Source organism: Phocoena phocoena, chromosome 14 (assembly GCF_963924675.1).
Source record: "Phocoena phocoena chromosome 14, mPhoPho1.1, whole genome shotgun sequence".
NCBI classification, from domain to species: domain Eukaryota; kingdom Metazoa; phylum Chordata; class Mammalia; order Artiodactyla; family Phocoenidae; genus Phocoena; species Phocoena phocoena.
In genome coordinates, this window is record NC_089232.1 from 70644237 (window position 1) to 70715662 (window position 71426).

Below are 71426 nucleotides of genomic sequence, written 5' to 3' on the forward strand. Positions count from 1 at the left end.
CCACTGCTTTACGGGAGGAGCTGGCCTTGCCTCCTCCTGATTGCAGTCTACGGCTTCCTTTGACCAACTGTGTCTCTCTCTGGTTCCCTCCTGGGGGAATGGCAGCTGCACACCCACCCCGTGAAAGCCCTTCACTTACTACACTAAGTAGGAGTTTCCTGGGACCTCAGCCTCTCTCTGGAGACCCCCAATGACTCTTGACCCCAGGATGACACAGAGGAAGAGACAGAGGGCACAGGTAGGATGCTTATTGGCCCCGGCGTGGCCAGATCTCCCTCAGGGAAGACAAAGAGGAAGCAGGGAGGCCGAGAGGGGGGCAAGGGGGCCCAGGGCTCCACCTTGCTTAGCTGTCCAAGGTGCTTTTTCTCTGAGATCCCAGTTAGATCTCCATGGCGTCGGGGTGGGCGTGAAGGTGAGCCCCTCCCTCAGGCCCCACCCCTCCGAGAAGCTGGGTCTTGGAATTCAGTATACGCACAGATCGGGAAACTTCATCTCATAGACTGGGATGGAGTGGCTCTGAGGCTGGCCATAGGCTGCAGTGATGGTTCCTGATGGGCTTGGTGGGGGCCTGGGACAGAAACACAAGGAGGGGAAAGGCATGAGGACGGTTCTGGGGTCCCGCCCCATGCAGCAGAGCAGCTGACTGAGGTTTCTCTTTGAATAGGGACCAGAGATTATGTCACTCCGTGGTTCCCAGGTTTCAAGTTGTTCTAGAATCTTCAGCTTGAAGTCAAGCTTTACTGCAGGCTCTACAGCGACTCTGTGGCTCTAGAAAGTACCAGCTTGTGACACTAGGACCCCCGGCTCTTTTCCAGGTTCACTGAGCTGTCTCTTTCTCCCTTCAGTCTCTGTTTCCTTATCTGGAGAGACTTGGTGGCCGACTCCAGCCCTGGAGACAGAGGCTGGGGGCAGGGAGGGCTGAAGACAGGTGCGAGAGGAGGACTTGGGGGGAGGGGTACCTACACTGGGCCACAGAAGTGGGGATCCCCTGCCCAGGGCTGCCACTTACCGGATGGTGATTTCAAAGATCTGATTGAGTTTGCTCTGCAGCAGTGATGCCTAGACACAAATAGAGGGAAAGTGAGCCGGGGGCTGACTCCCAAGCCCCCTGCCCACCATGCACTGGAAGTGCTGGGCAGTTGCGGCCTTAGGAAAGAAACCGGTGTGAGCTCGTTTCCAGCACTTATCTGTGGACCCTGGCGGTGGGTTCAGATCAGAAAGAGCCGCCCAGCAAAGGCCTGTGGGGGACAGCACAGAGGCCAGGAACCCCAGGAAGGACTTCAGCAAAAGTTCTGGAAGAGCCCTTAGCTCCTCCAAGTGGGGCAATAGGGCCTGCTGGGCAGAGCCAGGAGGCTCAGAGCTGGTTCCAGCTCTTTCCTTAACTCCCAAGGAGCAGTTGTACAAAATTGGTGCATTAGGGAAGATGTTCTCTCTGGTCCCTTCCGGCTCCACCTAAGTCCATGTACACAGAGAGTGAGATTGTGCTCAACTCTGAGCTCACGAAATGAGCAGCCTCTACCTCTCAGGATGGAACTAGAGGTCAGCATAATATAGGCCCAGAAAAATCTATATTATACTTACATGTATTTTTATATATAATTTATGCATGTTAATATATTACTATATATAATTATAATATATGAGAAGTTTATGTATATATATTTGAAATATATATAATAGAAAATTACATGTGTTTTTATTGAGAGGAAAAAGTACAATAAAATATAAGTTATTTGTAGACTTTGGATGTTTACAATTATGTTTCATTGTTACGAAGATGGACACTGGGGCTAACAAATCCTGGAATATCATTTTCAAGAAATGTTTGTGCTCTTCCCTTAGCCATCTACTCGTCTTTCTACTTGTCTGGTGCCCTCTCATTCAGATTCCTTTTCCAAGGCCAGGCCGTTCCATTCCACCTGCCGGGGTCCCCCAGTTGGAAGCGGGCCCTCTAGCAAACGCTGGCCATCTTTCCTGTGCCCTGGCCCCTTCCCCCATCACTCCATAATGTGACAACCCTAATGGCAACAAACTCGCAGAGCTGTCATGAGAAGGAGATAAGCTGATAGATATAAGATGCTCTGATGAACAGCAAGTGCTATTTCCGTTCCTGCTCTGATGATTATAATTATTATAATCTATCTATTTGGTACAGGAGATCCTGAGGTCAGGGTTTCTCCCTTATATGAAAACTGTGACCTCTGGAGGGGTGTATGACTGATAGCCTTTAGGTTCGTGGGGAAACAATGTAGTGCCAAGGCAATGTTGGGATCTAAACCCTAATTTCTGGATGACAACAGAACCAGGATCTCCTAGAAACTCAGTCCTGCGCTGGGCCCACATCCAGTGTCCGTTTGATCCCGGGAGGGGCACCGTTACGTCTCACTTACCCGGGCCCCGCAATGCGCTGCAATCTCCTCGAAGGGCGCCTTCTGGAACTTCTCCACCACCTGTCGCCGCCGTTCACGTTCCTGCTCCTCGACGGCCACGCTGTCCACTGCGCCACAGAGAGCCGGGTCAGCCCTCAGGTCCTACCCCAGTGATGCAGTCTGAGATTTCCCCCCAGATCTCCACTCCGCTGACGAGGGGCAGGGTAGCGTGGAGGGTGCGATGTCATCACTTGGCCCTGGGAGAGCTAGACCCTTTTCTGATTCTGCCTGAGGGCTCAGCCCCCTTCCTTGCCTAAGAGTTTAACTAGTTGAGTGGACCTTTAAGTGGGGCTAAAGCCCCATGTAGTTGCATTGACACTGGGACTCTTAGATGAAAGTTCCTGGAACAGGAAGTACTCTGGGGGGAATATGAAAAGGGACATCAACAGTGGAAAAGCCACAAAAGACAACGAAGAACCCCTATGGCACAGCAGTCGGAGGCCATTTAGTTTAAGGCTTCTGCATATTCCTCTTGGTAGCCGAAATGAAAAAAAAAAGGAAGGGTATGAAATATGTTCATCATGCCCCGTTTAAGAAGGCAGAGCAGTGGGAACGTTTAGCAAGTGTACCATGAATGACAACAAAGATAAAGATTTGTTATCGGGATACTTCATTGCCCAATAATCTAGACGAGGTAATACTGCATTTTAAAATCTACTGCCATTATTAAATAAATATTAATAGGATTTGTTCTTGAAGGCTTTCATTGGTTAACTTTTTCTTTTGTATCACACTCCACCAAAAAATTGTCAAGGTATTTATACAAATTAAAATTGCAGGTGGGAGGGACGGAGACGCAAGAGGGAAGAGATATGGGAACATATGTATATGTATAACTGATTCACTTTGTTATAAAGCAGAAACTGACACACCATTGTAAAGCAATTATACTCCAATAAAGATGTTAAAAAATAAAAAAATTGCTTTTTACTTGTCTGATTGGCTGTAACCCTCAACTGACCACTTTTAAGGGCAGCGGTCAGTAGAAAAAGGGTTCCTGGCATAGGACATGGACACACACACACCCCCCACCCCCGTTAAGAGAGGGGGACTTTTAATTGCAGCTTCAGTAGTTGTGAAGAGTTTAGAGGAAGCCACCAGCCTCTCCCCTCACAGCAGACAGCTGCGCATACCCACACGCCTCTCCAGGACCCAGTCCTGTGATCCGCTCCCTCGGGGGCTCCCACTTACCAATGGCCTTCTTCAGCGTCTCGTAGGTGATCTCCTCGGCAGGCACGCGCTGAGGGAGAGGGAACAGAAGTGCTCAGAAAGGGGGAGGGGGAAGCGGGGGGTGGGGAGGCAGCCTTGGCTTCCTCAGTTACCTGGCAGCCACTTCACTTCTCAGAAGAATGTCCTGAAGGGAGAAACTCCCTGAGGACACCCACATTCTCTCACTAGGGTCTCTGGAAGCTGCCTGAGTAGGCACAGAGCCTCCAACTGAAGGAGAGCAGGGAGAGAGAGAGGAGGGGAGGCTACTGCCTCACCAGTCACAAGTCTGGCCTGAAAGAACTCACCGGCCCCTCCCCACCTCGCCCCCCAGCGGGTCCCATTAAGCTCCCTGGGAAGAAAACACTGTAATTCAAACAAATCTTCAGAGAACTTAACAGAAAATATTCGAAACAAGAGAAGGCAGTTAGCAAATATAATCTCATATGAAAATTTCAAGAACTGACTAACATTTTTTTTTTTTTTTTTCCGGTATGTGGGCCTGTCACTGTTGCGGCCTCTCCCGTTGCGGAGCACAGGCTCTGGACGCGCAGGCTCAGCGGCCATGGCTCACGGGCCCAGCCGCTCCGCAGCATGTGGGATCTTCCCAGACCGGGGCGTGAACCCGTGTCCCCTGCATCGGCAGGCGGACTCCTAACCACTGCGCCACCAGGGAAGCCCCTGACTAACAATTTTGAAGACTTCTGATATTAAATTATCCACCAAGGTGATGTGAGTATTCAATAAAGGTAAGGCATACTGAGGTTGGTCCAAGGACCTGGGTCACAGGATCTCAGTGTCCTGGGAACCCATAAAAGGAGGTGGAAAATAATAAAACCCAAAGAAGGGTGTTCTACGGATGTGTGGCCTTAGGTCAGATGCTGAAAATTGTGAAGGAGTTTGGACTAAATTCCAGGAATTCCCCACTAGACTGTGAGCTCCTTGAGGCAAGACCCATGATTTATTCATATTCCATTACTTAAATGTAATGTTACATGAAAGAGGCAGACACAGGAGAGAATGATTCCATTGATATAAAGCTCAAGAAGTGACATAAGTTGGGCTAGTGGCTCCCTCTGGGGAGGGGGTACAGAGGCAGGGCTCCTGGAAGACAACATTTTAGTCCCTGATCTGGGTGGGAGTGTATCAGTGTATTCACTTTATACACTCAGACAATTCACTGGGCTTGGAATTCCATAAATGCTTGTTCGAGTAGGAATGGACACAGTTGTAGGTATGGGATAAAGTCATCCAACAAATATTAAGCGAGCACCAATTATGTGTAGGATTCTTGGCTAGTCACTTAGTCGAAATTGCAAAATGTATTACTATAGGAATTACACGCAAGAGAGTGCTATCATTCACTCTGAAGATTCATTCACTGTGAAGGTTCATCCTCTGTAGGTCTGTCCATCCATCCATCCATCCATCCATCCATCCATCCATCCATCCATCCACTGTCAGCACTGACCAACATCAGATATTCATGGGTAAAGTGATAGGAAACCATGTGGTGGTGGGAGAAAAAGGAAGACAGATCACTGGGTAAAGGTAGGCAGAGAGGAGCTGATGGAGGAGATGGACCACAGGCTGGATGTTGATGAATGGGCGATTCAAGAACGTAGAGGTGGAGAGGAAGGGCGATTCCGACATGGGATTCCACACTAGCAAAGACATGGAGGTGAATGAGATAGCATGGGGGAGACTGAGAGCAGACCAGCCAGAGAGGAGGGGAGATGAAATGAAATGGGAGGGCATCCCTGACTACAAATGGCTCTGAATGCCAGGCACTGGGTTTGGAATTTAACCAAACCAGCATTTATTGATCACCTGTTATGAGGCTGGCATTTGAGGCTACAGGGAGTTACCGTGAGATTCTGGAGGGGTGGGGGTGGGGCAAGGTGGGCTGAAAGTGGAAAGAAGTACAGCACGCAGAAGGGTGGAGGCTCCCACACCCCTGCTTTCGATACCAAGCCATCCCGGGCTAAGCTGACTCTCTGAGGGGGAGGAACCCATGATGCTGACTGGGGGGGCCACGAGGGAGCAGGCAGTTGTGTACCCAGGTGAGCATTTCTCTTCCTTCGTCTGCTTCACTTTACTTATCAATTCCTAAGGGTCTCTCAACTCTTGGGAAGGAAGAATTACAACTATTGAGGGGATAGCAGTCAACTCACGCTGCGCTCCTAACACGTGAGGTTCCCATCCCTGCAGAGCTGGAAGGGCCTTGGAGGACATCTGGCTCGACCTCAGGTTGCTTCTCCAATTAGCCTGAGTCAGAGCTTCCCTCCTTCCATGGGAAGGTTCCAGACAAGCTTGGAAAAGCCCTGCCCTGGAGGTATGCCCTAGTAACTGAGGAGCTGTTGGAATGGCTGAGGGCACAGTTAGGGGGAGGCTTGACCTTTACCCCACTGACTTCTCCTTGCTCCAGGCCCATCTGGGGAAAGGTTGGGTGTCCAGGCTGTCCTTCACAGCTACTCCAGGCTGTCCATGCCCAGGGATCTCACAAGTCTCCTTGTCCCAGTCCCACCCAGATGTGCATCTTCCCTGCTTCTTGCTAAGGTTCCCCTGCGTCTCTGTCTCCGTCAGCTCCCTTAACTGGCAGAGTTACCATTTAAAACAAGGGTACCACATCCTGAGGCTTCAGTTCCCCCGGGATGCCTTTCTCCCTCCTCACTGCCCTGCCCACATTTCTTTTTCATTTTAGTGAGTAAATTTGGTATTTCCACTAAAATTCTTTATTCCCCCTTACTTGTGGGTACACCTTCTTTATTTTCTGAGGCAGAAGCACTACCGTGCGAAAAAAAAAAAGCATTTCCTTGACATATCTGGAAGAAACATTGTAAAAGCTATTCTTGCCCTCATCTTTTCTGTGAGGCCTTCCAATTTCCAACGTGGAGCACGTCCGCCTCCATCATGAATAGGGAATGACTACCAGCAAGGCTTTCAAGACTGACTTTTATAACATGCTCACGGGAGTGTACGGGGTGGGGAGGATTCGGTAATTTTTTCCAGATGGAAATGTCTAGGATACTTATGATGAGAGTCAGTAAGAAAACAGGACTTACTTGAGAAATTTGCTTTCTGTGCAACTTTAAATGTGTCGGGTGGCTAAGGGAGTCTAGATCGTGGAGTGTCTGACCACCTAGGAGGTAGGAAGAGTCCCCTCCCGGGAGGACACTGAGCTTCACCAGGACAGTGGATCAAGAATGAGACACTCACCTCCTCCTTCTCTGGGCTGTTCCTCGATTCTACCTCCACCTGCAGGGAAATGGTTTCTCCAATGCTCTTCCTCTTGGATAAGCGATCCTCATCTGGGAAAGGAGGATAGAGAAGCTAGAGTCCCCAGCCCCTGCAGAGCAAGCCAGGATCATGCCTCCAGCACCATCTCCCAACCCCCCTGACTTTGCCTGGTCCACAGTCCTGGGAGGGTTCAGAGGGAGTTTATACGCTGGGGCTACGGCTGGAGTTTACGGAGGGCTGCGGGCCTTCACCGCCCATCTTAGGGCGGTGAGTTTTGCTTTTTAGGGCTAAGATTTTGAAATTACTGATGAGCACAAAGAAGCCGCTTATGACCAGAAAGCGTATCTTAACTTTCACAAGGGTCATCTGCTAACAGCACCAGCAGCTGTCATTTGCGTAGCATTTCCTACTACGGGCATCTGCCTCTACCCTCTAAGGCAGGTATTGCTAATATCCCTATTTTACAGCCAAGGCAACTGAGACTCAGGGATGCCAAGGGGCTCGTCTAAGATTCTTCAGGAAGTAAGCTACAGAGAACTGGGTCTCAGACTCCACAGCCCATGTGTGCTCTTTCCGTCACCGTGGGGTCTCTCCCACGCACAGGCCAGGCTATCCCGTGGGCCAGTTACTCCCAAGGACCCTGCACTGAAGAGGAGAGGTGGGAAAATCAAGGATCTCACCATGGATTTCCACTGTGTCTTTCAGCTCTTGTGTGACATCTAAGGTGCCATGGAAGGTGACCGAAGGACTCACAAGTCCCTTCCTTTCAGGCCCTGGCCAAGAAAAGCCAGAAGCAGGCTCGGAAGTCCTCAAGCAGGGCTCCTACCTGTCAGCTGAGGGATGTAGGGCAGGCAGAGCCTGTCTGCATTGTAACCACTGCCCCCCAGGACCTCACTGATGTTGCTCTGGCGGAAGAGAAGCTCAATCACCACTCCATCGACGTTTTGAGACAGCCTGGGACACAAAGGAGGGAAGAGGCCGATGAGAACCATGGGGGACTAGAATGATTTCCTGATGACCTTCCTTATTTATTATTTTTTTCTTTTTGCGGTATGCGGGCCTCTCACTGCTGTGGCCTCTCCCGTTGCAGAGCACAGGCTCCGGACGCGCAGGCTCAGCGGCCATGGCTCACGGGCCCAGCCGCTCCGCGGCATGTGGGATCTTCCCGGACCGGGGTACGAACCTGTGTCCCCTGCATCGGCAGGCGGACTCTCAACCACTGCGCCACCAGGGAAGCCCGACCTTCCTTATTTTAAAAGTAATGCTCAAGGCAGTTCCCTGGTGGCCGAGTGGTTAGGTTTCCCGGCTTTTACTGCCGTGGCCTGGGCTCAATCCCTGGTCAGGAACTGAGATCCCTCAAGCCACACAGCAAGGCTGGAAAAAAAAAAAGTAACACTCATTATACAAAAGTGACAGAGGAGCAAAAGGAAAAAAAACCACCTACAGTCCCACTTTCCACATTCAGATTTTGTGCAGAGTCCCTCAGTCACACACATTTTTGCACACACACAGACATCCCCATGGCCCCCACTGTCCTGTTCTAGGATCTATTTTATTCACCTGTTATACAGTGAATATTTCACATGAACTATTCTTTAAAAACACTTTGCATGGGCTACCAGTTGTCTAGGGTGTGGACGGGCCACCATTTATAAAGCCATCCTCTATTGTGGGATATTTTGTTTCTTTCAGAATATCTTTCCCTTGAGTCTCTCTGATGCTGAAGTGATGTTGGCCCACACACTGCAGGCTGAGAAGGCCACTTGGATTGGTGGCACTGTCTTGTCAGGAAGGACTCCTCCAGGATTTGTTCCCATGGGCTTGGTCAAAGTTCCCAGAGGCTGCATCCCATATTCTACGGTACAACACACTGAGATGGCTCAAGGCATGAATTATGGTCAGGTGAGGGGATCAAACTTGACCCAGGACTTCTGGGTCATAGGCGTAGGGTCCACTTTCTGCCCTTGAGCCCACAGAAGCCCGAGTCCCTGGCCTCAGACCATCCACTTCCTCGCTCAGCTGCTTGGGTTGTCCTTGAGCGCGTCCTCAGCGTTCTCCTCACCTGGGCCTCTCCACAAACACGTCCTCAGGGAGCATGTACGGAGCCTCTTTCTTCCTGCTCTCTATCACCTGAGGTTTGGGAGGAATCGTGAGAAAAGCTGGGTTCACCAGGGAGAGGGAAATCCCAACAGGCCAGTGAAAGAGTTCCCGCTCCCCTGAGCACTTCCTCCCTCCCACAAACCCTCTGGAAGAGCACCCACGGCTGGGCTTCTGAGGGAGAAACTCAGACCAACAGGGACCTCAGGGCAGCCTGTGAAGCCCAGGAGGACTGCTCAAGCTGTCTCCAGTGACACACATGCATTAAGTGTCCTCCAAAGGCAGGGGACTTAGCTCCCAAGAGAGTTCAGTTTCTTGCTCCTGTGTCCTATTCCTGTTTTCTGTTTAAATGCAAAAAAGGGAGCATAGGTCTCACTGTTCCCCAAACCCAGGTGCACTGCAAAAACACCCTGATGGAGAGTGCCATGGTGAGTCTCCCTCAGCATCCTTTGCAAAGTTTTGACAAGAAAGCTGAGTTATTAAGATGCTGAGAAGTGGGAGGACGCTTGGCATGAAAGTATGTGCAGGAGGTGAGGAAGCCACGATGCTACTATTTTTACTGGAGAGGATGTGGGGGCATTGCTTTTCCTGCCCTCCTGGATCAGCCCAAGGCTGGGAAGATCCTGCCTCATTCAGGGTGGTCTCTGACACAGCAATACAGCACCTTGCTCCATGCCCCCAGCCAGCCCAGGCCAGCTGAGACCTGAGCTTTCTTGTTTAGTTTTATTTTGTTTTGCTAGTGTATTTTAAAGTTAATCCTACGTATTATATCATTCTACCTATACATAGTTCAGTATGTCTTAAAATGCCTTTTTGCAACAACTGAGAACATTTGATTACAAACCAGGTATAAGATAATACCAAGGCATAACCGATAATTTAATTACGCATGTAAATAGCAGAGCAATTAGGTAGAAAGGTGTCCATAATTTTTTGGACACATACTGATATATGCAGAGGTGAAACGACGTGATAGTCAAGGTTTGTTTGAACACATTTCAGCAAAGAAAACGAAAAGGAGACAGATGAAGCAAATGTGGAAGAATCTTCATACCTGTTTAGTTCGTGTGACAGCTGTGTTCACCGCCCTACTCATATTGCTTTTGTGATATTTGAAAATTTTCATAACGAAAACTTTCCTTAAAGTAGCTTTAGTCCCAGATGACCTGAGAGATGTGGGTATGTGCGCTTCCGGGAGTGGAGGGAGTATAGAGGGGCCGGAAGTAGAGGAGGGCAGGTAGCAGGTTGGGAAGGGGTACAGGATACTGCCTGCGCCTGACCCTGCCCTGCTATGTCATGTCGTACAGGAGGAGTCACTACCGCTGAGAATTTCTCATCATTAGTTCTCATGCCTAGACTAAGCACAGGGCTCATGCAATTAAGCAAAAGTGGTTCTGGGGAAACCCCAAGTCAAGGGCCTCCTGAGCTCTCAGGGTCATGAGGACACCAACCTCACGGATGTGCTGGCAGAAGGCAGGCACTGTCGTGAGTTGGCTGATGAGGTTCAGGTAGGCGGCACCCAGCGCGTAGAGGGCACAGCGGTTGTAAACAGGCAAGTTCTCTTCATTGACCTGGGCCACGTCCTGTGGCAACACAGAGGGAACAAACTATACTGGTGCCCCACCCTCCAGCCACCCTCTACCAACCTCCTTTAGAGGTGGCCCGCTACTCAAGACAAAGCCTTTTCCAGCATTTTCCCCGTAACTTCCTGGGGAACAGAGGTCACCCTCATTAAAGCTGAAGCAAATGGTCCTTAGAACAATCCATGAGCTGGAGGCTCATAAATACTTGAGTGGAGAGGCGATGACCTCAGTGCCCCACTCTGCAGTTCCAGCTGTAGGGAGCTCGACTGTCCAAACCCTCATGAATCCCACCTCTAGGATGCTGTCACCTTCACTGCAGACCCTGGATGATTCTTGGAGGACTGGACTGGCTTGCTAAGCTGGGTTCATATGTTCAACTGACAAAGCTGTGTGAGTTACTAGGGGATCGGGACACAAAGGAATCTCAAACTCTAGAATGAGGACGATCGTGGCATCTGGGTGGGCCTTGCAGGACTTAGCGCCATCAAGCAGGTAGCTGAAGAGTCTCCACCACACAATTCCAGGTTCGCCACCATTCGGGACATGATGCCCACCTAGCCTCAGGGCCCTGCTGACCCTGGCCTTTGAGGTCTGAAGGACCCGCCCCAATTCCCAGCAACCTGAGCAATAGACTTCTACCCAGGCAGACCGTGAAAGTCTAAAGCCCTATCTAGGGCCACACTGGCTGCCTGAGAGTCACGAGGGGAGCTTGTTGAATCTCCAGATCCCCAAGCTTGGGGACAGAACTGGGATTATATATTTTTATTTTTATTTTTTGCGGTACGCGGGCCTCTCACTGCTGTGGTCTCTCCCGTTGCAGAGCACAGGCTCCGGACGTGCAGGCTCAGCGGCCACGGCTCACGGGCCTAGCCACTCCGTGGCACGTGGGATCTTCCCGGACCGGGGCACGAACCCGTGTCCCCTGCACTGGCAGGCAGACTCTCAACCACTGCACCACCAGGGAAGCCCTATATATTTTTAATAAGTGCTTAAGGCAATTCTGAAGCACAGCCAGGTTTGGGAACTAGGTAATCTTTAGACAAACAAGTTTGTATGGAGATCACTCGGGCTTATGGGTACCCTCTTGGCAATCCTTGGAGTCTCATTCAGACCTTGCAAGAGACCCAGAATACTAGGGTGAAGGGATATTTTTGAAAGACCCTGTTTCCCGGGTCTCCTTTACTCTGAGGATGGGCCAAAGCCATGAATTCAGCATCCTTTGGTGGTTCCCCACATAGGACCATGGTTTGTGGTCTTCATGGAGGGATGGCCAACCAAGGGTGCAATATTCCTGGGCTCCAGAACAGGTGTTAAGCAGTGGCTACCTGGCTCTCTCACTAGTGCTTGGCCAAAACAGGTGCCCTCCCCCGATCCCAACCCCTATGTCCCGCCCACAGGGGGCCCCACCTGGACAGCCAGCACCAGGCGGATGAGGTCTACCACCACCTCCTCGTTGGCCAGCTCGATGCTGATGAGCGCCAGCAGCCCGTATAGCGCCTCGTAGTGCTTCTGTATGTTCGTCTCCTCCTTGCAGCTCAGGTAGATGTGTCTGTAGAGCTGCTGGGAGTGCTGGAGAGGGGGACAAGGGTGGAGGCAAGGCCACGGCGGGCAGGGTGGGGACAGGAGGGGCAAGGAGAATGGGAAGAGCAGTCTGAAGGGGGCGACGCAGCTGTGTGTACCCCACCTCCGCCCTCAGGGACAGGATGCCTTTAAAGCAGACCCCAGTGGAATCGGGCAGTGCAGGAGTATGTGCTTAGGGAAGGTGGGTCCGGTGAAACCAGCAACAAAAGCTGCTGCCCAAATCCAGTTTTAGAACACAGCCAAGGGATGCTCCCCACTCTGGCTCGGTGCTAAGTATGACCTGGGGGCTTGATCCCCTAGAGGGGTCGGCTGGTCATCCGGACTAAGCATAGTCAAAGAGGAGGAAGTGGGTTCTAGGGGCATGGCCAGTGGCGACTTGGGGGCTGGAAGACTGGGGTCCGCAGGGCCTGGCCCACCCGGGGTTCACTGTGTCTTGAGGTCACGCTTGCTAACCTTCTTCATGAAGATGGTGTCCTGCCGGGAGCACTTGTCCACTTTCAGCTTCAGGACAGAGATGTCGCTGAGGGTACTGGGAGGGGACGTGAGGGGCCACCTCAGTCAGCCCTTGCGCGAGGCCAGCAGAGCTCACATGGTATCACTGGGCTCCATCCCAGTGTTGTTAGTCATACCAATACCTCTCTGTGTCCTCCTGCCCTGGTTCTTAGCCTGATCTCCACTTTCTCCCAAGTTCTCAAGCTCCTGTCTCTTTTATCTTAAATACTTATCCAGATTATCCTCTTCCTCCCTTTCCTTCCTCCCTTTCAGCCCCCCAGTCTCAACTGATAACCCTGCATCCCCTTCTTTCCTCCCCACCTGAGAGCTCCCTTGGGTACCTGCTCTTTACCTCCCAAATCTCCCTCCCTTGCTCCACCAGGCACAAATGCCCCTTCAGTCTCTCCTTCCCTTGTAGGACCCCAGGGTCCATGTCCATGATTAGCTCCCTGGGGGGGGGGGGTCCCACTGAAGATCTGAATCGTCTTCCCACCTGAGTGTGAGGTCCTAATGGGAGTCTCCTCCCCCATCACACACCAAATAGAGGGGAGACCTCAAGTTCACCTGATGGTGGAGAACTTGTGACGGTTGCCATGACGATCAATGAAACTGATGAGAATCTCTAGAACGAAGAGACGGATCTCTGCGTCCTCCATGAGGGCGGTGGAGAGAAGGCGGTCAAGGAAGTTGCTGGGCAGAGCTGACATCATGTTGTTGCACTGGAAGCCGGTGGATACCTGCAAGGGAGCCCAGGATCATGTGCTTACGAACGCCGGCCCTCCTGGCAGCAGTGAGGAGACTGAGGGGCAGTCGGCAGAATTTGGGTCTGAAGCATCCATCCTCTCTAAACATCTCCCAGCCCAGTTTCCCCGTCCTCCACCTTAGGCAGCTTTTGGGAATCCTCCAACATCTACCTAGGCAACCCGCCCAGCTCAGCTTAGCTAAGTGGATGGGGACAGTATGCAGGGACATTAAGTTACTAAAAGCAAGCAAAGGATGAGCCCTAGAAGAGAGAAAAAGCCAGGGAGCCTCTGAACCTAATGTTTCAGCCCATTAGGGCACAAATGGCGAACATTCACCATGAACACGCTTCCTTAGGAGCACGAACAGTCACAAAGAAGGAGAGACAGTGGAAGAAGTTACAGCTGGGCTGAGGAATTAGAACCCACGGACATGGCAACAGCCAAGAGCACACACAGCATTTGCTTACATCTCTTCTAGCATGGCCATAACGAGGGTCTTCTGATTAAAGCCAGCAGGCGTACAGAGACACCTCACCTGTGATGGTGTCAAAGTAGTTAAAAGCAGCAAACCAGATTTACTGTTAAGTCCATATTGCAAAACAATGCCTTTGATGATTCAGCAGGCCCTTGAGGCTCTGGTAAAGCCTGGTGGCATCAGTAGTAAACATCAATGTTCACTGAAGGGGGAAGTATTTGAGTGTGCCCCAAACTGTCACCTTGGTAAGACGCAGGGTACAAATTAATGACGGTAAACTCAGCAAAGAAATGGCAGGAGTACATAGACAAAGGAGGTACCAGATGTGGGCAGTGTCAGCACAAAAAGACTTTATAAAAATAGTGTGACATGAAAGGTGTGGGCTGGAGAGAGGGGAGGGAGGGCATGAGCGGGAGTGAAGGGGCTGTGCGAGCGGCATGGTTAGAACAGAGATGGGTTGAGGGGTCACATGGGGGGGTCTATGGAGGGAAAGGGGACTGAGGACCTTCCAATTTCAGTCTGAAAAGTTTGAAATCTGGATGTACATCAATTAGAAACTGAGATTTACTCTTTAACAAGGAGCAACACGTGAAGAACAACATTTCTAGAAAATTCTTCTTGGTTGTATTTATGATCGGTGAGGAGGAGGGAGCAACTATGAGAATAATCTAGTTCTGAGATGTCCAGAGTTTAGGCCAGGGTTGTGCCTTGGGGAGCTTGTTACGAATACAGATTCCAGGACCTCACTCAGACTAATGGCTCAAAATCTCTAGGGAGGGCTTCCCTGGTGGCGCAGGGGTTGAGAGTCTGCCTGCCGACGCAGGGGACACGGGTTCGTGCCCTAGTCCGGGAGGGTCCCACGTGCCGTGGAGCGGCTGGGCCCGTGAGCCATGGCCGCTGGGCTTGCGCGTCCGGAGCCTGTGCTCTGCAACGGGAGAGGCCCACGTACCACAAAAAAAAAAAAAAAAAAAAAAAAAAAAAAAAATCTCTAGGGAATCTATATGTTAAACAAGTTAGTCATAAGAACAGCATTTGAGGACAATAAATCTAGCCTCCAGTGATGGCTGCAAAGAAGGAAAGAAGACAAATGTAAAAAAAATTGACAAAGGGGGGGAATTCCCTGGCGGTCCAGTGGTTAGGGCTCGGCGCTTTCACTGCCGGGGCCTGGGTTCGATCCCTGGTCGGGGAGCTAAGATCCTGCAAGCTGCGTGGCATGGCCAAAAATATTTTTTTAAAAAATTAAACATTAAGTTAGATAAAAGAATTATGGTTATTATTTTTTTTAAATGGATAAAGGGAAAGATAGTGGCTGGGGGACTGAGGTGGGCATAAGTACCAAGGGAGAAACAGGTGGAAGGGACCTGGGGAGATACTTGGAAGGAAAAAGGGCAGGAACCAATAGAGTCCATCTCAATACAGAGAAAATGTTTGAGTGACAAGGCCAGCAGTAGCTGAGTAGCAGGCATCCTGCCTGCTCCGGAAGACCCAGCCCTGTGGGTACCCAGCCTGGCTAGTGAGTGGAACACAGGTTGGATTTCAGCCCCCTACTCACCCCTTTGGCTGGGCATGTTTGTGCAGTGTGCAACCTGCACGACTGTTATGTAGTAGCCTTCTCTTGTTTCCTTGGAAGGAGCTGCCTCCTACAGAGGCAGAGCAGGAATGGGGACAGGAGAGGCTCACCTGAAGGAGGGATTTCAGCAGCATAATCTGGGTCAGCCGGTTCCTGTTCTCCCTATAGACCAGAGACACAGATGATCACCAAGATGGTGATATAGGCAAAGACCCCACACTTGCCTGCCCAGTTCTCTCTCCTGATTAGATTCTCCATGAGGCTTATCTTGGGTTACCCAGGACAGTGACTTCCAGACCAGGGAACTAATGGCTCCCCCCAAGGTGGGAGGTTGTTATTGGTGGGACAGACTGAGGAACTGTAGGATCCAAAGGCCCACTAAAGGCGGCTGAGGGATTTGAGAGTAGAATGAAAGAAGACAAGTAAGGACAGAACCAGGAAAGTTGAGGTGGAGAAGGGAGAGAGCCCCAAAACGTGGGACGGGGAGTCAGGTGGAATTTAGGCTGGGAGAGGAAGGGGGAGGAAGGCATGGTAGACTCACCCGGTCCTCCCCATCTCCATGGGGTGATGCAGGGAAGGCAGTGGAACCTTGCTCATGATGAAGAGGATCACCTCGGAGCGCTGGTAAGTAGGCAATGTGCTGGCAAAGGAGCCTTCAGGAAAAAGAAGAGAGGGTTTGAGGCCGGCAGCTGCTGGAGTCTCTGCTCAAACTTTCAGCTGAACAAACTACTGGGAAGAGTGCGGGCTGCTTCTCTAGGGAGACGATTAAGACCCAGAGGGAGACACCTAGATGACGGCAGAGGACTCTTCCAGGCTCCTGTCCCTTCACTTGTTATTCCAGAGGCTGCGGTTAAGGTCTCCGGGATGGCGAAGCTCCAGTGGCGCTAGGACCAGAGGGCTCTGAAAGTGATGAGCCCTTACATGCACATGGTGGCTTTATGGTTCTCCCCTTCCACATCCACGTGCATATCCATGGCCTTCTCCCTGTCCTCTTTCCTTCCTTTTCTCTTTCTTTCTCCCACCTCCCCTCCAATCGCTCAAACGTGGAAGCATCAGGCGGCCCTAATGGGGACTGGGGTGCGGGAAGAGTTCGCCTGTCTCAGCCTCTGATCTGAACTTCAGGCTGAGAAACCCGGGGAGATTGTGCTGTGATCTAACTCGGGCCTGGCCCAGGCCACTCTGTGAGCTGTGTGCGCCATGGGCTGACTCCATTTCCCCCAGTGTCCGTGAATAACACGATTTAAGTGGATGACAATCTTACACTCCCCGGGACTAACATCCTCGCGGAAGGGGCCCCGCCTTCCCGCCCGCCTGCCTGCTAGCCTGCCCACCTGCCTGCCCCTCCCTCCGCGGTTCCGGCCCCGGGCCCCGCCCCTCCCCGGGCCCCGCGCCCCGCCCCTCCCGGGCCCCGCCCCTCCCCGGGCCCACCTATGGTCTTGATGACCGCCTCCTGGAACATGCGCTCTTCGTGCTCCTTGATGATCTTGGTGCCAAGGCTGATGGCCCCGTCGTAGCTCCCGGTCAAAGCGTAGTCGATGCTGAGCCGCAGCTGCCTCAGCAGAGTGTTGAACATCTCCAGCACCGTGGGCCCTGAGCGCAGCGCGGGGGGAGACCTGAAATCCGGGGCTGGCACTCCTCGCTTATTCTCCCCTGCCCCGCATTATCGGGCAAGCCCAGGCCCCCTTCCAGCCAGGGGCTTCCTCTGCCCACTACCTTCCCCGGCTGATTTCGCCTCCTGAGGAAAGCCGGCTCTGACACCTCCCTATCGTGCCTCGCCCTCTTCTGGAAGGGGAGGCAGCCTACGGTTAAGGGCAGTTCCTTGTCCTTGGGGGGGGTTCCCAGGCTCCACTCCACTCGGGATCCCCCTTACCCACAGAGCCCGTGGCGGCGATGACAGCAGCTTCCGACAGGACCTCCACGATGCCCGCCCGCACCGTGGCCGCGCTGCGGCTGTTGGCATCCAGGTGGCTCAGGAGCTGCTGGATAACCAGGTGGGAGTGCTGCGGCTGGGGGGGAGGGAGAGGTGCTGGTCCCCAGATAGCAGCCCCCATATGGCCTCTGAGCCAGGGCAGCCCTCGACGAGGACCCAAAGCTGGGTGGACAAAAGGGAGGTCCCAAGGCTAGCAGGCACTAGAGGTGGCACCGGATACCCCAGTTCCTTTTCCTGAGCCCCTCCCCCTCCTCTGTCCAACAAGGAGCTGAGTCAAGTCCCAATGAAGACCTGGATTTCCACATTTTTCCTGGGCCCTTTCACTTCAAATGGGTCAAAAGTCACTTTTAAGAACTGTCTTCCTTTTCAGTTTCCCCAGATCCCAGGTCTTATTAAGGCCACAAGAGGCCAGGTGGTTTAGTCCAGTGGTGCTCGAAGTGTGGCCTGTGGTCTGGTGCCAGTTCAAGATCTGTCTGATGCCCATTTACATTGAGCTAAGTATGGAAATTGAGAGTAGGTGTTGAGTCAGCAGTTTGACAGAAGCCGTGGCAGCCAATTATGGTCTGTGGGCTTGTATTTTGCATGAGGTTGTCGTTTGTTTTTTCTAACAATTCTTTTTGTGTTTTATAAAGTATGGGTCTGTGACATATTGGAAACTAAACTAGTCCTTCTCCACGACTAGGTTAAGCAGCACCGGTTTAGACAACTAGGGGCTTAGGAGAAGTCACAGAGGACACTTGGTTTTCTCCAGGCGTGCACCGTTCCGCTCCGAGAGGCGCCACCTTGGCCAGAGGGACAGGCTGGACCAGGGGAGCCACCGTACCTGAATTGAGTACATGATGATTTTAAAGCAACGGATGGCGAACACCTTGGGTTCCCAAAGAGAATGGTTATCCAGGTGGCTGTGAGGGAGAAAATATGGAGAGTAACTATGAAACGCAAGTGATGTTAGGAGGGAGAAGCTTGGTGGGAGAAAGTCACCCCCCAAGAGACCCAGCCCCTCTCGAAGCTCCCAGGTAAGTAGCAAGGGCTTTCAGGTGTAGGTGAGAGAAGGGAAGTACGAGAAGTCAACGAACAGGGTTCTGCAGCTGTGGGCTCAGGAATGAAGCCAGGCACCTTCCTCCTCCCAACTCCTCTCCCCAAAACTGTGCTCGGTCACCACGTGGTAGCTTTTTTTTTTTTTTTTGCGGTACGCGGGCCTGTCACTGCTGTGGCCTCTCCCGTTGCGGAGCACAGGCTCCGGACGCGCAGGCTCAGCGGCCATGGCTCACGGGCCTAGTTGCTCCGCGGCATGTGGGATCTTCCCGCACCGGGGCATGAACCCGTGTCCCCTGCATCGGCAGGCGGACCCTCAACCACTGCGCCACCAGGGAAGCCCACAATGTGGTAGCTTTTGATGCCACAGTGCGGGGAACGTGGGCACAGAGAAGGGACCCACTTGGCCGAAGCACCACAACTGTAACACCTCCTTCCCTCCTCCCGAGTCAGCAAGGAGGTGCCGGACCTGAAACTGTTCAAAGCTGAAGGCGGGTGGGTGGGGAAGGGGAACACTCACACGAGAACAGGCTTGATGGCGTTTTTGATGTTGCCAAAGGCAGCCCGGCCCAGCAGTTCCCGAAGGCACCTCTCAGCCAGCTCTGCAGGGTTCTCCTTCTCCTTCTCTGGTGCTTGGAGGGGGGAGGGGGACCGGCTGTGGAAACACACAGCCCACGGGTGAGGGATGGAATGCACAGCTGGGCGTCGCTTTGTGCAGGCCTTCTGTGCTTCCCTCACGCAAATGGTCCCAGTAGGACAAGCAGGAATTTGACGTGGGCTGCACTAGGTCACAGGGGAGGTGTTGAGGCTGTCAGAAGTTAAATGGGGGTAAGGAAGCCCACAGTGGAGGAAGATTGTGGGAGGAGGGATAAAGTTCTTTTTCTGGACATCCTAGGGACAGGCCTGATGTGCCTCTGTGGGAAGGATAGATGCCCTGAGCACCATGGGCCTGGGGAGGCGCAGACCACGAGTGTCTCCATGCCCCCAAGGCTTTGGAAGGAACGACAGATGAGATAAGAGAGAGGGAGGCCGACAGAGTTGGAGAAAGCAGAAGAAAAGGGGAGAGAGGAAGGAGGGGAAAAAGTGGGAAAGGCACGGGTGTTGGCTTAGTTAGGTGCGACTCAGTGGTACCCACCCACCTCCACCTGACACCACCAGGGATCTTGTCAGTGAAATGCTATTCCAGGAACAACCACCAGAGGGCACACTAAATTTCCCAACCGGCTCTAGCAGCGCAGGCTCAACTGACAGAAAGTGGGGAACCCACGATATCTTCAATCGGCGTCATGCCCAGCCGACGTGGACAGCACCGTGAAACTCTCCCTCCATCCCACTTCACAGAGGGGAAGAGTGAGGGGCAGAGACAGGAAGAATCCATGTCTGGGGCTTCCCAGATTAAGACCCAGTATCTGTAACTCGTGCCAAGTGGCTGCTGGCTGGTCAAGTGGGCATTTCTAAGGGACTAGAACACCACTAGGAAGTGAGAGAGAAGAAAGGTCCTCCTCGGCAACTGGAACCATGAAAGGCATTTAAAAACCTCCTTGGCCTGCTGCTTCTAGAAAGACCAAGGGAACCCGACTCTTGGTTCTTTGTGTTCAGCACACACTTACCCCAGGGAGCCCAGCACCATTACTGTTTCTCCTTCAGGAATGCAGACCTTAAGGGGTACAGCAGGCTGGTAGAAGGCCAGAGCCAAGGCTCCTAGGGAAGCAGCTTTGGACTCACTGCAGAACAAGCCACAAAAGCCAAGAGCCCTGACTTTGGGGCTGGGTTTTACCAACCAACCCAGCCGTGTGGTTGCCAAGTGCCCTGGGAGGGCTGCAGGGCCGCGTGCAAGCTCCCCCCTCTCCTGCTCACCTCTCTGCCTCCTCCACGTGTTGCAGATTGAAAAGCAGGGATGGGACGATCTTGTCCATGTGCTGTGGGTCCCAGATATTAGCCTGCAGTTCATCATTCACGGTCTTCCTCACCACCCCTTGTAGACCTTTGATACCTGACATTCGGATTCTGTAAGGAAAAGGGAGACATGGGGCCATGAAGTCTCCAAGCCCTGACAAGTCCAGCTTCTGTGACAAGGAGAGGAGTACAGCGAGGGGATTAGGGATGCACTCGTCCCTCAAAAGGCAGAACAGAGCCCACCTTCTACTCTTCATGTGACTTGGCCTCCTGGCTGGCCGCCTTCTTGTGCTGGTGGATGTGAGCACGAAGGCCACGTCTTCTGGCTTGTCTTGGAGATTCCCAGACAGCCCTTGCCCCGTACCACCCGGGCTTCATCCCTAGGGTGCCCAGTTTCTCCAGGCTCTTTAATACCCAGCTGGGTTTTCTCTAGCTTGAGCCCAAGATATAAGAGCTCAAAGTGCTGCCAAGAACAGATGAGGCAGAAACCAGGGCTGTGAGCAACTTACAGGGGGAGGGGATCTGGAGGGGGAGGGGATCTGGAGGGGGAGGCACAGAGCTGTCAGGCTCTCAGGCACAAAGAGGTCTTGGCTGGGACTAAGCTGGCTGAGAAAGCAGAGGGGAAATGAGTAAGAGCACAGAGGAGACCCCTTTTGCACATCCCCAGTTCCCACTCTGCTGACTCAGGGATCAGCACAGCCCTGCAGGAGGCGGCCCTCTTTACCGGCCATTTATTTCAACCTGAAGTTCCTTTTTTTAACCAAACCTTTTTTTTTTTTCCTGATTATAACATAATACATGCTAATTATAGAAAAGTGTAACGATGATTTCCCCTGCCATCGCCGCTCAAAGATAATTATCATTGGCATTTTGGTGTCTTTCCTTTCTTCTGTGTATAAACGTAGAACAGGATCAAGAACCTGCTGCATATGTAGTTTGCATTGGCGTTTTTCACCTATAGCATTCTATCACAAGCATTTCCCTGCATCATTCATTCGCAGACACGTTGAATGGTTATGTGCTACACTGTTAAAAGAACTTTCTGAACTAGTCGCCTATTGGTCATTTAAGTTGTTTCTAAATCTGCTTCTGTAATAATGCTGCAATGGACATCGCTGTACAAAGTACTTGACTACCTTCCAAATCATTGCCATGAGGAGAATGACTGAATCGAAAGGGAAGGAATGAAGGGCTCCCAGTTTTGGCAGATTCCTCTCCCCACGCCCAGTGCACAAGCTGCAGGAGAATACCGTCCTCACTGTGCCTGCCTCACACTAGGGATCTCATTCTAAACATCTGCTCTAATTTTGTGGCTCAGAAGAATCCTCGTATCTTGTAGCGATTTCACTTCGTATCCTTTTGATGATTGTTGGAGTTGAGCAGTTTTTCTAAATATTTAGTTGCCATTTGTCATTTCAGCTTCAGTTTTTTTTTTTTTTTTTTTTTTTTACTTTTTTTTCAGCTTCAGTTTTAAGTGCTGTTACCACGGCGCTACCCTGAGCTTTACGCGGAGACCATAACCAGGTGGTGAGAGATGCCTAATGCACCATCATCCCCTGGCCCTGGCCCAGGGCTGCTGGCAATGGACAAGGATTCCCTGGGCAAACACTTAGCTACCCTAATCCTGAACCAAGTCAGCACCCTGAGCTGACCTGAGGACGAAGTAACCGTAATACAATTCTGCTAACTGTTCCTGGCTCCAGGTTAAAGGCGCTCCCTAGTGCACTACAGAAATAAACCCCAGACGTGCTGGACTCATGTCCCACCCAAGAGAGCCTGGCTGGCAGGAGACCAGGCCCAGGGGATGGAAACTTTTCTGCCCAGGGCTTCCTTATGTGTGACTGAATTAATTTTTCTTCACTCTTTCAATCTCCCCAGAATCCCTTCCACATAGGTACACATTTCATTCCATGATGCCCAGAGCTGGCTGATCAGGCCTGGGGGAGAAGCATCCTCTTACTGTTCCTTATAATGGGCTCGGTGGAGGCCTGCCCACGTGCAAGGGGCTGGGAAGTCTCTGAACCCAAGGGGACTACACACACACACACACACACACACACACACACACCTATTCATGAGACCCAACGGTAGTTCTTGGAAAGGAGCTCTGGGCTCTGCAAAGGCTGCGAAGGACCAGGGGAGAGCTCAGGGAGAAGGGGAGGGGTGCAGGGAGGTTATGGATGGGAGACAAGACAAAGGGAGAAACTCCTCTCACCCCGGCAGCCTTGCTTCCATGGGTGGCAGGTGCCAGGCTGTGGGTGCTGATGGCACCGCCCGGTGGCCAGAAGCAAACCTCAGCACCCTTCTCCTGACCTTCAGTCGCTCCCCACACCATCAGGACACGGTGCGACCGTGTCTGCTTCTGTGCCTCGTCCCCTGCTGTGGAGTGTGTGTGTGCGGTTGTACGTGTATGAGTGTGTGGTTTGTGTGAGATTGTGGTTATGTATGTGTGTCATACAGCCAGTGTATGTGACTGTGTGTGTGTGTGCAGTTCCGCAGGCCACTGTATGTGTGTGCACATGTGGTTGTGTATGCAGTTGTGTGCTTATGTGTGTGAGTATGTGTGTGTGTGTAGAACGGCATGATGAGTGTCCCCTCCCCTCCTGGAGCTTGGCTCTACCTGCGGTCCGCACCTGTTACAGCCACACCTGGTCACAGTCCCCCCCTTCCCCATCACCTGCTTCTGGACACACCCCACCTGCTCCAGCCCCTTCTGCCTCTTCACAGCCGTTCTGGAGCGAGGTAGCTGCTGAGGGAACCAGCGCTGGGGAGACGGGGGCTCCTTCCTCCCGTGACCCCCCTGGCCCCACAGAGGCACTGCAGCAGCACAGCCCCAGGGAGCCCCTGGCTGGTCCAAGACAGGCGAGACTGGGGAGCAGGGACACTGCCATCAGTCACACAGGGTCCTGCCCCGGAGCCGTTTCACAGCTTGGAAGCTTTGGGAACAGGCAGCCTGGGGGATGGAGGGGTTCACGTCCTGTTTCTCCGAACCAGACCAGCAGCCGTGGTGAGGAAGCTGTAGTTTAGGGGCACACAGGGCTCCCGGACCATGCCATTGCGTATCACGTGCACTCGGGCCCACTGCGGTGCTGACGTGATGCAGGAAGAAGCCAGGGGCTGAGCTCTGGAACAAAGCCATGGAGACCCAGTCTCCCGTGGGCATGTCGGCCACCCAGCCTCAGCCCCCAGTCCCTTCCTTCTCCGACTCCTGCAGCTTTGCCTGGTAAGGACAGCTCAGCCCTTTTCCCTCCTTCCTCCTCCTTTTCCTGTGTTTCATTTTGCCTCCCCAGGTTGATAAGCACTCTTTGTAGGCAGTGGTTTACTTCTCATCCTTTATCTATCGGTATCAGCATATATTTGTGTGAATTTCTTTGTGATTTCATTGAGGGGGTTAATTTCTATGTCAATGAGTGTACTTCTGTAAGTTTTTTTGTGAGTGTGAGTATGTGTGTGTAAAAGTGTGTTCTGTAATTCAAGATGTTTATCTGAAAAGCATCCTTTCCTTCATTCACTTACTCAACAAGTATGTCGTGAGTGCCTGCTGCTCTCCAGGCACTGTCTTAGCACTTGGGATGCGTCAGAGAACAAAACAATGACTCCTGTCCTCACAGAGCTTACATTCTAGTGGGGAGAGACAGACAATGAATGAGAAACATATGTAAATTATGGAACATGTTTGAAGGGGATGAGTGCTATGGGGAAATAAAAACAGCAGGGTGAGGGAGAAGGGGAGGGTCAGGGGAAGGCGTTGTTGACAAGGGGACACTTGAGCAAAGCCTTGAAGGAGGTGAAGGAGTGAGCTGTACAGCTCCACAGAGGAAGCATCCCAGGCACAGGAACAGACTGTGCAAAGGCACTGTGGCAGGTGTGTTTCCAAGGCAGCACGGAGGCCTGTGTGGCCGAAGGGGAATGAGGAGGGGAGAGTGGAGGAGATAAACTCAGGAGGGTGGCAGGGATCAGCCAGTGTGAGGACTTCAGCTTTTTATATGTGGGTGTATATTTTGATGGAGAGTGGTGAGTGGGAGTGTTTCTAGGGTGTATAAAGGCATGTACTTCTGAACAAAAGAGAGCACAAGTGTGTACATGTGTGTGTTGCTGGCTCTCAAATTGGGCTCAGAGGACCGTCACCTTAGGTCCCACCCTGTTTTCTGTCCCCAGAGGCTGTTCCTTTAGAAAGCATGTGCTGGGAGCCTAGCTCTGCCCACGCATCCATCTAAGTCCCGCCAGGTGCCCCTTCCCCACCAGCAACATCAGAGCCTCGGTAAACGCCAGTGAAATCAGACACGCAGTCCGGGCTGGGAGCTCTGCAGGACCATCAATGCCTCTGCCATTAGAGGCACAGCCTCCTCAACTTCCCTTATACTCACTTAGTCTTGATCTCCAAGTCTTCATGGCCAGAGTGGCACATTTCACTGAAGCGAGACACGAAGAAATCGTAGCTCCGATGGTAGGATGGGGTGTCCTCCTCTATGTTGGCAAACTTCACAAACTGTGTGGGGGGAGAGGGGAAATGCATCGTGAGGTGACCCGCCATGCTCCTCGCCTTTGGCCTCGGGGACCTGGCATCCCCCAGGCCCTTTGCCATAGTAAAGCCACAAGAAAACACATCTTAGGAACCATGCATCTCAGGATCTGGCTATAGTCCACCTCCCAGAGCACACTCGGAAAATCTGAGTTTCTGAGTTCTCCTTTCCTTTCTACACAACAAAAGCAGAACCCCTGGCCCTTCTCAGCCCTCCCCTGCTGGGTGAGCAGAGGATGGAAGAGAAGAGAAAGAGAAGGGGCTCAGTCACTTAAGTTCCTCCTCCCATTTACATCCAGAGCTGCCCCAAACATACAGGCTGAAAGGCTGTGAGGAATAACGCTGGAAACTGAGCAAAAGCCAAGGCCAAAGCACAGAGCACCACCCTAGAATGCATTCTGGGAAACCAGGACAGCGCTGAAATTTGATTTAAAACCGTAATTACGCTTTATTGTTAAAATTTTGAGTACACTTTTAACGTTTGCAATTTCGGTTCATTAAGCCTTGCTCAGCATTCTCAGCCGCTAGATTCCTTCTGTCATCACCAGGCTGCACATTTGCAGCTCTAAATAGGGACTTGATTTCAAATGAGTCTCTCAGAGAAGCAAGAATCACAGACTGAGTGGAGTTAAATTACTAAAAGTTAAATATAATTTTTATAGGTTATTTTGTTTAATGTTATGAATTTAATACCACAAACAACTCTAAACGGACTAAACTTGGACTACATTCTCCACTATTCTGCCTTGTATTATTATATAATTTTTACAAACCTTCGTTGGTTCAAAGAGGACATACTGTTATTCCTAAAATCATCTCATCAGCGCACTCAGAATATTGAGTATCAAGTGTCAACCTGTTTCTCCATCTAACTACTTAAAAGTTGTTAATAACTTTTTTGGGGGTGAAAATTAGCAACTTCCACAAGCATCCTTACTATTACAGTGTTTGGTTCTTGCAATAATAAATATGCATTCATTTTCTGCTGAATCATAAAACCTCAACATGCAAAGCAGATAAGGAAATCTTCCCTTCTAAGTGACATCTAAAATGCACACATATATGTGGAAGTATTCTGATATTAGCAATAAACCCAAATGACATTGCTTGCCTCATTGACGGGGTTATGCAGAAGAGGCATAGTGGTAATCCATGTGATCACAAGATCATTGATTAGACCCAAGTTCAGGAGTTCCAGAAACAACGATAGAGCTGGCCTTTGGCTACGTGATCTTCCTAAGCCCCACGGGCTATAGCACACAGACTTAGGCTGACACCGAGGCTGAAATTAAATTTGGGTGCACTGCTGCTCTTAACCACCAACAGGATGTTCCCAGGCTGCACTCCCCACGGCCAAAGCCTGGCTTGGTCCATCCACTGAGAGGGCTCATGCAGCTATGCGCTTCTAACCGCAGATCTACCTCTAACTGGTGGGGTGACCTTTGAGTGGGACATTTGACTTCTCCTCTGTCTTGGTTTTCCCATGTGTGAAATAAGCAGCCCAGTCTTCATTCACGACATTTCTTTATTTTTTTATCGATGCTATATCTACTTCAAATATGACGAGGCAGCTTAAGATAAGACTACGTGTATGCGAGGGTGCATGCATTTCAGAATAATCAAAACAAGACTGAAAAAGAAAGGAGGCCAGTAATAAAGGAGAAACAGTCAAACAAAGACTTTGTCCCCAGTATATAGTGACTGTGTAAACCCAAATGTATGTCAGGAGAATGAATAATCAGACTTCATGGTCACTGGTGTAGGAGTTTATGGGCTAATAGCAATGATGTTTAGAACATATATGTATCAGGTACTACCCTAAGCATCTGACATACATCAGCTCTTTTGTTTCTTAAAATGACTCTAAGTTAGAGAGATATTATTATTCTCATTTTACAGAGAGACTGAGACCCACAAATGTTACATAATTGCCCAGGGTCCTGCAGGAGAAACCCAGGTCTCAACCACGAGCCTCTCCAACAGAGCTCTGCCCAGAAAACCTCCAGCTCTGTTCCTGCTCCTGGCTTCCTCTAGCGCCTCAGGCCAAATGACCCAGGAGAGGTGCTCTGGGGAGGCGAGGGTGGTGGATATTGTCAGGGAGCACAAACACAGAATGAAGAAGCCGCCAGAGGGGACCTTAGTCTGGCATTTGTAAGAGGGCTGCAGAAGTGAGGCCACTGGTTTCCAAACACTGCGGTACAACAGAGTCGAGGGGTCTCCGTGACCATGCAGATATCTGCCACAAGCCCCAGACGTGCTGAGTCAGCACTGGAGGAGATTCACCTGTTAGATGGTCTGAGGCTCACGCTTGAGAAACGCAGCAGGATCCCTGACAGGCAACCTGGCGGCCTCCCTTCCCTCTGGCCCCGCTCCCCACGCTGATACTTCATGGAACGATTCCTGATCTCTGTGGACGTGACATCAAGACTCTTCACTTTTTTTTTTTTTTGGCTGTGCCACGTGGCTTGCAGGATCCTACTTCCCTGAGCAGGGATCGAACCCCCATCCTCGGCAGTGAAAGCATGGAGTCCTAACCACTGGCCTGCCAGGGAATTCCCAAGCCTCTTCACTTTCAACCTTGACTGTCCCCTTCCTCCAGTGCCGTGGAACCTCGAGGACTGGTGGCGCGTCAGGTGGCATGGCCGGAGCCCTGTTCACGCCCAGTCTGCTCTGACTGTTTTCCGCACCGTACAGGCTGCTGAAGATTTCGACTACGACACCCTGGCTGCAAGGTTAAAGTGGAGATTACAATCAATTTCTTTTAATTAATTAATTTTATTTATTTATATTGGCTGCATTGGGTCTTCGTTGCTGCGTGCAGGCTTTCTCTAGCTGCGGTGAGCGGGGGCTACTCTTAGTTGTAGTACGTGGGCTTCTCATTGCAGTGGCTCCTCTTGTTGCGGAGCACGGGCTCTAGGTGCGGGGGCTTCAGTAGTTGCGGCACACAGGCTCAGTAGTTGTGGCTCGCGGGCTCTCGAGTGCAGGCTCAGTAGTTGTGGCATGTGGGCTTCAGTAGTTGTGGCATGCAGGGCTTAGTTGCTCCGTAGCATGTGGGTTTTCCTGGACCAGGGCTCAAACCCATGAACGAGTGCACCACCAGGGAAGCCCCAATTTTTTAAAAATGGAACATTCTGTGATAGCCACAGAGGTAACGCAGGGTAGAAAACACGCATGGGGATTCCTTTCCTAGAACTACAGAGGCTTTTTTCTAGGCCGGCCCAGCAGTCACTCCTGAATCTCCCCTAGCTGGGCCAGCCACAGCTGCTAAGCTCACTGGAAAATTCCCTCACTCTTTTCTCTCGTGACTCTCTGCATCCCCAGATTTTTACTCTTCTAGAGTCTCCTTCCCTGGAAACTTAGTTTTGAGTCTCCTTCTCAATTTTCGATTTTAACATGATGGTGGTCTATTTAAGTGGACTATACTCGCCTACATCTGCCGGGCCCACAGTCAGCCAGCCGTGTCCTCACTCTGCTTCTTGTCACCTGTGTGCCTGTGGACATCGTTTAACTTCTGAGCCACTGTTTCCTCATCTGAAAAGTGGGGGTGATGGGGCCTATGCCACGGGGTGTCACCAGGGTTAAACGAGGGATGTATGCAGAGCCTGCCCGGAGGAATGCTCAGGGCTCTGCGCTGCAGTGAGCATGGTGATAGGGGTCTTTAATGGTCTGCTCATCAACTCCGGTCCTCGGCCCTGGTGCAGTGTGACCCTTGTCCTTTCCAGCCAGACAATCACAGAGGAGGAGCCCAGATGGGCAGCGTGAACCATGCAGGTGGCCATGCAGGATGCCGGGGGCAGGTGTGAATATGGAAAGAAGGAAATGAGTTAACAGCCACCCTGGTGCCCGAGGGTGGGAGTTGAGGACAGTGGCAGGGAAGTTGGAAGATGAGGGCCAAGCCCCCTGAAGCACCCTTCAGGAACCGAAGGTCAGTTAGTGCAATAGGATGGGACAGAGCCCAGCACCGAGAGACAAGGAGGTGGGGCTCGATGGGAGCTCTGGGTAGCCGGCACAGCAAAACCGGGAAGATGTGGCCGAGCATTTGTTTTCATCTCTTTAACATGCATATATCACCTCCTAGGAATGTGAATGAAGTGGAGATAATTAAGAAAAGCTCCCTGATTTCCTGGGATAACAGGAACTGAGTGAATTCAAGGCTTACTGTAAGTGAGGTTCCTAGTTCTAAGAGGCTTAAACTTTTTACAGTCCGCAGGACTCAGCAACGCACAGTCGTGGAACGAGCGTCTGCAGGGTGATGTACAAATACATTCAAGACACTGCTTCACAGACAGCACTCCACTCTCCAAGCGCCTGCTGCTCCACTTCATTAGAAAAACAATTTCGAATATGGTTATTGTGAAGCATGTTTGCTTTGTTTTGACTCATACTTTGTTCCGTTGGGAGCCTTCAAAATATTCCTTGAAGAAGCTATTTATAGACACGGGAGTTTGTGTCTGGAGGAGCCACACCAGGCCCCATGCCCCATCTCTAACGCCACGTGTGGATGGCAGCACTCTGCGAAAGGAGTTAACGCCTATATTCTGAGAAATGACAACATTAAATATTTCTATGGCACTTGCCGCTCAGGCATCATGTTAGTTTCCCGGGGCTGCATGCCTCCAGTCTCTGCCTCTGTCTGCATATTGTTTCCTCCTTTGTGTCCAATCTCCCCCTGCTTCTCTCTTCTAAGACCCTTGTGATTGCATTTAGGGCCGACCCGGATAATCCAGGATAATCTCTCCATCCCAAGATCCTTAACTTGGTCACATCCGCAGAGACCCTGTTTCCGTATCAGGTGACATCCGCAGGTTCCAGGGATTGGCACGTGGACATCTTTTGGGGGACCATTTTCCAGCCTACTGAAACATCCATTACCTGACATAATTTTTGGCAAACCAGCGAGTATAATAGGAGCGATACTGCTCCCATTGTGAAGATGAGGAAACTGAAGCTCTAAGGGCGCCGCTGAATTATTTCAGGTCAACCCGCTTGTGACAAGTGGAGCTGGGGCTCAGATTTGGGAATTCTGATACTTTGATGCTCTCTGCCCTCCACCAGTGGTTTTTAAATTTTACTGTGTATCAGAATGACCTGGGGAGCTTGTTGACAATGTAGACTTTTGAGCCACCCCAGGCCTGTTGAACAAGACTCTCTGTGGGTAGGACCTAGGCATCTGCATTCGGAACAACCCCCCCCCCCCCCCCCCGCCCCACCAACTCCTACCCTGGAGATTCTGGGGCAGGGCATCTACAGACCCCACGTCCTTTGTTCTTTTACTGGAAAGCTGGACCAGTAGCTGTGGAAATGATCCGAGGCAGGCTAGGAGGAAGAAAGCTTAAGCAGTATATTCTGGCCTCCTCCTGTCCTTGGTAACGGAGGCCAGTCAAGGCTGGAGAGATGGCCACCTCCTTTGAACTGGGGTGGCTTGGGGTTGAACCAAGGGGTCCATCTCTGAGGCCCGGGAGGCTGCAGCCTCCAGGCTCAGGCTGTCGACCAGCCAGGCCGTCGCCTCGCTCTCTGGGACTCTTGCTCTGTTACGAGATCTGGTGATGAGGCTGCACTCGATGCCATCCAGAGGGACTGAACCCCGTTTATTACATTACGGGTGGCACCAGGGCTAATAAGAGAGGCAACATTTGGTACCAGGATCTCTGAGCATCCTTGGGAACCCTTGGTTTGATAGCTTGTCAGGAGGAGCTTCCCTTCCCTGAGTCTGAAACTACGACAGCACAGACGACCTGCCCAGAGGACCTGGTCAGGGAACGTTGGCCTGCAGTAGCCCCATGGGGGCAGCTCCGAGGGAGCCCACCTCAAGCTGCTCCTGAGTCCTCCAGGGCTGACAGGAGGAGGCCAAAATGGAAACTTTGGTAATTGTGGTTCAGAGGATCAAATCCGGGGGACCTGGTCATGGGACCACACCCACTGTAGGAGTCCACTTGGGAAACATGCCCAAACCTGGCTGAGATGGGGTTGAGACTCTAGGGTTTAAAATAGAGCCTTCGGGGCTTCCCTGGTGGCGCAGTGGTTGAGAGTCCGCCTGCCAATGCAGGGGACACGGGTTCGTGCCCCGGTCCGGGAAGATCCCACATGCCGCGGAGCGGCTGGGCCCATGAGCCATGGCCGCTGGGCCTGCGCGTCCGGAGCCTGTGCTCCGCAGCGGAAGAGGCCACAACAGTGAGAGGCCCGCGTACCGCAAAACAATAAAATAAAATAAAATAGAGCCTTCATCCCTCCTATTAGAGGCAGAACAGCGTTAGGATTATGAGAAGGGGTTTGGAGCCAGAATGCATTTCTGAATCCTACCTCCCACTTGGTAGGAGGCTGATAGGAGGCACGTTTCTGAAGCTCCCCATGCTTCGGTCACCCCATCTGTACAACGGGGCCAGCAAGAGCAGCTGCCTCATGGGCTTGGTATGACCAGCCCATCAGAGTTAACAGTTATCACCTCATTTTTCCCCCAGTGGACTTCTGGCTTGCTGTCAACACTCCATACGTTTTCACTGGGCCCATTTACCTGTGTGACTCACTGATGTTTTAAACACTTGATACAGCAGGAACTTCCTGGCTGCTTCACCCCTACCATTGTTAGGTCATACTTTACAAATGGCTTTTGTTAAAATGCTAATTGCCTAATGCACAAGATTGTGAAAGAATAAAGTTGGGGGTTTTTTTGTTTTATTTTTTTAAGATATTGCAATGATGAGGAAGGTCTCCATAGCAACAAACTGGAGACTGTGAAGATATGACACTTCAAAGGCCAAGGGCACCACTAGGGTCACCCTTCCAAGACCAAAGTTTCAGCTCTTCATATACAACAAAGGGTGCCAAGTTTGCTGGAGGAGATTACCAACCCTCTGGCACAAGCAGGAAGGAGACACGGTTGTGTGAAAACTGAGAGTTACTAAGGGGCTGGGTCAATAGAGAGAAAGCGAGCTCCAAATATTGACATTGCAAAACCAGCTCTCCCTGGGTCTGGAGAAGAAGCTGAGCTGGTTGGCCTCACTTCAGCACTAGCCAAGTCTCTCGAAGCAGAAGTCAGCCTTTCTCTCTTCTGTTGATGGGCATTCTGAACCCAACTCCCTGCCATCAACAATAGAACCACAGTGTAAAATACTGGGCAGAGGGATTCCCTGGTGGTCCAGTGGTTAAGACTCCACACTGCCACTGCAGGGGCCGCGGGTTCGATACCTGGTCGGGGAACTAAGATCCCATGTGCCGCTCAGCACAGCCAAAAAATAAAATACTGGGCATAGAGAGAACCCCAACTCTTTCATGGTAGGACTGCAGGCCTTTTCGTTGTGTTAACCTACATAAGGAAAAATGGGAATGGTTGTTCTGTTGCACTAAGATGAACCCTAGCTGGAAAAGACCTTGTAAACCACATGGTTTTGACTTTAACACCCCCTACCCCGTTCTCCCAACTGCTCTTGTTTACAGCAACTCCCGGGAGCAGTCTTCACTAAAGCCAGAGGAACAGTCCTACTGTGACATGATCGTGCCCTGCAAATCGCCTGCCAACCTGGGCATAGTGATTCCCTAGACCTAGGACATCCTCCCCTGTCTACCCATATTACATCTTTCCTCCTTCAAGATTCTTTGCAAAACTGACTGTGGTTTTATAAACTCCTGGGAAAGCCCAGTCTCACTGCCTGAGAAGGTGATCACTCTGGTCCCAAGTAGTCCCACGTGCTAGCCAGCCTCCAAGGCCTGCACTTGGGAAGCACGGACCTAGGGAAGCACTGGCTGCCTCTGCTCTAAGATCCCCATCATTTGCTGGCGCTGACCCCCGTGACCTGAGCTCTTCCACTGGCATCACAGTTCTGCCCTGACCTCCCTTCATGGAACCCACTTCTAGGCTGCTGGTCTCCAGCAGTGCTGATTTCTGTCGTGGTGTGGAAGATGAGAGAATTTCTAGTCTATAGATGACAAGTTGTAACGACAAGGGTTGATAAAATTGTCCAGAGGGAGCATATAGAGTGAGAAGAGGACAGAGCAGCAACCTTGGAGACCACAGACATTTCATTGGGGACATGCAGAAAAAGAATCAATGAAGGAAACTCTATTAGTTTCCTATTGCTGCCGTAATAAATCACCACGATTTAGTGGCCTAAAACAACACAAATGTATTACCTTGCAGTTCTGGAGATCAGAAGTCTAAAATGGGTCTGCAGGGTTGCATTCCTTCTGGACGCTTCCAGAGAAGCATCTGTTTCCTTGGCCTTTCTAGCTTCCAGAAGCCACCTACATCCTTTGGCTCCTGGCCCCCTTCCTCCATCTTCATGGCCATCAGAGGAGCATCTTCAAATCTCTTCCTCTCTGTCTCATCTTCTGTCTGACTCTGATCCTCCTGCTTCCCTCTTATAAAGGTCTTTGTGAGTACATGGGGTCCACCTGCATAACCCAGGATAATCTCCTTATCTCAAGATCCTTAACTTAATCATATCTTCAAAGTCCCTTTTGTCATGTAAGGTAACATTCACAGGTTACAGGCATTAGGATGTGGACATACTTGGGGGACCATTATTCAGCCCACCATAGAAACGCAGAAGGGTGGGCCAGGTGGGAAGAGCTGGGATGACAGGGCCAGGAGGTCAAGGGAGTATGAAGAAGGTGCAATGAACGGGGAGAAATGCCACCAGAGATAGAAACATCAGCTGAAAAATGAGTGAGGAATGGGTTATTTGCGTGGTTTCCACAGATTTCTAACTGCAAAGACAAAAAAGTACTTTTATAATGGAGAGAGCCAGCTGTCACTACCCTAACCTGGGATGGCACTTAGCATCCATAAAAGTGGGGCACCAGACACTTGTGGTCCTTTTGGGATGCTCAGTGCAGGACCCAGCACTCCCCGTGAAGTGTTATGCCTCAAAGTATTTAACCGCATCCAGTCAAACCTTCAAGTCTAATTCTAGTCTGCAGGAAGTATAAGAGACAGGAGAGCAAAACGAAGGACACCACAAGGAAATAATCAGACAAACCCAGACTGTGGGGCATTCTGCAAAGTGGTGACCTGGTCAATATCATGAAAGACAAAGAGGGGCAGGAGAGGGGTTGGGACTGGTTAAGAGACATAAGGGACACAGAAAACAAAGTAAACACATGATCTTTACTGAATCCTGATGGGAAAGACAGCAATACAAGACAGTGTGAGGACTATTAGGGAAATTTTTATTTGGACCAATTTTTGTGTGTGTGTGTGTGTGTGTGTGTGTGTGTGTGTGTGTGTGTGTGGTACGCGGGCCTCTCACTGTTGTGGCCTCTCCCGTCGTGGAGCACAGGCTCCGGACGCACAGGCTCAGCGGCCATGGTTCACGGGCCCAGCCGCTCCGCGGCATGTGGGATCCTCCCAGACCAGGGCACAAACCCGCGTCCCACGCCTCAGCAGGCGGACTCTCAACCACTGCGCCACCAGGGAAGCCCGAAAGAGCAATTTTTAAAAACTCGGGTAAAGTTCACAAAACATAAAATGAACCCTTTTACAGTGCATAGTTCAGTGGCATTCAACACATTCACAATGTTTTGCAACTAAAGCAAACCCCCAAAGGAAACCCACCTCTTGGTCATTAATCGGTCACTTTCCATTCCTCTCCCTCCCAGACCCTGGCAAACACTAACCTGCTTTCTGTCTTTATGGACTCACCTATTCTGGCTATCTCAGCCAAACGGAAATATAACATGTGACCTTCTGGGTTGTTTCCACCTTTTGGCTACTGTGAGCAGTGCTGCTATGAACGTCCGTGTACAAGTATTTATTTGAGTATCCATTTTCCGTTCTTTTTGGTATATACCTAGAGAGAACTGCTGAGTCATATGGTAATTCTATATGTTTAACTTTCGGAGGAACCACTCAACCGTTTTCCGCAGTGTCTACACCATTTTACATCTCTGCTAGCAACGTACAAGGGTTCCAATTTCTACACATCCTCACCAACATGTCATTTTATAGGATTTTTAATAACATAGCCATCCTGGTGGGTGTGAAGAGGCATCTCACTGTGGGTTTTTTTTTGACTTGCATTTCCTTAACGATTAGTGATGCTGAGCATCATTTCATGTGCTTGTTGGCCATTTGTGTATCTTCTTCTTGAATGTCTATTCAAGTCCTTTGCCCACTTTAATTGGGTTTTCTTTTTGCTGTTGAGCTGTAAGAGTTTTTCATATATTCTGGTCACTGGACCCTTATCAGATATACAACTTGTAAATATTTTCCCCCATTTGGTGGTTGTCTTTTCACTTTCCTGACAGTGTCCTCTGATGCACAAAAGTTTTTAATTTTGAAGAAGTCAAATTATCTCTCTTTTCTTTTGCTCCTTTTGTTTTTATTGTCGTATCTAAGAATCCATTGCCAAATTCAAGATCATAAAGATACACCCCTATATTTCTTCTAATCTATAGGTTTAGCTCTTACATTTAGGTCTTTAATCTACTTTGAGTTAATTTTTATATATGTTGTGAGGTAGGGATGAAAGTACAAACTTTAAATCCGTGATCCTTCATAATAATTTTATTATTTACACTAGGCTAATATATTAGACTGTTTATGTGAAGGACCTCGGTATTCTCAGATTTAATATTTTCAGTTTATCCTCACAGAGTGACCTCAGAAAGTCAGGGCACATGGTCAATACACTGTCCCTGAGACACACATTTGGACCTCTCAGGCAATAAGGCAGGTATGCAGAAGCCAATCCCTAAGCAGATAATTGAGCTTAGCTGGCTCTGGCTCCCCCTCATCCCCTGACTTTCCTGGTCTCTCACTGTCATCCCAAGTTCAGATATTCTCATTAAAGACCTGAAAGCAGCACTTAAATTAAAAAAATTATACTTTACTGCATATGATGTACAGGAACGGTATTAGCAAAACCAGACTTTTTGCTGACAAGTTTTACCGTAGCTTCAATCCTTGGGGTGGTCAAGTACAAGCTGGATAAAGATCCATTAAGGATGAAGAAAGAAAGAGAGAGGAGGTCCCAGGCTTAGAGAGCTGGAAAAGAGCATCTGGTTGAGGGACACCGCCAGCAAAGCCTGCCTCTGAAGCTGAACTCTGAATCTATTGCAATTATCTGACTCAACTTTCTTATAATCACCTCTCCTTACATAATCTCCATTGTCTGCAGTACGGTAATCATTAGTCAACTGCTTTCTTGCTAATACTGTGATTCACTGTGATGGGGAATCTAGGAATTGGCAGGATTCTGAATTCTCAAGCCTGTAGCTAACAAAATGCCTACCCTGGGCCAGGATGTGCTGTAGGGAATGCTAGCGCCGACAGCTACATTCTTCTACGTCTCCCCCGCCGACCCCTGGGGAGACACCCTCTGGGTGCATTGATGACTGGTTTAGTTTCCATGTACATGTTCTCTTCTAGACTATAGTTATCTTAAACAGGGCAAGTGAAACAGTAACTGAAGCTGTTACCAGGGCAACATGACAAAAGAATTTACCCTCAGCTACTGTATATGTAATTTGTCAAAGGCAGCGGCTCACAGAGAGAGGAAAGAGGGGAATAGGCTGTTAGTTTTGGTCTTTGAAAGAAGAGTTGAAAGACTATCTTCTGGTTAAATCAACTGAAGTAGAACAGAAAAGCAGCTGTGACCTGTGTAATAAACACTCAGAAAAGTCAGGTTGGGAAGGCTCAGAAGACAAACCTTAAACTTATTTTTTTTTTCCTGGTGATATCTGTAAAATAGTTGCATGTCAGGGCTTTTAATACCAAGCTGCTTGAAGACCTGGAGCTGAAAGTATTCCCTGAAGGGGAAGGAATAGAGAGACAGCAAGAAATGGAAGAGAACAAGCGGGATATTCAAGTATGTTAGATACATGCAAAGCTGAGAGTTCTTGACACATCTGATAGCTCTTCTCTCCCAAAACTATAAGCCCTCATGATAGCAGGCACTTGTACTGAGACCAGTTACATTACAAAGCTTGGACTGAGTTCAGTCCACTCAGGGTATCAATGAGAAGCCAGGCTCATGAAAGATAACCCGCTCGAGGTTACCCAGCTAGGAAAGGGCAGAACTAAGCCAGAAGCCCTGTTTCCTGCTTCCCTGTGATCTTCCCACTTATCTGATCCCTCTGTCCTGTGAACATCCGTTTACTCTGTCTTCGAAAGAAGCACAACCTGGACAGCTTTCAAAGTATGCCCCATGGAGTCAGGGGCCAGGCTCTGAGGGCACTGGGCACCCCCTGCTCTCAAAGAAATACCTCCCTTTCTATTTTTACATCTACTGGGGCCTCACCTAAGCTAAACTTATTTAAGGGAAAAATCAGAAACCAAATAGGAATGGATCATAACAATGCTGACCCAGAGGTTCTACACCCCCTCCCCACCATTCCCACTTGCAAAGCCCCTTGGGCCTCCTTACCGAGTTGGTGCCAAGGATCTGCAGGTTGGGCTTCTCAGACTCAAGCAGCTTGGCCACCATCTTGAGGAAACTCTCCACGAAGAGGTTGATGCTCTGGCAGTGACAGGCCATGAGCAGCTGGTCCAGCGCCTCCATAGCGATGCACACGTACCTGGGGAAAGCAGCATCATTGCCATCACTCAGCCTCGTGCCTGTTCCGCCCCCACTGCGTGGCTGGGGCAATCTAGATGGCAGTGCAGTGACCACCTGGGCAGCATCCAGCTAATGCAGCTCTCCCCCGGGTTGCTGACGACTGGACAGTTGTTCCAACAAGTGCTCACTCCAGCCCAGCCCTGAGAAGCAGAATGAGGCAGAGCTGGAAGGGAGCCTAGAAATGAATTCATCCAGCCCCTTATTTTACACATGAAGAACTTGAGGACAGACAAGGTACACCATTTCATGAGGAAATACAAGCAGAAAGAACTGATGCCCAGAAGAGCAGCTTCTGAACTCAAACCCAGTGAGGTCAGAGAATTACTCATCAAAGTCAAGACGGGTTTGTTGACACTGTCCTTGTCAGTGCAGGGGTGTAAGGATGAAGAAGTCCTTTAACTTAAAGAGCCTAGAGTGGGAGGGATAAGATAAATACACAGATATCTCCTCTAAAGGGAAAATAAGAAATGTTACCAAAAAAATGACATCCCACGAGGGTTCCAAAGAAGGAAAGAGGCTCTAGTGGGGAGGAAGCAAAGAACTTAATGAAGAAAGTTTATGAAGAATCTGAAATGGGCCTGAGGACCAGCCAACTGCAAATGTTAAGGAACATAAAATTGCAGTTTTTGGAGTTGAAGAGCTCAGAAGGTCCATAATGAAGTACTAATCAAACAGTGCGGTTGACAGTGGTACCATGTTTGCATGACACTCAGCTTGCCCAGGGAGCATTTTTACCTCATGGAGAATAAGACAGACACAGAATGAAAATTCTTTTCTCCTTATGCAGCAGGTGCTCTGTGTCAATTCTAAGTCTCTAACCACTTAATTATTCTAAAGACTAAAACCCAAGTGAATACTTTCACAAACTAGGAACGCACGACATCCATTGGTGAAGAGCTGCCCATCCCATTTTCTGACAACCAAATGAACACCTCTTTATATTTCAAGCAAACCCTAATAACCTCTATCCTTTATTCACAATTCTACTTTTAGAAGCAGCAAAAAAGAGAGTTGAACCTTCTCCTACCTGCCAGCCCTTCAACCACATGGAAACAACGATCTCATTTACCATGTTCCTCTCTTCTCCATGCTAAAAATACCCAATCCTGGGAATTCCCTGGTGATCCAGTGGTTAGGACTCTGCGCTTTCACTGCTGATGGCCCGGGATCAATCCCTGGTTGGGGAACTAAGACTCCCACAAGCCTTGCAGCGCGGCCAGAAAAATAAAATAAAATAAACAATTGAAATGCCCAGTCCTTTCCAGACTAGCCTTTGCAGGACAAACCCCAATTACTGTCTTCTTCAATGCCTCTCTTAAATCCCAAGAAAAAGGTCACAACTCAAATTCCTACTGAGAATCAGGAATACACATCGAAGCTCAAACCCAACGTTTGTTCCACGATAGTGACATAATGAGCATTTGGTCAGGTAAGGCACATCATGAAAGATACATCCCCTACATACCAAGCATTTGCATTCTAAAGAAAGCAAGGCAGGGCTTCCCTGGTGGCGCGGTGGTTGAGAGTCCGCCTGCCCATGCAGGGGACGCGGGTTTGTGCCCCGGTCCGGGAAGATCCCACATGCCGCGGAGCGGCTGGGCCCGTGAGCCGTGGCCGCTGAGCCTGCGTTCCGCCACGGGAGAGGCCACAACAGTGAGAGGCCCGCGTACCGCAAAAAAAAAAAAAAAAAAAAAGAAAGCAAGGCAGACATTCATAGAAAAAGGTTAGCTTTTAACTTCTAATAGGGAGACTCTGCAAAACTATTCTGGTTAAAATCTTTACAGTTTTCATTAAGGAGTTAGGTGTCTAGGGAAGAATGCTAAATGTCTCCCCTGGAATCTATTTTTGCCCTTTTCACTAGTCATTTAGAAGTTTAGCTGAGCTGTGGCTGCTCACTGGGAACATTTCCCAGCCTCTCCTGCTGCTAGGTGAGGCCACGTGACTTCCATGTTGCCATTAAAATGAGAGGGAGTGATGTGAGCAACGTCAGCATTGCTTGCTTGAAAGACAGGATTGTCCTCCGGGTCCTCTCTTCCCTCTTCCTGCTGGCTGCAGAGTGGCAGCCAATAGATGGCCAGAGGTGAAAGCCCCGGATGACCTCATGGGCGGAGCCCACCAACCCAGACTGGACTATTGCATGAGAGGGAAAAAATATTTCCATATTGCTGAAGCCACTGTATTTTCAAGTCTCTTTATACCCTAAACAACACAAGTATCTGATAATCAGGTTTAGGAGTGCTTTAGAAACCTGAGGGCACAAATAAAAGTGAATCTTGAGCGATCCAAAGCAACTCAAGTGACTGCCCTCACAGGAAAGAGAAGTAAGGGCTGAACATGACTCCATCCTGCAAGAGGGGAGATCAGGCAGACTCCATGTACTCGGAGTGTGGCCATGTGCCCATTACAGGGTGGTGACCCCTCTACTCATAGAGCCATGTGGAACACAGGAAGTACTTCCTGATACAAACAAAATGCAGGCAAGGTAGAGTGAGAAGAGAACTCCAAAGGTACCTGGGTGCTAAGGAGTCAGGCTGATACCTCTAAGTCAAAGCAAGTAGCAGAAGGCCTCTCTTTAAGAAGCGGCCTGGAGGGACTTCCCTGGTGGTCCAGTGGTTAAGAATCCGCCTTCCAATGCAGGGCACACTGGTTTGATCTCTGGTCGGGGAACTAAGATCCCATGTACTGCAGGCAACTAAGCCCTCACGCTGCAACTACTGAGCCCACGTGCCACAACAAAAGACCCAGTGTGCCACAATGAAGATCCCGTGTGCCACAACTAAGACCCGAAGCAGCCAAAAAAAAAAAAAAAAAAGAAGCTGCCTAGTGTCAGGTTTATATGCCGTGTATATAATAGGGGATGAATTAAAAGATTTTTTTCTTTATGTTTTGATCCAAATCATATCTCTTTGAAGGTTAGGCAGATAGTACAAAACTCTTGATTAGCTAGTCTTTGTTTTAAAACAGAGTTTGGTTAAATAAAAAGAATGCACAGGAAGCATGACTATAGGATGATTTCTGAAGATACTACAAAACCACAACACAAAGCTCCACAAAGCTCTCGTGGCAGCCACTCAGTTTCAGACATTGTGCATCTGAACTGCCTCACACATAAGCCAGCTTTGCAAATCCATGTGTATGAAAGTAACAGCAGTCATGACGTTTTCTAAATGTCCTTTTTTAAAGACATCAGTCACCATTTCTTCAGTACCCTTGCCCTAACTTCTTTACCAAACAACCGTAAGTAAAACAGCCCCTCTACGCTGAAATTTTCCTTCTCACTTTTGTAAAATGTTTATTTCTTTTATTTATATGAACTGAGTCAGCTATTATTATTGTTTAATATTATTAAATATCATTAAATAGCTGTCTCTGGGCACATTCACAAATGGATCTGGTCATGCTCTTATCTACAGAATGTCTTTCAAATACAAAGGCAGCATTGGGTGTTTGGGCTCGTTTGGTGAACTGGAGCCACGTTTTCTCGTGCTCTGGAGGGCCCGCCAGTCCTCGATAGCCTTGCCCTTCACAGGATGTCACAGCCACAGTTCAGGATACCTGTCGTGCCTTGCAGACCCAGGCCTGGCATGTTCCGGGTCCACTGTATAGGCCGTGAAGCAGACTGATTCCTGCAGGGTTGGGGAAGCAGCCTGGGCCGGGGCCCTTCCAAAGGCACAGGTTTTCCCCGCGGAGAAACCTGGACACATTCTGGCAACCAAACATGGCGGATGGGAAATGGGAGCAGGCAGCATGGAATTCTCTTCTTCTATGAATCATCCCAGCATCCTTCTGCATGAAGGCTTTCACCATTATTTTATAGAGTTTAAATGAGGGAAAGGAAGGGGCGGGGTGGGGTTTGGCAAGAGAAGAAACCAGAAGGCCTCCCAAACCCCAGAGCTTAGATTGCTGCTTTTCCCTTTCCTGTAAAAATATTCCCAGAAAATCCTGATAAGGAAAACCATCCTTTGCTAGCCAGAAAAAAAAAAAAAATTGGCTACTGACCAAGAGAGGAAATTTTGATGGAAAGTGAAAATGATGGTAGAAGTGAAACAGAAAAGTAAAAAAGTTTAAGGCCTAGTTCTCTGAATACACACTCCTTCAATCCCCATCTTTGATCCCAACACTAAGGATGGAAGGATTATAATTGCGAACTTGAACTTTTCAAAGTATCTCAGAAGATTCGAAGTCAATGGGCTTTGGAACCCCCTGCTCGCTGCATCGGTCCTATCTTACAACCTTCCTGGGTACATCTCATCCATTAAGTCTATACTTTCAAAGAGCACGGGCTTCTCAGGGTAACGTCCACTCAACAGGACTGGGGCCAAACAGGTTAGTTTCAGCAGAGGTCTGCTCTGGGCTTGGTATCCTGAAAGGAGTCCAGTGTAGTAATAGGTCTGAGAAACTGGCCTGACTGGGTAGTTGGAACAGGATAGGGAAGAAAGGAGCTGGTGAGAACTAGCCCACCACAGGGGCCCAAGGGAGAGGCAAGAGTAGGGCATGGACCACAGCAGCAGGTGATGACCAGGGATCTTGGATCCACTAGTAGGGCTTCCCAGTAGGTGAAGAAGGCAGAACTCAGGGAATCTGGGATGGACTGGGGTTCACAGGCAGCAAGTGAGGTCAGGAGAGGCTACTTAGCAGGTTATAACAACAGGAACTCAGAGTCATGGGCCAACCAAAGCAGAAGGTGAGTTATAACAAGTGAGGAAAATACACAGGGGTGGGGGGGGCCTGGTGCTTAGGAGTGAGGCAGGAAATACCTTGAATTGAATTCCAGAACAGGCAGCTGCTTCTGCTTGAACACCTTTCACTCAGTCAGGAGTGGGCTTAGGAGCCTCCAGGAAAGGAGGAACCGGCAGTCAAAGTCTGAGAACCAGACTTAGTTGCAGAGGAAAGCAGACCTAGGGTCAGAGATGGGAACCAGCACGCAGAGAGAGGGGGCGGCTTTAGCAGGGCCAGTCATTGCCCAAGAATCACTCAAAGAACCTTGACGAAGAACCTCTTATTCTGGGCAGTCTGAATGTATTTAGTCATGTCTCCACTGCTGGACAGAAACTTCTGGGTTTTAGCAGCCAGAAGTAGGGGTTGACCTCAGCCAAGGGAGGGAAGGATCAACTCGTCATCTAGTAGGAATCTGTGACATCTCTGTCTGAAGGGTCAGCTCCGTCCTCCAACCAGGTTCAGGGTCCTTCTGGGGACAGTGTATCTCTCGGGAGCCCCACCAGCGCAGCTCCAGGGTCAGGCTCCTCAGGGAGTAGCCCACCCCTCTTTGGCATGGGCGTCTCCATCCTCCAGGCACTGGGGAACCTGACAGATTCTAATGTGGCCTTCTGAACGTGGTCATTGCTCCACGGTCATTGTCAGCTGACCCTGAATCTCACCCAGCACTGCCGTTAGCTCCCTTGCTCTCCAGTTTCTAGGGGTGTTCTAGCAGTTGGGCTGAACTGGAAGGAGAAAAATATGAAGAATTCTCACTTTTTGCTGCTCTGCATCACTGCCCATCACGGCGCACACTGAGTAGCAATACCTTGAAATTTGTATCTTATCCTCTCTCCGCCCACGTTTGGTTATCACCCTTGATGCTAAACACATACGAGCAGAGGAGGGTGGATCTGCCACTGGGTCCAACACCCAAGGTTCACGTCCACGTGGTCAAACCATAAACACAGACACCTGCGTGGTGGTAGGGAGACAGCTCCTCAGACTGTCTGCAGGTAAATATTTCACTCTTCCAAACCTGCCACCAGGGATTAGGACAATGATGATGAATGTGGCATTGGGTAAGGAAAGACAGGGAGGGAGAGGAGAGAGAACAGGAGTACAGATCTAACAGATTTTTCTTCTCCAAATGTTTATGATTAGAGCCCCCAGAGAGGCCGTCAAGGCTTTAAATACTTAGATGCTGCAATGGCTATTTTTAACAGAACGATACCAATTTTGAGTTGCAGTTCTAAGGGCAGTGGAATGTTTCTGAGTGGCTCTGCTGGCTACAGGACATTTTTACTCAGAGAACCATCACTGCAGAGAGGGCAGGAAAAATTAGTATTAAATGTTTAATGGTATCGCTTGCATATTAGTTTCAGGTTCAGTCTAGGATAAAGTCATTTTTACCTGCTTGAGCCTGCTTTATAATATGTCAAGGCGATTTATATAATCAGCACGTTCGTTATATCCATGCCCTTTTTACTGAGCGTGTAACCTAATTTTATTATAGAAAGGGACCATAGAAATGAATTGTTTCCGGTCTTGCTTTTATACCGGGGATAGCTTGATGTAAGCGTGGCTGGTGGGTCCCGTGGAGGTGTGGACCTCTACACACTGTCAGCACAATGCAGATCTTTACACTCTGGTTCTCACTCCACCTTCCTCACCAGGAGGAAGGGACCTTGGAGGGTGATGGGGCTGATGGATGGTCGTAGGGTGGGAAAGAGCGTCCAGGGGAGAGATCACTGCAAAGGCTCAGAGGCCAGAAAGCCAGGGGGGGATCGTCAGCTAGTCCATCTGGAATGGGTTTAGAGCAGCTGTGGCAGGTGCGGATGGGTGAAAGGCAAGTTGGGGGCAGGTAATGGAGGAGCCCAGAAATCAAGCCGAGACCTTAGATCGTACACTAAAGAAGCCAGGAAAGTATAGCTTGGTCTGTGTTTTGAAGATCACAGTGTTGATCTGGAAGGGCCAGTACAGGAAAGATGGGAAGGGGGGAGACAATTTTCAAGGCCACTGCCATAATCCGGAGCCTGCATCAGGAGAAAGGTAGGAGCAGAGGAAAGTAGAGGATGGACATAAAAGGCTTCATAGAGAACAGAACCAATGGGACTTAGGAACAACTGCCCTAGATCTACCCTTCCCTTTGCTCCAACAGCCATGCCACCAGGGACATCTTAGAGCTCTCTTTACATCCAGCCCCACTCCAGATTGTGGCATGATGGTAGCATAACAAACACGGTATGTCCTGCCATTGACTTTTTTCATTTCAGGAAGTAATACATGCTCAATAGAGAATATTTAGGAAACACAAAAATGTAGATAGAAACCAAAAACCCCAGCCACATTGTTCACAAAATATTAAGAGTACTCAATATTTTGGCATATTTATTTTTACTGTATTTTCCAGGCATTGAGATTTGTTATTGTTTTTAACTTGATTTAAATACTGTGTATATAAGTATGTATTCTATTTTTCATTTACTTATGGCATTTTCCATATTATATGGAAAGTATGTTTATAAACACCATTTTTATTGACTAGGTAACGTTTCCTGAAGCGATAAACACCATAATTTACTATTCTCCTTTAGTTGGGCATTTAAGTTACTTCCATCTTTTCAGTATTATAAAAATTACCATAACGAGCATCTCTGTGTGTAAAGTTAGATTATATATAAGATTGATATGGTGGGACAGATGAATAGAAATGGAATTACTGGATCAAAGGGCATAAGTGGTTTTGAAGCTCTTGACATATATTTCAAAATTACTTTCTAGAAAGCTTCAACCAATTTGTACTCATTCTAGAAAAGTATGAAAACGCCTCTCATTTTGCCATCCCTGGGTTAACACTGGAAATTATATATACTTTAAAAAAAAAACCAATTTGATAAGTGAAGGTGGTAGCTTAGTATTTCAATCTACCTATTTGGCTGTTTAATCTATTGATCAGGGACTTCCCTGGTGGCACAGTGGTTAAGAATCCGCCTGCCAATGCAGGCGACACGGGTTTGAGCCCTGGTCTGGGAAGGTCCCACATCTAGTGGAGCAACTAAGCCCGTGCGCCACAAGCCCATGCGCCACAACGAGCCTGCACTCTAGAGCTTGCGAGCCACAACTACTGAGCCCACATGCCACAACTACTAGTTCCCCCACCAGGGATGGAATCTGTGCCCCCTGCCGTGGTAGGGTGGCGTCTTAACCACTGGACCACCAGAGAAGTCCCTCCTTGCTTTTTAAGAGAGTAAGCTGAATGAGGCAGGCTGGGTTTGGTGAGAGTAACGGCACATTCTGGGTTCAATGGTGTGTGAGGGCTTCTGGATAGACACACGGGGGTAAATGGAGGCTAACAGAGGTGCTCCTAGGAAGCCAACAGCCCCTTCTTCCCAAATCTTGGCAAGAGCATCACATTTTACCTTTGGAAAAGCACAGGGAACCCACTCCTCACTCCCAGTCCCCATTTTCTCAGGCTGTTCAACAATCCAGTCTATTGACATTTCTTAAAAGGACCCTGGGACTTCCCTGGTGGCGCAGTGGTTAAGAACCCGCCTCCCAATGCAGGAGACACAGGTTCCGTCCCTGATCCGGGAAGACCCCACGTGCCGCAGAGCAACTAAGCCCGTGCGCCACAACTACTGAGCCTGCGCTCTAGAGCCCGCAAGCCTCAACTACTGAGCCCCCGTGCCACAACTACTGAAGCCCGTGCACCTAGAGCCTGCGTTCCGAAACAAGAGAAGCCATCACAATGAGAAGCTCACGCACCGCAACGAAGAGTAGCCCCTGCTCGCAGCAACTAGAGAAAGCCCGTGCACAGCAACGAAGACCCAGTGCAGCCATAAATAAATAAATAAAAGGACCCTACGTTTTGCCCTGAAAATATATAATTTCTGCAAATCTCTCTCCACCCTCCCATACTACTTACCCATATCGATGACGACCCACATCACGGATGAGCCTCTCAGAGAGGTAGGCGCCAATGCGATCGAGCTTTTCTGGAGCTGACAGGGCGTAGAAGGTCAGCTTCTCCATGTTGGTCTTCACCAGGCCATCCTGTAAAAGACAGATCATCCTCACTGTGGCCATGCGATGGCTAGAAGACTTCAAGTCTAAAGGTAAATGGTCATTCAACTTAATCAACACTTACCAGAGTGCCTATAATGTATGCGACACACACATGTGGGTTTTGGGGATCTAGAGATGATTAAAACATAGACCCTGCTCTCCAGGAACTCACAACTTCACCCAAAGTGTGCTAGCTATAAGCCAAAATAGTCAGTGATATAAATGTACATATGTGTGTGCATGTGTACACTATATGTATTTACATATGTGTATGTACATGAAGGTATATATGTGTGTGCGTGTATATGTGTGTATATGAATGGATGACAAGTCTTCAATGAAAGCAATGCAGGATTAAAACATATTGGATATCCAACATCGAGAAGTAAACAGGAAGAAGGCAGCTCTGCAGCTTTCAGGGAATTGTCCAGAGGATGTTGGAAATGTGACCCTCCACTGCCTATCAGGAAGAGGTCATTGATTTCCAGAGAAGAAGTCAAGTACATCAGACCCTTTCCGAAACCACATAACCCATAATGAAGCCTGACCGTAGAGTGGCAGCTTGGAAACCAAGAAGCCAGGTGTCCCCTGTGCCCACTTGACACCTGGCAGATACCAGAGGGAGTGTGGAGAGGACACGAGCTCCAGAGCCAAAACCCAAGAAGGGAAATGCTCACACCTGACAACAGCGAAATAGTACCATTCTGAGTTAGCGGCTCAAGGAACTATCACCCAGAGAGACATGAGTGAAGAGAATGCTGAGCAGTGGCCAGAAGCACCGAGCACACCGAGACACACTCCCAGAGCCCTCTACGGATCCTGCCTGCAGAACAGTCCAAAGCTCCTCATTCTTCAGGCTCCCAGCTGCCTCTGGTCACCGATGGGGCCGTGGCCGAGGTTTTGGTGTGTCTGAGTGAGTCCCGGGACCTGCCCTCCCTCGCAGCAGCCCCCAGGGCCCTGGATGGGGTAAGGTGGTGAGAGGCATGCTGGCGGCAGGAGACGAGACCCACCTCGGGATCCTCAGGGAAGATGTTGTCCACCAGCCTTTTGTACCTGGGGCGCAGGGCACCGCAGCAGCCACATACACCTGCAAGGGCAACAAGAAACACCGGGGAGCTAAGCCTCCTGGTTAGGCCGAGAGGACCAGGTTGGGCCGTTTGTGAGAAACCAGACCCAGGCTGGAAACAGAAGGGTCCCTCCCTTAGAGCGCCAGGGCCTCGGTCCTTCCCACTGCTTCCCCAGCCCCAGTCCCACTCCAAGACGTCTGCCTTTTCCGCTGGGTGTCCTTGCTTGGAAATCAGGCATAGGTGCCAGCAGACCAGCACCTGTTCAGGAAGCCAGGCCATAGAACACACACGTGTGCACACGTGTGTACACCCACGCACACACTCACCCCCACACCCACACTCACACACCCACTCACACCACACCCCCCCACTCTCACACTCTCCCCATACCTACACACTCACACTCCCACACACACTCACTGCCACACACACTCACACTCCCCCCACACCCCCCACACACTCTCACACACTCCCCCACACCCACACTCACACACTGTCACACACACACTCCCCACACACCCACACACACTCACTGTCACACACTCCCACACCCCCCCACATCCACTCTCACACACACCCACACTCCCACACACACTCCCACACACACTGTCACACACCCATACCCACTCACTGTCACACACACACACACTTCCCCCCACTCACACACCCCCTCTCTCACATACTCCCCCACCCCCCCACTCTCACACACTCCCCCCCACCCCCCCACTCTCACACACTCCCCCCCACCCCCCCCCCCACACACTCTCACGGACACTCCCACACACACCCACTCACACTCACCCTCTCACACACACACACATACACACACACACACACACACTCTTGCTCTCTCTCTCTCTCTGGGAGAAGACTATACAACGGTCTCCTGCAGCCCATGACTCTTCCCCAGTGTCCTGGAAGATGGACGCAGCTTGGAAGAGCGGCTGCTGCACCTACCCGGCCCCCTCGCTTGATCCCCATTTCTTTTCTACTCTGGTCCTCAATCTCCTTTACCACCTTCTCTCCTGGGGCCATTTCCATTATAGAATGTTATGTGAAACTATGATAAATTAACACTACATTAATTATTAACATTTGAAAATGCATCTTTAATGCAGTGTGACTGCGGTGTTTGAAAGCCTTGGTGTTTGAGAGTTGGAGGGCTTCGGGGGGCCACCCAGTCGGTGGTTCTCACCACTAGCCCTCCCCCACCCCAGGAGGTTCTCACCCGTCTGGGGCAAAATGAAAAAAAACTAAGAATAATGTACCACGTTTTCAGAAAGCTGAAGACTGACATGCGCTCCTTCTTTGTATTTTGGTGCTGTGAAATGACAGCATTAGGAAATCAGTGATAATAAAACAAACCTGGGGAAAATAAAAAGTTGATGAGTCTAGGTCCCATCGTAAAAAAATTTCAGTTGGAACCACTGATCTCCTCCCTTCCTCCTGACGCAGACGCCTCCCCTGGCACATCCCAGCCGCACCCTCCCTGCATTGGGGAGGGGAGAGGATGGCAGGGAAGGGCCTGGGAAAGTCCCCCCCCCAAAAAAGAAAAAATAATTGCCTCCTCATTCTACCAATTAACGCTTAAATCTGTTTGTACAAATGCTTTACTTGAAATGCAAATGTGCCCTGGAAGGATCAAGCCTATGGGTCATTCAGAAAAGAATGAATTACTTTAGTGGGAATTACTTAAATCACACAAAGAGCCACAAAGAGCTTTACAGCGGCGAGCACGGCGGCTCTCCGGGACCAGGATGGGGAGGGCATGAGGGCGGCACCACCAGGAGGAGAAAGGAACCGGGATCTGGGCTCCAGGGGAGACTCGGTTTTTAGGGGATGGGCGTGTCCTTGGAGAAGCCAAGGGGCACCCTGAGGACAGGATATCAGATTTGCGATATCCAGGGACTACTGTGCCCTCAGCCTCCCACCCACCCCGGGCACAGGGAGGATTGTGGACCTAGTCCTCGGCTGCAAACCGGACTCTGGGTTCGGTCTCTCTGGGCTGGGCTGCTACTGGCGTCTCCCCATCTCCTCCCTGCCTCTGCCTGGGAGAAGGTGTCCAGGCTCCAGCTGTCTGGCATCCAGGGCTATTTCTTGTGACAGGACAGCTCCCTGGGGCCCCTGGCCTCAAGGCCCAGGATTTAAACCTGCCCTCCTGCCCTCTCTCTGCCCACTGCGGCTGTCTGCACACTCCTTCCCAGGATGCCCAGTGGCACGTGCCCTACACGCTCCCTAAAACAGGAACACCAGCCCTTTGCATTTTAAGGGAGTGAGAACTAGAGAAAATGAGAAATCAGCGCCCCCAAACCCCACTGTCAGTCCCTTCTTCAAACCTTTCTGAAGGGCCCGCAAGCTGGGACCTGCCCTGGACAGAGGACAAGCTCAGGGTTGTTAGAAACCCCAACTGGTCGAGAAAGCACAAGCCCATCTTGGGTACTCAGTGTAGAAACCTCTGTGCAGGGGCTCCCCATCCCAGCACAGAGGCCACGATGCAGGGCCTCCGTGGGAACCCGTCGCGTTCGAGGCCCGGGCGTTCTCCTGCCTGTGGGGAGAGGTGAGAAGGCCAGAGAACAAGAGATGGGAGCAGGTGCCCCTATCAGCAGAGCTGCACTGCTTTCAGGTGCTTCCTGACCTACACCCTGGCGGTTCCTTCTAGTCTGTTCTTTCTTTCCAACCTCCTCAGACCCTTGGAGGGCAGGGGCTGGGGAGGCAGAGTGGGCAGCAACATGGGTTTCAAACCAAATCCTGGCACTGCTGCTTCCTAGCTGTGTGGTGCCGGGCAGGTAATGACACTCTGTGTGTGCCGTGTCCTGGGCTTACCACACGGGGCGGCTGTGAGGCCACAGCGAGTTTATGCAGCAAAGCACTGAGAGCAGGGCCGGCCTGCTGGTACCCAGTGCAGGTCCCCGCCGGCTGCTTTCCCCTCTGCATTCCCCAGCCCAGGGCAGCTGAGCCCTTCCCGAACTGCTAGCTGGTCGGTGCTGGCTGGTACATCTTAGCGTGGCTTCCCCACTGACCACTTACTCAGCTATGGTGAGCAAGGTCAAGGGGCAGCTGAAGGCCTAAGAAGGGAGAACCCCAGAACGTTCCCAGAAGATCAAACTTCACTAGCCTGTGGGTCTGAAATGATAATCTGACCTCAACCTCCAGTCACTGCCTGACCACCTTCTCAAAGCCAGCATCCCTGAGCTTTCCTGCCTCAGCATCAGCTCCACAAACCTCAATGCAAATGTGACACGTTACCAGCGCACACAACAGACTAGAGTCAAATGCTGTCAAGAGATAAAGCAAGAGGCTCACTGGAGAGAACCCATAGGACTGGACATTGGAGGGTCGCCAGGAGAGTAGTTACAGTGGGTAACTAAGAAGCACTCATCAGAAAAAGGGTCTGTGGACAAATAAATCTATGAAACCTTGCACACCAAATCCCCCATTTCAGATTTGCAGGCAAATAAGCTTATTAAAGCCTCTGAAGAGTCATAAGGTAAAGAAATCTATTTAAATTTGTTCAAATCAACATCTCCCCATTTTTCACTGTTATAAATAGCAGCATGATGAATACTTTTAATAGTCGTTTTTCAAGGCATATGTATTGGCTTCTGTGTGGGAACAGAAAGGTATAGGCTACTATAAATGGAGTACATTGGAAACTGCTAATTTTAGAGTTTAAAAAGTCCTAGGTTCAAGTCCTGGTTCTGCCATTTGATCTTTGAGACTCAGTTTCCTCATCAATATAATAAGAGGAGGGCTTCCCTGGTGGCGCAGTGGTTGAGAGTCCGCCTGCCGATGCAGGGGACACGGGTTCGTGCCCCAGTCTGGGAAGATCCCACATGCTGCGGAGCAGCTGGACCCGTGAGCCATGGCCGCTGAGCCTGCGCGTCCGGAGCCTGTGCTCCGCAACGGGAGAGGCCACAACAGTGAGAGGCCCGCGTACTGCAAAAAAAAAAAAAAAAAAAAAAAAATATATATATATATATATATATATATATATATATATATATATATATATATAAAATAAGGGGAGATTTCCCCTAAGGTACAATTCTATGATGGAAGTCCCAGACCATTTGCTATAGAATCTGGAAAGGGAGAAACCACCTTGAGTTCTGCTGGTTGCGGGAAGGCTTCCCAGGAGAGGAAGGACAAGAAGACGTGGGGCAGGATTCACAGAGGTGAAAAGGACAGTGGGTACTTTATTCTTTATGTGCCAGACACAGTGCTCAAATACTTTACAAGCATCAACTCATTTAACCCTTACAATAACTCCATGGGGTAGGTATTGTTTTATCCCCATTTTACAGATGTGGAAGCTGAGGCACCAAAAGGTTAAGTTACCTGCCTAGAGCCACACAGCTAATAAGTGGCAGGATTTGAACCCCAAAATCTACCTCTAGGGGCTACGATGTTCTTAAGTACTATATCAGGAAAGGGAGGCATTAGCTAGGGAACTAGGGAAGGCTTACACAGAAAGGGAAAGACCACTAGGGCAGTGCATTTTGAGGGAAACCACAATATGTCAACCCCAAATATGCCTCTTTGACATAAAAATTGTCTTGAGCTGAAGGCAATTAAGTGGCAGCAAAAGGCAGGAAAGGCTCCCCCTTTTCTGCCTCAAGAGGGGAAATAAATGCTCCTTTTACTGGAGACAGACTTTAAGAAGTCACCAGAGGAATCTGCAAACAAACCTTGTTAAGCTAACCCTTATCTTCCTAGTTCTTTCCTCACCATTCACTACCCATAGCCCCAACCCCTTTGTCTGGTCAGTTCTCCACAAATGTATTGTTTCTTTGTCTAAAAGGTATAAAATCTTCCTGCTCTGGTTACTTCTTTGGGTCTTCACTCCTTGTGAAGGCTCCCAGGCACATGTAAAAATTCAATCAAATTTATATGCTTTTCTCCCGTTAATCTGTCTTTGTCAGTTTAATCTTCAGACCCAGCCAGGGACCCTCAGAGGGTCACAGAAAACTTTTTCCTCCTCTATAACTTCAAACTGTAAAGTGCACCCTCATCATTTGGGGAGCTTTTTAAAATGCAGATTCTGCTTCAGCAGAGCAGGGGTGGGGCCTGAGACTCTGCATTCCCACCAGACTCCAGGTGATGCTGATGGCCGCGGCCCAGGGACCACACTTTGAGTCTGCAAGCCACCAGAGCACAGTGGCTAAGAATTTGGGCTCTGGAGCCAGACAGGCTTAGGTTGACATCCCAGCTCTTCCAATTTCTTATTGTTTGATCTTGAATAAGTTACTTAACCTAAACCCAAGTTTCCTCATATGAAAAATGAAGATGATAATGGTTCCTTCTCAGAGGGCTGTGGTGAGGATTAAATGATAACATCTCCCTGGCTCCTTTTTCCTTTCTAACTCCCTTGAAGGAAAGATACAGAGGACCAGGCGGGGGCCAGACTGAGTACAGCCTTAAACAACAGGCTGAAGAGTTTAGGCTTTGCCTACATTAACCGAGAGCTCTGGGAGCCTCGTGAGCAGTGGGGTGACATCAAAGATCAGTCCAGAGGTGGCATGCAAGATGGGATTGGACAGAGAGATTTAAGGCAGAGCTGTGTGAGCGAATCGCCCCAGGTCAGGGGCAAATACCTGAACTGAGTGATGTTATCAAGATGGGAGAGCAAGGGGCAGAATGGGCAAGACTTGAGGAGCTCTAAAAGGAGGAGCAGGAGGAAGGGACAAAAGAGGACTGTGGGCTTTCCGGTCCAGCGCCCAGACGCCACAACCCCCTTGACTGAAATGGAGAAGAGAGAGGTAGCTGGGGCCGGGGGGAGTGGGGACATCTAGGTGGGATCATCCAGGTAGTTGTGAGGAGGGCTCAGACTCATGGGAGAGACCAGGGCTGGAGCTCTGAGGGTCACTGGCCCTCATTGCCCACTGGTGTGTGAGAGAGGACCCTACTGCTCAAGGGAAAGGGGCAGTAGGAGCGGAGCCCCGGAGGATGGCTGCCTTGTCCACTCCCTCTTTCTTCCTGTTTTCCCCACCCACTACTTTTCTGTAAAGCTTTTCACCTTTCTTTGCCTCATTTCTCTGCCCATCCCCTAAGGCCCTCCAAGCCTTCATGCTGTTCACACTGATCCTGAAACAGGAGGGAAGGGGGCAGGGCACAACCCCTGAAAGAATGACATAGCCCGAGGACATGACATAAACGGATTAGAACCAAAGGAGTCCAAGTTGACTTCCACTAGACCTTGAGCCTCAGTATATGCTCACTGTAACACATCAGCAAGCTAAATGACACATCCACAGGCACCTATGGCAGTTCCAAGACGACCAAAAGGATCAAAAAGTGGGCAGTGGCCCAATTCCTGGAAATCCCCGCCCCCTCCCCAAAATAGCTGGAATACTCCTCCCACTCATTAGCCTATGAAATTACCCACCCCTATAAAAACTGACAACCCTATACCCTGGCGCCTTTCTCGCCTTCTGAGATGGCCCATGCTCTGTCTGTGGAGTGTGTTTCTCTCTAAATAAATCCACTTCTTACCTATCACTTTGTCTCTCACTGAATTCTTTCTGCAATGAGACATCAAGAACCTGAGCTTCATTAAGTCCTGAAACCAGGTGTGTGATCTCAGTTGGAAGACTGTGGGTTTTGGTCGGGTTTGAGTCCCAGCACGTGGGTTCAAGTCCCAATCTGAGGTGCACAGTTTCAATCCCAGAAACATGCCCGTATTGGCACACCCCCCTCCCCCTGCTAAAATTCAAAGTCCCCCGTCTGATAATCTAATTCACGAGATGCTAGTAGCTGATGAATAGTCTTCCAGAGGGTATATGCATTAAGGCTTAAAGGCTGAAAAAAATAATCTCTAATAGTTGAACCTTGGAGACATTTGGGTGAGGAGGGTGTTTTATATGAGGAAACCAGTATACAAGTGTCTACAAACTGTTCTGATATGTTGAGCTCTGGAGTTTGTTTGCTTGTGTTTTAACCCTTTCACACCCAGTTTTAAGGAAAATAAGGTAGGGAAGCAAAGTTAATAGGCTTGTTGGGGGGGGTGGGGAAAGTATAGAAAAAGTTAACACTTTTTTGTTTGCTTTTAAGCAATCACAGTAACTTTCAAAAGAGAATGGGGTAGACAACTATGAAGCCATATAGGTGACCATGTCCTGATTAAAGGAAAGAAACACAAGAAAGGATCATTGGGGAAAATAACCTAAAGCTATTTACCATCTTAGCTGCTCTACTTTAAAAAGGGACCGATCATATGACTAAAGAGATTTTTTGGAATCTGAGCCAGAAGTCAGAAAAGCTCCACACTTCCTGCGTAGGTAATCAAAGCAGCAAATAAAGGTCTCCTCTCGATATGGGGACATATGTATATGTATAACTGATTCACTTTGTTATAAAGCAGAAACGAACACACCATTGTAAAGCAATTATACTCCAATAAAGGTGTAAAAAAAAAAAACCAAAAACAAAACAAAATAAAACAAAAAAAAAGGTCTCCTCTCTGATAAGGCAAAAAGCCAGAGGGCTTGGTCAGGAGCCCCCCCCCTCCCCCCCACCCCCGCCTCTGGGTGCCAAAGCAGTTCAGGAGGTGACAGAAACCCACAGGCACCCCTAGAAAGCTTCCAACCAGAAAAAGGTGAATTCGAAGTAGCCACAACCAGGCCAGGGGGGAAAAAAAACCAACAAAGAATAGAAGACATTTAAAAAGAAATTGAAAACAGTTCCTTGTTACGAGAGATTAAGTAATATATTTTCATGTATTTCTTTAGTCTTGCTTCTAATGGTATTTATTCTTAATGTTTGTACATAGACGTATATGGAGTTCAACTCGCCATTTGCCTGTAAGAGAACCTATTAAATTATGGGTCATTTTATTTCTAAGAGAGAAACACTCTCCACCAGGGCCCTCTCTTACTCTCTGGGGATCATGTCTGGCATATCCAAGCACGGATGCCAGAAGTAAATTTAATAAGGATCCTCTTCTGTCACTAGGACTTGTCTTACCTAATATTTTTATACTTATTTTAAGAAAGAGAGGGAAACGTGATATGGCCAATTTCACTAGTATGTATGCAGCTGCTCTGGTTACTAAAAAATCATATCAGCGGGATTACCAGAGTGTCCAATGACACTCAGTGGCTTCCTCCAACTTCAAAACTCTAAGAATGGTTAAACCTGCACCCATGGCCCATCCTGCCCTCTCCCGATAATTCATCTGCCCCAGCCTCAGGGGCCTCCTTGTACCATCCTGCCTCAGGGCCCTTGCACTTAATATTCCCCATCTGGAATGTATCTGTATCCTCTGTATCCTCCAGGCTCCCATGCTCATTTCCCTAAAGCGTCTGCCCAAATGTCACCTAACTGTGGAGAACTTCCCTGACCATCATTCTCCTTTAATTTTCTATCCCTGATCTATTCCTCTTCGTAGCACTTTTTACCAACTGACATACTTTGTATGTGTCCACACTCTGTCTCCCTCACTCAAAGGTAAGTTCCTGGAGAGCAGAAGCCCGGGGACAGAACTGTTTGTCCCTACCTATCCCGGAGCCTGAACAGGGTCTAACCTGTGGTGAGGAGGAGGGAGAAACAGTCATACCCATCTGTTGAATGAAGAAAGAGTGTGTGATTGGGAGGAAAGCGATCATGAATTTCAAAGTCGGTAAGAGGCTGACAGGCATTTAGCAAAAGGTCTCTGGGTGCTTGCAGGACATTCTCCTAGGAGGACTCGGGGAACGTTTCTATTGGAGAACCGTTGGCTCCAGTTCCTGAATCCTGCCCGGGATTCTGGGGTTGCTGCCACCTGCGGCTAGGAGCCAGGCTCACTGGGGCCAATCCCCCTCCAGGTGTGGGGGGGGGAGGGGGACTTTGGGCAGTGGGTAGCCTGGAATCAGGGCTCCTTCTGCCCTGCCCCTCCCTCCCTCTGGCCCCCAACCCCCTAAGCCCCGTTTGCTGTCTCCTGGCTTGGCCTGTGGCTAGTCCTGCATCTCCGAGGAGGGGCCAGGGGTGATCCTCTGTGGTTCTGGTGCGCGGCCAGGATAAGAAGCGCTGGCCCAGCTCTTTGCCTGGCAGCACGTGATGGCAGATCTCACAACTGCTGGCAGCCTCCGCGGACTCTGGACCGCTCACTCGGCAGCAACCCTGTCTTCACACCTCCTGCACGCTGCAGCCCTGCTTCTCCTTTGCTCTGCTTGCCTGATCCTAGTTTCTCGACTGATCTGTCCGCTTGATCAGAGCTACCCACAACCTGGGGCGACTGGAGGTCTGAAACAAGCAAAAACTCTCAAACACTAAACACATCATGCTTTTCAACATCTAGGCCACTTCCCCCAAGTTCCCTATTTCTAACCCAGCATCACCTGCCAGGCCCCCTGAGATATAATATTAGTTCCTTTGGATTCCTTCCTCTCCTTATCACTGATCCAGCCTCTGTCACGCTGATCTTTAATAACTAAAAAATCCACGGTTTACCACCTCCTCTGTGCAAAGCACTAGGCCAAGCAACTTTATACATATTTTGTATGCATAATACTCAAAACAAAACACTAAGGTTTGTACTGTTATTTTATAAAGAAGCAGGATCAGAGAGGTCAGATGCCCTGCCCAAAGTCACACAGCATGTGCCTTTCTTCAGTGAGGCTCCCCTAATTCTCCCATCACTTTCCCCAAAACACAGCCTCAACAATTTCTCAGGTTCATCTTGTGCTCTCCTTTGCCACAGCTACCATACTAGGACCCCTCCCTTACACCTGATATCCAGTCTTGTAAATGCCACTCAGCCAGTCTCCTTGCTTCAATTCATTCTCTAGGTAGTTTTGAAGCAAATCTTTGCTTGATTTAGTTTGCTTCACAGCTAAGCCGTTTGTCTGGCTCGCCATTACACTACACGTCAACCCTTCCACTTGGCATTCAAAGGATGCCCTGTAAAAGTGGGGGTCGTTCCGTCTTCATGTCCTGCCTCCTGGCACAGCTCTTGTCCAGCAGCCAGAAGCCACGTCAGAGTCCAGCTGTGAGAAGGGCTGGGTGGTCTGAGGAGCAGACTGCGGGAGCCATTCAGCCACGGAGAGCCCCACAGCTGCAGAGGAAAGGATGTTCAGGTGACAGGGACAGGGCAAAAACTGGAGACGGTGAAGGAGCAGGAAAGTCAGAGTCACGGTCCTGGGGGTCTTGAAGTCATCACACTGCGGGGGATGGGGGGTGCTGGCAGACCCCAGCACGTGCTGAGTCCTCATTAGAAGACCTTCATTAATGACATCCAACTCTAGGCATTACTTGCCCTCTGCCAGCTAACTTCTGTATACCCCTTGTACCATATTATCTTACCCAATCTTCTACCACTGCTTGCTCAGGCTGTTATTTCAGTGAATGGTATTTTCTCCCCCCCCACCACCACCAGATAAACTGTAAATTCCTCAGGTCTCATTTTCTTCTAACCTCAGTACAGTATTTGGAGCCCAGCAGGACTCGAGGAAAACTGTCATGACATGTGATGCCTTTGATCAGCGTGAGGTCCAGGGAAGTCACCTCCTCTCCTAGACCTTGGTTTCCTTTTTATAAACATCAATGCCATTATTCCCATTCACCAAGAAAAATGCCTTCTTGCTTAAAATAGTTCATATTTATTTTCTCAGCTTTACAATCCCCTTGTAAAGGCAAGGGCTGGACTTGCTCGTCCCTACCAAAGCAAACTGAATTCTTTTTAAACAATTTAACCCAAGGCTAATGGCACTGACACTCCTTTCAAATGAATTGGAGGAAACAGAACAAAGTTCAGAGAGAAAGGGGCGTTAGGTTCAAGTACCTCCCGTGAGGACCAGGTCTTGTGTCCAGCTGATGTGAATTGAACTTCAGCACTTTGTACGGTACTCGCTGGGTAGGGTGGGGAAGAGGAAAAAGTTTAAATATATAGGTTCTGCCATCAAAGAACTTACTCTCTAGCTGGGGACATGAGACCCACCCACATTTAAAGTTGATGATGTGTCGCAATGAGACTAAGAAGTCCATAAAACTGAAGAAATCTCTGGGAGTTTGATGAGTCCAGGAAGGCTTCCTGGAAGAGGCAAGACCTGAGCTGGATCTCTATGGGTGGAAAGAGCTGGTAAGAACTGATGAACCCATGAAAGGAAAAGTCAACAGGACTTCAAAGGGAAAAATTTTAAGAAAACCATAAAGGTTCCCTTTTCTCTTTTTCCTTATTTCTGATTTTAAAAGGAATACATGCTTATATGTATATGAGTGTAAAATAGGAAAAAATAAAAATGAATGTAAGCATCACTTACAATCACACGATTTGTGATTATTAACCTTATAATGTATTTCTTCTGGTTTTTGTTTCTGTGTTTATACATATTTTGAAAATATGCACATAAAATTGGGATCATACAGTAAAGCATTAAAACCTATGCTCTTCTTATATTGTGAGCATCTACTGTCTCACTAAATATTTTTCAGAACCTCATTTTAATGGCTACTCACTATTCCATCTTTTGACAAGACCCTGATTTATTTAATCATTTCCCATTGCTGTTTCCAATTTTTCATTATTCTGAATGATGCAGTGATTTGCCCTTGATAATTAAAGCCAGGAATCGTACAGGCAGAGCCTGGTCTGGTTTTATCGGTGATAAGGAAACCAAATGGCGCCATGTGGCTGTGGGGACAGTAGTGTGGTGGAGGGGACATCTGTAGGGCCAGGACCCATCTCTCATTGTCCAGGGAAGATTCGGGATCGAAAGACCAAGAGGAGGTGCTGACACAAATGTGTTTGGGGAATGAGGCAGAGTCCGAGTTTCCAGACAGATTTTATTGGAAGTGGAATTAAACAGTAGCTGAATTCTCCGTGGGGAGACAGTTTGGACCAGATTGTGTCTGAATTCACAGACAACCAGTAGCTGTCATTAGCCTGACCTTTTGGAACTCCCTCACTTCCAATACACTCACTGCTTTCCGGCCAATCTTGGCTAATCTGATTGCCACCTTAACTGAGGGTGGGGGTTGAAAAACAGAGAAATGTGTCCAACTGATTTAATGTCAGTGCTTCTATTCTTTCCTAACTGTAAGCTGCCCTGGGCTTGGGTATCACACTTCCAGCGAGTAATAGGTAAAAATAAACAGAATGTTTTTCCATTTCTGGTCTCTTGGAAACACTAACAGCAGGAAAAATGTATCCCAACTATTTTCAGGAACCAGACAGCCTGACTTCCAACCTCAGTTCCAGCTCTCACAGCTGTGCACACTTAGGCAAGGTTTCAAGGTCTCTGCGACTCGGGGTACTCATCTGCAAAACGGGAACAACAGAACCTACTTCATAGGGCTGTGGTGAAGACTTGATAAGTGAACACAAGTGAGTTCTTAGAACTGTGCCTGGCATATAACAAGCACTCAGAAAATATTAGCTGTTATCATCATCGATATTACTATGGTAACTGTTATTAAAATCTCTTCCCTAACTTAGGAGAGAGAAGGCAAGATAGAATAAAATGGAATTTCAGAGCAAGAATGGCCCTTAAAGCCTTTTGGTCTCATTTTATACTTGGAGTGTGAAGCATAAACAGCTGTTAAAAAATCTAAATCCAAATCCAGGTAGACACACATCCCCTCTCGAATGCCCAAGGACAAATCTCTGAGTAGAAACACAACTGAGCAGGGGTCATTCTGGCCAGCGGCAGCAGCTACCGTGTTTTCAGTTGGTCTGTGCCAGGCACCACCCTAAGTGATTCACCTGCATTCATTCATTTACTTTTTACAAAAGTCTATGAGGTTGATACAGGTATTCTTGTTTTACAGATGGCACCAAACAAAGGCTCTTATCCAGCTTGTTGACTTGTAAATTAAAGCACTGAGGTCTCAGTCCTCAAATACCATATACTGTGGATAGGTAAAAATAGAAACGAAAATGTATTCAACAGGAATGTGGACCATGTAATCAGCAGCATTCTAATTAAATGTCACACATACACAGAGCAGGATTGCTGAGAGATGGAATTGGAACACGTCAGAGGAGACTAATTTTGAACATTATTTATAAAAGGATTCCATTCAGTTGTGAGAAAAAGAGGGCTTTCCATGTAGCAAGAGGGTAGAAAGAAAACACTGACATTTCCTGAGTGCCTATTTGATCATGTGTCTAACTTAAGCACTACAGTTTTTAAAAAATCCCATGAGATGTTATCACTCTACAGGGGAGAAAACCAGAGCTCAGAGAGGTTAGTTAATTTGCCCAAGAGCGCTCAGGGCGCAGGGAACAGGGCCAGGAACAGAACAAGGAAGGCCCTCTGACTTCAGAGCAATAGTATGTATGACGATTTGAAGCAAGAGTAATTATGGTAGGCAGGGATACGAAGAAAATGTGCTCAAGTAGAAAAAGATAATTTCTAAGATGGATTATTTTTAAAAAGTCATGTATAACTGATGATGAAATCTGGACCAGCTCTGTGGATTGTACCAATGTCAGTTTCCTGGTATTGATACCGAACTATTGTTGTACAAGATGGTAACATTGGGGCTTCCCTCATGGTGCAGTGGTTAAGAATCCGCCTGCCAATGCAGGGGACACGGGTTCGATCCCTGGTCCAGGAAGATCTCACATGCCGGGGAGCAACTAAGCCCATGTGCCACAACTACTGAGCCTGTGCTCTAGAGCCTGTGAGCCACAACTACTGAAGCCCGCGTGCCTAGAGCCCATGTTCCAGAACAAGGGAAGCCACAACAATGAGAAGCCCGCGCGCAGCAACGAGGACCCAAAGTGGCCAAAAATAAATAAATAAATAAATAAAATTTTTTAAAAAGATGTTAACCTTAGAGGAGGCTGGGTGGAGCATACAGGGGCCCCACCCTGCACGTTTCTTTGCAATTACCTATGAATCTATACTTCAAAATAAGAAGTTTTTTAAAAGGTGGCATATAACAATGAGTGGAGGTGGTAACTGGCAGAAGAACTCGACAGAGAACTCTGATCTACTCATGGGGGGCACAAGAACCAGTGTCATGCCAGAGCCTCTCCCAGAGCCTCAACTGTGGGACAAATAAGGTTTGCCAACACACATATTGAATACCTATTATGGGCCTCAGTTGTACCCAGGGCTTCCTGGGGATATGAAGCATTAACAAGACATAGGTCTGGCTTTCGGGGCTCTTACAGTCTAGCTGCAGAGAAAAGGCACAATCGCTTAATAAAATATAAGCCGGCCTAGGTGTACTGATGTTTCTTAAGGAAAGTTTCATGTGTTATAGCGACTCAAAGGAGAGTGCATGGGCTTCCCTGGTGGCGCAGTGGTTGAGAGTCCGCCTGCCGATGCAGGGGACACGGGTTTGTGCCCCGGTCCAGGAAGATCCCACATGCCGCGGAGCGGCTGGGCCCGTGAGCCATGGCCGCTGAGCCTGCGCATCCGGAGCCTGTGCTCCGCAACGGGAGAGGCCACAACAGTGAGACGCCCGCGTACCACAAAAAAAAAAAAAAAAAAAAAAAAAAAAGGAGAGTTCATAGTGCATGCTGCTCAGGCTGGTTGGTTAAGGAGGACTTCTTGGGGGCGGTAGGATTTAGGTAGAGCCTTAAAGGATGTGTAGGGGAGGGGGAGGGACAGTCCAGGCAAGAGAAACTGTTAAGTAAAAGATTATGTGTAGACATGGCTTTGGAGCCTAAGCTTGCCTGGGAGCTAGCTCCTTGCCATCTAGCTGTCAGTGTAGAATGGGCATTCAATAAAATTGTTGAATAACTTAAATAATATTCACAGAAAACAATTTTAAAAGATTCATCCTCAGTATTGTTACTCCAAATAGGAATTGTATCACATAGATACAGTTTTGTGTTTTATAGCATAGAAAGAACATGCTTTGGAATTAAGCAAAACTGGGACTATGAGCTGTGTGACCTCAGGTCATCCAAGCCCTCTGTTGGTTTCCTCATCTGTGGGAGATGAGTAAGGCACCTAGCATGAGCTGGTACACAGTAGGTGCTCCATAAATGTGAACTCTCTGGTCCCTTCACCCTATTTCATAAGCATTTTTCCTGTTGCTGAATTGTCGTCATAATCACCATTGTTAATGTGGCTTAAAATTCTAGGGAGAAGATCTATAATCATTTACTGAACTGTTTCCATATTATCTGACATTTATCTTATTTATACTTTGATGCTTTGAAAATAATGTTGGGACTTCCCTGGTGGTCCAGTGGGTAAGACTCCGTGCTCCCAATTCAGGGGGCCCCGGGTTCAACCCCTGGTCGGGGAACTAGATCCCGTATACATGCCACAACTAAGTCTGCATGCTGCAACTAAAAGATCCCACATGCAACTAAAGATCCCACACGCCTCAACTAAGACCCAGCACAGCCTAAATAAATAAATAGATAAATATTGGAAAAACAATAATGTTGAAATGAGTGTGTATACATTACAGCTTTTTTCACTTTCTGGATTATTTCCTTAGGATAGATTTCCAGAAATTGAGTCAAGAGGTATGAATATTTTTAAGACTCAAGAATGTGAACTGCCTCTTCAGGGACAGGAAATGGCCAAGGGTAGATGGAGAGGAGGTTCCAAACAGAAGGCTCTCAAGTCCTTAGGACACAAGAAGCTCTGACTGCCCAGCAAGGACTCCAGACTATATCTTGTAGGTGAGAGAGAGTTATTTAAGGGTTTATTGAAAAGGAGGTATAAGAGGATGAAACTAGTGTATTCTAGGAAGACCAAGCAAGAGTAATCTGGCCATTGGAATATGTCCCCAAGACATAGGGAAATACGGGTGGTGGGAAAAGAAAAAGGAAGAGCCAGATGGGCCAAATCTGAATGAGAACAGTGCACAGCTGTGAATGACAGCACAGAGAGGGGACGGGAGTCCAGAGCTTAGAATTAGTGACAGAAATGGGGATGCCTCACCCTCAATGGTGGCTCCCTGCCCACATTGGTCCTGGAAATGGGATCAGAAACTCTTCCTGCCACTGTGGAATGACAGTATCAATAACATCACATCACCACAGTGACTCGCGAGGTTTGGGACCAGCCATGAGAAAGAAGGTAGATTGGGGCCAGAGTCTGAAGACTGCCCAGTAAAATCAATGCACCAAAAGCCGATTACAAATCTGGAGGGCAAACAACAGAGAGAAGCCTTCCAGAATCAGCATTCTGTTTTTCAGATATCTACTAACCATAAGCCCAGCATACACTGCCACCACGACGTCTGTCAACAAAGGAACGCAGTGAAACTTAGCCAGCTGGCTGAAATGTATTTGAATAAATAATTTAAGTGCAAACCTCACTGGCATACTTTTGAAGACTAGGTGACAGCATGGAAAATTTCCTAGGATGGAGTGTTTAATAAGAAAGGTATATATGTGCTAAACTATATCCACAGTATGGCCCAAGCTATGAAAATTATGATTAAATTAGGACAAGAGATGTGGAGAAAGGAAAACAGCTTGACCTGTTGGTATATCAAACCACAGTGAATTTTCTCCTTTGTTTTCATTTCCACGAATGCTGCATGGATATTTGCAATTCCCCCTGCCCTGATCTTGTCTGTAAGCCTGGTGAGCAGGGCCTGTTCCCTCTGAGCCTCTGCTCCCCTCTCCTGTGCTCACCTGCACTCCTCTCTGTCCCCAGCTCTTTGTTGGACAGGGGCCCATTCCCACTCCTGGCTGTGGTGGGACATTTCTAACTGAAAGGGTGTTACGGGCTGTTTACCACTTTCTTCCTCTGTTCTTCAACCCAGCTCAGCCATCACTACCTCCTCCAGGGTTGAATTTTAAATCACCACTGGGAAAAAAACTTGGTGTGGAATCTTTAATAATTTTTATTTCAGGGCTTCCCTGGTGGCGCAGTGGTTGAGAGTCCACCTGCCGATGCAGGGGACACGGGTTCGTGCCCCGGTCTGGGAAGATCCCACATGCCGCGGAGCGGCTGGGCCCGTGAGCCATGGCCGCTGAGCCTGCGCATCCAGAGCCTGTGCTCCGCAACGGGAGAGGCCACAACAGTGAGAGGCCCGCGTACCGCAAAAATAAAGTAAAATAAAATAAAATTTTATTTCAGCATGCTTTGAAATTGGGGGGGTGGGGGGAGTATTGCATGAGATACACTCTGACCACCAGAAGCAGGCAACGGCTTCTCTTCTCACTTTAATTTACACTGACTCCCAGCCATTCCCAAGGCCTGGACCTCCTTTCCCTCATTTCAAAAGTGACTCCGGTGCAGATCGTACAATGAATCTTTGTTTTACTCATTGCTCAACATCTAATATCCAATGCAAGCAAATACATGGACCTTTAATCCCATTTATCTTATATTTGTGTCCCAAGATGGGTCTAATGATCACGGTTTGGGAACTCGAAATATGAGGCACTTGACATTCCAGATTGTCCTCAAGTCTGCAGTGAACTCAGCTCGCAGAGGAATGCTGTCTGTGTCTGTCACCTTCAAATTGTTATTAATGTCTCAGTATTTTCAGAGCTCATCACAGCCTGTTTGATAAAATCTAGGTTTCAGCTTCTCAGCATGGGGAGTGAGAACAAAGATCAGAGTAGATCACGGCTGCCAGCTTCCTACAAAAAAGTAATAATATTAACGGCTCCCCTGCACTGTCTCAGACACAGGGGCTTGTAGGACATGTCGGCCCTGACCCTGCATGTTCTGTCCAGGAGAACCAGGGCTGGGAGGACCACAGATGGAATATTGGTACTTTTCCTCCCCTTGGTTCACAAATCCCATTCTCAGTACCTGCACCTGCTCAGATGCACAAGAAAGCAGGTAAGAATGGATTGGTGGCTTTGTTTGGAAACAACCTAAATGTTCATCAATAGGAGACTGGCTAAACAGACCAGGGAGCATCCATGCAACGGACACTGTACAGCAGCTGAAATGAGTAAAGCAGAGCCGAGAGCACCACTATGATAGCTCTTCAAACACACTGCTAATTTAAAAGGAGGCTGCAGAACTCATATGGCATGATGACATTTGTGTGAAACACTTACTGGCCCAACAAACTTGGCACATATGCAAATGTGTGTGTGAAATATACGCTGTAAATGCACAAAGAGAGACCCACAAGGACACACAGTGCAGGGTCATCAGTGGTTACCTCCAGCGTGGGATGAGGAGATGAGGTAGCCACCAGTCACTCGTGGTTATTTAAACTAATCAAATTTAAAATTCAGTTCCTTGGACACACTAGCCCCACTGTATGTGGCTACCTTACTGGACAGCGCAGATAAAGAACACTTGCATCCGACTTAGAGCCTTAGTTTTTAGTTGAATTTCCTCCCCCAACAAAAATGTTTTATGTACTCCTCACTTAATTTAAAATAGATATAATTTAAATTTTTTTCCCATTTTCTCTTCGGGGTGAAACACCTCACAAAGCCTGATGCGAATAATTCTCTGCTCAAAGATTTGGAATCCAAGAGTTTAAAACACACACACACACACAGAGGGACTGTTTTCTGTATTTGGTTCTTGCTGGAGCTGATTCAAGACCTGGCAGTCATCTCATTTATTCATGTACACACCAGGCATGCAACACAAATGCATCGAGTCCATTAGATGTAGATGAAGAAAAAATAATAATAAAACCAGGATGCGTGAGTCCCTGTCCTCTTGGGCATGGGCTCAAGCAGCCATAACAAAAGGACAAGTGTCACTTGAGTCAGAGAGCCAGCGTGCTGGGACGTCAGAGGGTGGAGGTGTCATTTCAGTTTAGGTGCTTCCCAATGGAAATGAGGTACAGATAATGTGTTGACAAAGAGGAGAGAGGAGGGCTTTCCAGGCAGTGGGAACAGCATCTGCAAAAGCTCGGAGGAGCGATGTCCAAGAGAGCCTTCCGAGAGAAGTCAGCGGGCCAGTCTGTCCAGGGCAGTGTGAGGGCAGCTGGGGTGTCAGGGAGGGGCCGGGTGGTGAGATGCCCTGGATGCCAGGCCAAGAGGGGAGAACTGTCATTATACTAACAGCCACGTCATCTTTGATTGTGCCTTAGAATGTGTAAGGAATCTACTTCCAGTGAATAGATGGATGGGGCGTTGCTGGGCGGCCACAAAGAATGTGACAGCCCTGGCAGAGGAGCAGGACAAGGCCTTGAAGTAGGAATGAATGTCCAGCTGGAGGTGTGACAAACGTGGGGAAGTCACACAGGGTGAGTGTGCGACCCGGATCGGCAGGGTGGGGCATATTCAGTCTCCAGCCCGTGGCGAAGCAGAACTAAATGGAAAGGGAAATCAAGAAGAAGCAGAGGCTTCTGATGGGTGTCTCACTGGCCCCAGAGCCAAGGGATGATATTTGGGATCAAGACCAGAGATGGGGTGAGTGGAACGCAGGCTAAGCTTGGCCTCTCTCCCTTCCTTTACATGTGAGGGCCACCAAACAGAGTTGACAGCTGAGGGGCAAGTGGAGGGGCTTTCTAGGGGCGACGATAGAGACAGGAATGGCCGGGCCTCACGGCATCTGCACAGCGCCCGCGATCACAGAGGGAGGCGAGGACCCGGAGGGCACCGTGTCACGGCAGTTTGAGCGGGGGAGGTGAGTTTCAAAAAGTGAAAGTGGTCAGGAGAGGAAAAAACCAGCAAGAACGGAGAAGGCGAAGGCAAAGGGCTCGGTAATCAGGCCTCCACTGGTGACCTTCTGGACAGGTTTTCAGTAGAAGTGACCGTGGAATCTCAAATAGAGCGAGTCAAGTGGGGAATGATTACTAAGGGAAGAGGAGAGGCGTAATCTCAGCTTCCGTGATTGCGGGTTTAGAAGCGTCAGAAAATATTATATGAAACACTGATTTAAAGATGACACCACCACCGGCAGTGCTTGGCTCGCCTCTGCCTGGGTCACGGGGACACGTGGCTTTGACAGGCTCAGCCTCCACCAGGTGTGAATAATGGACAAACTCCAGGCAGCTTCTACTATCAGAAGCAGCGTAGGCCCCCAGGCGGGTGAACTTCCCAAGTGGCCCTGAGACCTCCTGCTTCCAGTGTAGCCTTAGGACCCTGGAGGTATTCTGTAACTTTGATGATAGAATTACTGCTAACAGAGCATTGTTGGCATTTTATAATTTAATTGGTTCTCACTTTATAAACTCTGTTTATCAGTATAAGCAGTGTATTGTTTACATATATGGAAGGAAGTAATTTGTGGGCCTTCAAAACCCAGGGAATCCTAATAAATGAGATCAAGGGTGGGGTGGGGTGCGGTGGGAGGTTAATACCTATGTGCATGGCTGTCTGTAAGGTGTTCTGAGCTCATTGTGGGAATTCATTCATCTGAAATTTATCCATCTGAATACCTACCACTTGGCATATTGAGGCATTCAATTTTTTTTTTTTTTTAAGAACACATGAACCAGGGGAATTTCCTGGTGGTCCAGTGGTTAGTACTTGGGGCTTTCACTGCCAGGGCCCGGGTTCAGTCCCTGGTCGGGGAACTAAGATTCCGAAAGCTGCATGGTGTGGCCAAAAAAAATAATAAAATTTAAATAAATAAGTAAATACAATAGGATTTAAAAAAAAAAAGAACACATGAACCATGGGGGTAAGGTTTCCAGTGGATAACTCCCGCCCTCGAAGAGTTTGCAGCTTAGGGAGTAGAATCCATCACATGAAAACAATAGAGTGCTTGAAATTTCACTGCTGATTTGGTTTAAGTTTGGAGCTAAGAACTGGAAACCAGGACTCAGGATTTATACCATGAATGCTTTCCCCATTCCCATAATATGTCCAGTTTCCTACTGTGGTCACCAGGCAGCCTATAAAAAGCAAGGTTACTCACCTCTAGCTTTCCAAATGAACACAGTATCAAATATAGAAACCAGAGGAAGCTTCATTGTTATGGAGCCAAAATGATTGAGAGCAAGTGTGAGTGCTTTAAATATACAGATGAACTAACAGATTTAAGACACAGACTCTTAAAGGCTAAGATTCCAAGATCAATCATTCAAAAGGTCAAATATATAATCAGAGAATCTGTCACAGCATGAGCAGTGGTGATGGAACACAAAACAGGCACATGCCCAGAGCTGCTAAACGATAAAGTCAGGATCAGGGTGACCATGGTGCCAGAGGGGACTTTCAGAAGCAACACTTTTGAAATGCAAAACAGAATTAGGAGCAAGCACCAGAATTCGGCAAAAAAAAAAAAAAAAAAAAAAAAGCAAAACAAGTGCTAGGTTGAGCCACACTAAAAATGCCAAGTAAGCATCAGGCCAAGCACAGCCAAGACCCATTTTTAATGAGGCAGTTCTAGTGCGCATGGGCATACTGAGTATATACCTGCACAAGGAAGAAAGTCCCTCCAGCAGGTTCTGCCCACATTGCAAGAAGCAAAAAGCAGATAGTCTGAGAAAGCAGCTAAGCAGAGTGGGTCCTGAAAGCAGAAACCCAGCTGGCCAGGGACAGCTTCTTAAAAAGCTCTGAATGATGAGTGGAGATTGCCAGCTTCAAATCAGATCTTCAGCCTCTGGAGGGGTGGCTGTTACTGCTATGTTGTCATTAAAAAGGATCTGTTGATAGTAAAATACGTATTACAACCCCTCCTATTAACATCAACATCAGCTAACATTAAGCCCTCATTATGCATCAGGAACTGTTTGATTCAATCCTCCCAATAGCACTGAGGTGGGATCTATGTCCCCATTTTACAGATGAGGAAAATGAGGCTTAGGACACACAGTTGAGAAACTTATCCAAAGTCACACAACTGTTACTTGGGGTAGTGGGATTCAAACCCAGGCCTATCTGACTATAGCATCTTCACACTTAACCCCAGGGCTGCAAAGGAGACACTGAGATTTATTCACTTCCACGTGCCATTGAAAAAAAAATCCATTTTTAGCTAGGGAGATGTAGGTCTTTGTGCAGAGATATCACAAACCAGCACATGATTAAGAAACAGGTGAATAATAAGGCCATTAAAGGCTATGCATTCTTAGGAGAACGACATCACTGCGAGGTCACAGAAGCCCCAAGGAGGAAATGGAAAAATCAATCCTGCGCACACACCCAGCTCTGCTCAGCCACCCTCCGTGCTGGTCTTGGTGCTGAGACGGGCACCAGCAGGCCTGGTCAAGCCAGGCTTTGTTCTGCCATTTAAGGTCCAACAAGAGTCAGCAGTGCCCATGGCAGTGCTCCAAAGGCCTTGCACCAGATGGCCCTCCTTACGGGCCCTCTGCCCCCTGCCCTGCCAGCACCATCAACCTCCCAGCTGCCAACGCCGGCCTGGACTTCCTGGGTCAGCTTCTTCCGCTCGCTGCTCAGCACGAGTTTTCTAGCAGCATGCGCCCCACCCAGCAGCTCTCAATGAGCACTTTTCCTGGGGTGCTGGGGACCTTGCTGGGCTTCGGGTGACAGCCCGGTGCTGGCTGGCACGGGTCCCTGGCTGTCTTCTGGCACACCAGCTGCCAGCAGTGCAAAACAGACCTGCGATTGTTTGCATGCATGTTTTCTTTCCCTGGGTTTCCTGCTGTCTTATTGCAATAGAATTAACATGCAGTACACGCACAGATCTTACCAGTTCAGCGCCTTGAGTTTCGACAACTGCTTATACACTTGTGTAACCACCACCCAAACAAGAGAGAGAACATTTGGGATGTCCCCAGAGAGTTACCCTTCCCAGTCAAGCCCCTCACCCAACCACTATCTGATTTCTAACTTCTATCATCACTGATTTGTTTTTGCATGTATTCTTGCCTAATCATACCTAAAACATAACGAGAAGATGTTAGATAACCATCCACAGGCCTTTGATGGTGAAAAACACTTTGGATTATATTTAGTTCTGCCATTAAAACACATGCTCACTACACAAAACGTAAAAAAATACCAAATAGTTTTTTTGTTTGCTTTTTGTGTTTAAAAAAAATTTTTTTTTAATTTTTATTGGAGTATAGTTGACTTACAATGTTTTTAATTTATTTATTTATTTTTGGCTGCGTTGGGTCTTCGTTAACGCGCCCGGGCTTCCTCTAGTTGTGGCGAGCAGGGCCTACTCTTCGTTGTGGTGCGCAGGCTTCCCACTGTGGTGGCGGAGCAGGGGCCCTAGGTGCGCGCAGGCTTCAGTAGTTGGGGCATGCGGGCTCAGTAGTTGTGGCGCACGGGCTTAGTTGCTCCGCGGTATGTGGGATCTTCCTGGACCAGGGCTCGAACCGTGTCCCCTGTATTAGCAGGCAGATTCTTAACCACTGTGCCACCAGGGAAGTCCCTGTCTTACTATGTTGTGTTAGTTTCAGGTGTACAGCAAAGTGAATTGGTTATACATATACATATATCCACTCTTTTTTAAGATTCTTTTCCCATATAGGCCATCATAGAGTATTGAGTAGTTTCCTATGCTATACACTAGGTTCTTATTAGCTATTTGTTTTATATATAGTAGTATGTATATGTCAATCCCAATCTCCCAATTTATGCCTCCCCCCCATCCCCTGGTAACCATAAGTTTGTTTTCTACATCTGTAACTCTACTTCTGTCCAAATAGTTTTCATTTTTTGTTAGTTTTTAATAAATTTATTTATTTTATTTATTTTCGGCTGTGTTGGGTCTTCGTTGCTGCGCGCGGGTTTTCTCTAGTTGCAGAGAGCGGGGGCTCCTCTTTGTTGCCATGCGTAGGCTTCTCATTATGGTGGCTTCTCTTGTCGCAGAGCGTGGACTCTAGGCACACGGGCTTCAGTAGTTGTGGCTTGCGGGCTCTAGAGCACAGTCTCAGTAGTTGTGGCGCATGGGCTTAGTTGCTCTGAGGCATGTGGGATCTTGCTGGACCAGGGCTCGAACCCGTGTCCCCTGCATTGGCAGGCGGATTCTTAACCACTGCGCCACCAGGGAAGCCCCCAAATAGTTTTGGAAAGAAAGTTTAAAAATCATCTGGGATCCTATCACTCAGAAATAACCACTGTTAGTATTCTAGAGGGTTTCTTTCAGGGCTAGTGTACATGCACTGATGACAGGCTGGCTTTCTAGCGTGGCATTAGCTTTTTTTATAAATAAATAAAGCTTGCTGCTGCTGACCTCAGAGCAGGCCACTTAGAGTTGCCTGTTGTGAGAGGCAGCTTCACCAAAAATCAACCTGCAATTTCAAGCGCCAACTCTTGTGGTTCATTTGGGGCCGACATCTGAATTCACTGCTTGTTTTCTGCAGAGGAATGTGTCTGGCACTTTTTTTTCCACTGGCAGTCACATGACCTCTCCTGGTACCTCAGTTTCACTGCTCAGAAGGACAGGGTCTAGCTCCTTGAGACGCACCTTCCCCCACAAGGTGAATAATGCATTTGCCATTAAATCAGACCATTTGTAACAGAAGCTCCAAATTTGATAATCATTCCTCCAGCCA

The 71426-nt window shown here is 49.0% G+C and overlaps 1 protein-coding gene across 1 annotated transcript; it reads right to left on the reverse strand.

Annotated features, from left to right (window-relative positions):
• Positions 1-462: 462 nt before the first annotated feature.
• Positions 463-47204, reverse strand: EFR3B (EFR3 homolog B). The gene is made up of 22 exons (XM_065890995.1): positions 47127-47204; positions 45977-46104; positions 37162-37312; positions 24645-24766; positions 20239-20388; positions 18902-19036; positions 18170-18248; positions 17287-17422; positions 16845-17006; positions 15958-16069; positions 15527-15578; positions 13193-13365; positions 12590-12665; positions 11963-12124; positions 10424-10555; positions 8938-9005; positions 7702-7829; positions 6855-6946; positions 3621-3669; positions 2391-2497; positions 1010-1059; positions 463-568 (listed from the first exon to the last, which is right to left on the reverse strand). Exons 2-22 carry the CDS (start codon positions 46081-46083, stop codon positions 463-465), a joined length of 2349 nt encoding a protein of 782 aa, XP_065747067.1. The 5' UTR covers positions 46084-46104; positions 47127-47204.
• Positions 47205-71426: the final 24222 nt, after the last annotated feature.

Bases quoted from the DNA above. Each gene is read 5' to 3' on its own strand.
- EFR3B (XM_065890995.1), bottom strand. From the start codon at position 46,083: ATGGAGAAGCTGACCTTCTACGCCCTGTCAGCTCCAGAAAAGCTCGAT. The intron at 12,666-13,192 runs GTGAACTTGAGG...GTCCCCTCCCAG, and splicing joins CACAAGTTCTCCACCATCAG to TACCCTCAGCGACATCTCTG. The intron at 6,947-7,701 runs GTAGGAGCCCTG...CTCCTTTCCCAG, and splicing joins CTACATCCCTCAGCTGACAG to ATGAGGATCGCTTATCCAAG.